Here is a 60,948-nt window from a genome sequence, read left to right as displayed (position 1 = left end):
GGGGATCTACTAGAGCGCTTTTTCCAGAAAAGCGCTCTTATAGGGGGGGTCTACCAGAGCACTTTAAAAAGCGCTTTTGTTACCTACGCCAGCGCTGGCTTTCACAGCGCTTTTAAGCGCTTTTAAAGCCCAAAATAAGCGTTTTCGTAGGCCTTCCGTGTTGTAGTGGCCTTAGTAATTGATGATGATGTACGACTTGCTAATTGTAGTGAGTAAACCTATTATGCGGTATTTTGGGTGAGAAGGTCTATGTTTATGCGTAGTTTTGAGTGTAGTATGATTTGTGCTTCTACCCTCAAAAGATAAAGTATTTATAAAGGTTCTTAAGCCTAGATATTAGAAAACACTAAGAGGCGGTAAGTGATCACTATGACTAGAGGAAACTGTTGAATGCCCATTTCATAGGGGTGTTACAAGATGCCTCAAGATTGGATAATTGTAAAAGATCGTCTATTTGATCAAATTCTGGGAGATATCAAAAGAGTTGTAAGTACTAGATCTCAGGTTAATAATTTCTATAAGTACTTTGGTTTCATTTCTCAAATTGAAATTAAATTGATATCCAATGTTTTACTTGACGAGGGATTGTTACTTTTTATGCAAAAAGAACTTTCTAATTTAAAAGTAACGATGTTTAGGACCTTGTTCTGCATGAAATTGTGAAAACCGTCATTGCCACTAATTGAGTATTTAGGAACAAGATGAATGAAGATGGTGTGATTACTTGAAATAGTACATACATAACCATGCATGAGAAGACCAACTGATAAATATATGACAGAAAAAAACTGCAACACCCAATTACCCCAGTAAGTAACTTCTCTCCCAATTACCTAGTTTTAATATGAGAATCTCTTTTTGCCTTTTTTTTTAATAAAAAAACGTGAAATTCTGTTAATATTATACAAAATATTATAACTTTAATTAAATTCATCTTTATTAAGGAAAAATAAACATTACATAGTCAACAAAAGCATCACAAAAGAAAACAAAAGCATCATAAAAAAGCTTATATCAATCAATAGTAATAGTTCTTCTACTCACAATATTTTCTTCTTTTTCAAGTGTTATCATATTCTCTATAAGGTCGCAGTGAAAGACCAAGAAAGAATGTCATGTGTTTCTGCAAGTTCACCAGTAGCTCCGGAGAAACCAACAAGGACCCAGTCTGACAGAACCTCCGCAAAATCAACCAGACATGATACAGCAACACCTACATTGACAGGACTATTAGGATAACTTACAGCTGCACTTAGTTCTTTTGAGGCAGAATTATAACTTATATGTGCCTTTCCTATCGATCCTTGCGGTTGTCTATCAATTGGCCATAGAGCGGCGAGAGAAGACTCAATTGTGTTGATGTCAATTCCAATATGAGGTGAGTTCTCAGGGAAGAGAGGATCCCATTCATTTGTAAAACTATCAAACTCGACAGCAACAATAGAGTTTTCTGAGGTATTAAAGGCGGTTTCTTTATCGAATAGTCCTAGGAATCCACCCTCTGACGATGAATTGTCTGGAAACTCATAACCAACTGATGCAATAAAGAAAGTGAAACCATCTCCATGAAGTAGTGAACCTTTTGGGTCCACAACAAAAGAAAACTCCGTGGTAAATGTTGCACCCCAATTTTTGACCTCTGAGATCCCATCATTTTCTAAGTGTTATGATCATTATTGTTATACCCCAAAATTTGCATGCGTTTTTTAAAAAAAAAAGAAAAAAGAAGTCAACAAACTTCTGTCTAAAAATTTGGAGTTTTATACAATCTCGGATTTTTATTTCATAAATATCCTGATTTTATGAATACTCAATTTTTAGAATTGTTTATACAGTATTTTGGTTCGCTGTTAAATTTATTCTTACATAAATGCCAAATACTGTTTATCACTTCATACACTGTTTATTTCAGATTTATTTTCAGATAAATAATGCTGACGCAGTTGGTACAGAATTAAAATTTGCAGGCGCGGAGTCCGGGTTTCAGATTATACTGCTAGTTACCAGTCAAACCCGCTATCAGCGCAATTCTCCGTGTTTGTACCATCAGTCAAATCAATTTTTCGCACTTCAAATTTCCAAGATTTTGTTCTAGAAGTCTTCTAATAATCACGTGATCAACAGAGACTCGACACTGCATAAAAATCAGGTACGCCAAACTGTCTCCTACACAAACAGTCCCTAACTAGGTTTTTTTTGTTTTTTTTCAGGAGAACGAGTTTTTGAGACCTCAAATGGATTTCATGGATCTCCATATGTCTCAAAGTACCACCAGACAAATTTTCAAACTTCGATTCGCTCAGACGCACAGTCAACAGCTCAAACAGTCAACAGACGACCAGTTTGACCAAAAAGTCAACAGACAGTCAAAAATGCAATTTTTTGTCAACATCCATATTTTGTCAAAAGATTCATCATGTGATCAATGGTTGATCATGATTCATCAAGAAAAGTTCAGAAATCGACAAAACTCAAAATTGCAAAATTAGAGTTTTTTACCTAAAAGTCAACTAAACTTTGACCGACCATAACTCTCTCATAATTTACCAGAAAAATTCCAACCAAAGTTCATTCTCAAGGAAATTAAATTCTCTACAACTTTGATGTTGGGACCAAGGTCAAGAAATGCGTCCGCCTAAGAGATATAAGCCAAAACATTACAGGTCATTTTCAAAGTCAACAAAAAGCAGTTTTTTGTCAAAGCCCCTATCATCAAGATAACTTCTCCAAATGCAAAAACGCTTCCAAAGTGGCTTGTAGAGGACATCTTGGGCTTTCCAAAAAGTAAAAGAACACTTTCATAGGATCAAAATTGAGGGAGATATGTCTTGATGAAGTTGACCTTTTTTGGGAAAATGCATAAAACAAGTAATGACCAAAACTTGATTCTTTTTCAAAAAGGCCAATTCTTTTGTGATTCAATCTTGATTCCCATATGTCTAAAGGGCATCCACGACCTATCCATGATTCATGACACTTTTATTTCATTTTAATTAAATTTTATTCATTTAAAGTTTAATTAAAGTGAGATAATTCGAAGATATTATCAAAGATGCTTATGGTTGCCAATCAAGACCAATTCAAGATGCTTGAAGATATTATTTCAAGATTGAAGAGAATAACACTTGAGTGTTTTAACCATGGTTAAAGAAATGCACTCATTGAAAGAATATTCCATTCTTTTTCCACAAAATTAATCATGACAATTCCAACTTGCAAGGCTTCCATATCAAATCATTTGCCTATAAATAGAACTTCATTTTCTTCATTCCAGAGGAGGAAAAAAAAGGGGGAGGAACACAAAGAACAACAACAATCACCATAAAGTCATAGCTTAAGTTTATATTTTTGCAAAAGTTTCAAGAAACTTGTAAAAATCAAGGCTCATTCAAATAGCCACTTTCAATCAATTTCAATCACTCTATTCCACTCTTGGGACATCATAGAGTAAGTACAATGTAATTTTTAATATGTAGTAGTGTTAGGAGTTCATGAATTAAAAACTCCATATTTATGCATATTTTTAATTTCTCAAAAAAAATGTTTTAATTTTAGTTTTAAGTTGATAAAATGTTTATTTAATTTTTAACATAAAAATATTTTATTTCTTTTCATAATTAATTTATTTTGCTTAATTAATTAGTAATTATGTAAATATTTATTTTTTTAATTATTTTCAACCAATCAAAAAACTCCAAAAATATTTTCCTTTTAGATTTAGGTTTATATTTTTTATAATCTAATTTTTGACATATAAAATAATATTTTTCTTGTTAAGTTTAATTATTTTGTATAATTATTTGTTTAATTAGCTTGTTAATTAACTTAAAATCAATTCCAAAAAAATCACAAAAAGAATGATTTAAGTTTAATTTGTTTTATATTTATTTTTGTATATTATTTGATATTATTTCTTATCTTTTTCCTTTGTCCCGAATCAGAATAAAAGATCAAATATGGCAGAGATTGTATGCAGTTGATTTAAGACTTTTGGAAATTTATCGTGTAGTCGTTATGATTCTATCAAGCTTCTGATAAATTTTCATTAACTTTAAATTCGAGATCATCATTCACTCACCATCGATCTTCACTAACATCGTGGATATACTTGACTAGCTTCAAGATGATTCGCGTGCTAACATACTAACAATTAACTTTAAATTCCGCATTTTATTATATTGTTCTTTATATTTCTTGCTTTATACTTTATTTTATCATTCATCATATTTATGTTTATGTTATTTTCTCTTTGTCCATTTGGACATATTATTTATGTTTCTGTCATTTTTTCTTTGTCCATTTGGACATATTATTTATGTTTCTGTCATTTTTTCTTTGTCCATTTGGACATATTATTTATGTTTCTGTCATTTTTTCTTTGTCCATTTGGACATATTATTTATATTTCTGCTATTTTTTCTTTGTCCATTTGGACATATTATTTATATTTCTGCTATTTTTTTCTTTGTCCATTTGGACATATTATTTATATTTCTGCTATTTTTTCTCTGTCCATTTGGACATATTATTTATGTTTCTGCTATTTTTTCTCTGTCCATTTGGACATATTATTTATATTTCTGCTATTTTTTCTTTGTCCATTTGGACATATTATTTATATTTCTGCTATTTTTTCTTTGTCCATTTGGACATATTATTTATATTTCTGCTATTTTTTCTTTGTCCATTTGGACATATTATTTATATTTCTGCTTTTTTTTCTTTGTCCATTTGGACATATTATTTATGTTTCCGCTATTTTCTCTTTGTCCATTTGGACATATTATTTATGCTTCCGCTATTTTTTCTTTGTCCATTTGGACGCATTGTTTATGTTTCTGTCATCTTCCTTTTGTCCACTTGGACCATATTTTTACCTTTAAGCTAAAACATTAATAATCAAGATAAAACTTAAAAAAAAAGCACTTTGCACACTTGCACCTCTATGGTTTTCCCTCTTATTACTTTTTTTTAATCATACCATCATTTAAGAAAAGTGTTAAATGCATAGGAAAGATCTTATAAATTGAGAGTAGATAACTCCTAATTGCTTGCTCAAACACTTTCATTTTTCAAACAACGTATTTTCAAAACTTCTCATCTATCTTCAAAACTTTCATCTGGTATTTGAAGGGCATTATTCCCAGTGAAACTCTTCAGAGACCTATGTGACCTATTGTCCATCTTCACTTCTTCTATTTTCAAATCAATAAAGCATTTAAACAAAAGTGAGCTAAGCAATTAAGAGCCCATGGATAACCATGGATACAAAGGGTGCTTAAAACCTTCCCTTTGTATAACCAACCCCCCGAACCCAAAATCTGTCAAAAGGTCTTTCCTGTTCTTTTATGCCTTTCCTAAATGTAGGATAAAATAAAAGTCGGTGGCGACTCTTGCAAAATATAAAAAAATCAAAAAAAAGAAAGAGCAAGGAGTCAGTTCGCCTCAAAAAACCGAGTTACAGAACTGGCGACTTTGCTGGGGATTTGAAAAATCTTTTTAAAAGAGGGGTTACCTTAGAGTTTTTGATCACTTTAATATTTGCTTATACTTGGTTATTTTGTACATACTTGTTATTTCATTCTATTCTTGATATATGTGTGGTTCCGTCACTTGAGATACATTATGGACAAATCCTTACCCGGATTAAGTACACATAAGAATTAGGTGGAGGGTATAGTCATGTACAGGCGTACGTGAGAATCCTTCCGCTCAGTGGAGGTTCCTTGTTGGTAATATATGTTTAGCATGTTTCGTAGCGAAGACATTATTGCTTTCATTGAACTGTAGAAGCTGAGTTGGCTGTAGAACCCATAACCCATCCTGGCCTTATTAGGTTGTGGCGCAGAAACTATTCAGGTGAAGACTTGGATTAGTTGTCATGCGGAGAGCCACACTCAGACGAGTTTTTCTTGAGAATATTGCTAGCTCACAAGTTCAGTTGTGCAAGCCGGTAATATCCGAAAGAAAAATGTAGACTCTGACGTATCAGTAGAACATGTTGTGCAGGTGATTAACCCCTAGTACTATCCCATGTTTGGTTCTTTGACCTCATGCTCGTGACGTTGAACTTTGGAACCTACCTTATGTGCACCATGTTTGTGTTACCATTTCTGTATATGTGGCATTCATCCATTCATACATTCATAAAAATCTTTTCCTTTGATTTCCAATGAACTCAGAGGTCTTTTTTTGTAAACATCGTAAGTTTCATCAAACTCAATGGATCTTAGGTGTTGATGGGGTGAAAAATCTAATCCACCAAAATGGATGATTGATTTTGACGATAACTTGATCAATGCTTTAATCTAATGCTTAAATGTTTGCAAATTAATATCTTAAGTTCTTTGAAACTAAAAAAAAAATATAAACAACAATTGCATCATTTGCATACATACATCTGTCATACCCCAAAATTTGCCCTCCATGTTCCATTCACAATGATTCAGAGTTCAAGATTCAATGCCAAATCTTTGCTCAAACAATCCCCAAGATACACAGTCAACTGATTCAATCCTGAAGGTCAACTGCAATCAAAGCATGATTCAAATTATGATCATTGGTCAAACATCAAGTATAGAGGAGTATAACCATCATTTGATCAAGAATGATCATGATTCCATTAAAGAAACTCAGAGATGAACAAATACAAAAAGGTTCAAATTAGGGTTTCTTAGGAGAAAGTCAACCCAACTTTGACTAGGCATAACTTTCACATGGAACATCAAAAATTCCCCACTCGAAGCCTATTTTAAAGGAAATTGGATTCTCTACAACTTTGTGTCTCACAAGCCAGGGCTAGAAATGATTCATTTGAGAGATACAATACAAAAGATTACAGGTCCTTTTCAGGCATCCTCCAAAAGCAGTTTTTTGTCAGAGAGGATATGATCAAGATAAAAGCCCCAAATGAAAAATATGTTCCAAAGTGGCTTGTAGAGGACCTCTTGAGGTTTCCAAAAAGTATTAGAACTCCCTCATAGCTCAAAAATTGAGTGAGATATGATTGATCAAAGTTGGGTGATTTTGGAGGATCAAATATAAAAAAAGAAAGTTCAAATTGAGAAAATTTGCAAATGGGCCTATGGTTTTATGATACAAACTTGATCCACAAGTCACTAGCATGCCCAAAATGAAATGCCACGAAATTAAACATATTATTTGATTTTTTTAGGATTTCTATTTCATTTTTAAATGATTAAATTAAATGGAAAATCAAATAATTTGATAAAAGATGTATTTTGTGTGATTTCAATCAACATTTATGACCAAAATATACCTAATTTTCGTGCATAAAACAAATGGAGAGGATTGATACAATATTTGCCAAATATGGTAACTTATGAATCAAGAATAAAATCATATTTCCTCAAACTTGCAAGATTTGATTCAATGATCTTTGGGCCTTTATTTCTAACCTAATTACTTCACCTATAAGTAGGCAAGAGAGGGCAACAGACTAGGGGACGCAACTCTGGCCTCAGAAGAACTAGCCAGAACTCAAAAATTCACAAAGAAAGGTGAAGTCGGATTTGGGGAATTAGAAATTGTCAAAGGTTTCTAAGGGTTGCAATACGTTCATTGACGTTCACTGAAGCTATTGGGATACTCACACATCGTCAACACCTCCAGAATAGCCTCCAATTAACCGAGGTAAGTGGTTCTAGACTTTGGATCGAATGGCATGATTTGGGCGTTCATATGTTAAATTGTTTGTATGTTAGGCTTTGTATGATTGTTATGAATGTTTCTGGGTTGATAGATTGAAGGTTGGGTGGTTAAAACTCGGTCTGCCATTAACGTCCTCATCGAGCTTTTAGGGTTTAATTTGGGGGATTTTGTTAAAAGCAAAATTGGAACGAATTAAGGGTAGGGTTAGACTCGCATGATCAAAACGAGGAGAGTGGGAAGGTCGCGCCACATTTATATTTGTCTATGAGCTGTTCGCTATTTCCCTAGTGTCGTTTAGCTACAACAAAACCATAGCAAATCCGTAGCAAAATTTCACAGGTTTTGCAGGTCTGGGGTGGACGATGATGATGTGTCATCATATCACCGGTTCTTTTGAATCTTCGCGCGCGTCTTTAAAATATTGTTCTTGTTTTTTCATATAATTTAATGAGCGCATTTTGTTAACACACGTGAAGTGTAGTTGAGTTGGCAAAGTCACGACTTGAGCCTGGGGGCGTGGGTTCAACACCCAGCTCCCTCAAATTTTTTTCTGAGTTTCCCAAACTTCTGACTCCTGTGCGCTTGCAACCAGATAGACCACCATAGACCCTTAGCATCTGAACCTTAGAAACATCAACCTCTTAGATCTAACGCCCCAGCCTGGTGCCCTATACCATAAACCCCAATTACAACTACACAGAATCCTAACCCTAATAAAACTAAATAATTTTAATTATTTATTTGTTTAAATTAAAATACTTTTAAATATATTAATTATATAATAATAATTATTTTTATAAATAAGTTATTATATGATATTTATATTAAAATGTCAATTTGTTGTTCGTGCCGATTAAATCGATTAATCGCTATGGGCAATAATAATTTTAATTAAATGTTTATTTAATTAAAATACAATTAATTTCTATTTAGTTAAATGGTTTCAACCATCTTCATTGGTTGCGATGATTAACTTTTCAATTTCCTCATTTCAAATTCCTTATTCTTTTTTAATCGAATTAATCGATTGCGAGGGGTAAGGATGCAAATTAATTATTAAATTATTAAAATACTATAATTCGTTATTAGTAATAATCAAATTAATTGATTAAAATTGGTAACGATACAACCTTCAATCTGTTAACTATGGCGATCGAATCTATTGATCGTTGCGGTTAATAGTGCCATATCAAACCAGGGTTGTACGCCCAAATCCAAAACTAAAACTTCAAAACACTTTCCAAACATCTTTCAAACCCCAATTTCAAATTACGGATTTTTATCCTCATTCAAACTACGATAGGCTATTCAAAAGCCTTTAAACCTTCAAATCAAATTTCAAACCTTAAGGGCGTACAACCCTTCCCCGAACTACGTAGACTCTGATCCTCCCTAAGGAGGTACGTAGGCACTTGGCAACAAGGCGAGTCCCCTTCCTCTAAATTCTAACCCTGTCAATATAATTAGCTTTATAATTACTCTCTGTCACCTTTCTTTATAAACCTTGCCATAAACCTTTATCTTTGAATGTTAGCCTTTAGGAAAGGGTTGAGGGTGCCTAACACCTTCCCTCGACCTGAATATAGTATCTTACCCTGATCTCTATACTGCGTAGGGTTTCCTATTCGCCCTTCAGAATAGGTGGCGACTCTCTAAGTTATAAATTTTAGGCAGGTTGCTACAGCTGGCGACTCTGCTGGGGATAACTATAATGGTGAATACTATGCTCCTATAGGTTTTGGCAGGGTTTAGGTTTGACAACTTTTTAGGGTTTGGCTAATTCGCCTTTTTTAGGGTTTGCAATTATTTTTTTTGTTTTTTGTCTAAAAATATTTAATTGTTTATAATGTGTTTATATTTAATTGTTTTTGTTAATATATTTATATTTAATTGCCTAATTGTTATATTTTTATATATACACTGCTGGCATTATGGTGTGTTAAAACCCTAAGTGTGGGGGTTAACTTTGAGATCAATAGGGGAGTATGAATCTCCTACGAGTCTCATTGATAATTCCACTCGGAGTGGGTTGAGTGTTCGGAAATGTCCAAAACGAGGCTTGACTTTGTTGAGGGCAGGACTGGATACTTGGCTGATCTCTCCGAGAACCTACCCCAAAAATTCGAACCTCATGGATAAAGTGAGTTGCTCTAAAATCCGAAGAGACAAAAAGTCTCGGAGGTTACGAACGACCCCATGAGACCTTCTAGAACACCCCCTATTAAAAGGTTGGCTCCCAAGAGCCGCTACGTCGAACCTATGAACTTATGTGATTTGTGCTATATGTATATATTGTGTGGATCATTATTTTTATTATTTTCTTTTTTTTTCTCATTCATCATACATCATGTGCATTCTTGCATCGTATTTTATTCAAAAAAAAAAGAAAAGAAAGAGGATATCATACACATCATGCATGGCATACATATCATCTTCGAGACATTAAGAGAAGATTCATCTTCTATCTCCAGAGCAAGGGACCATTGGGAAGGATAACCTAACATCCCAACCATACTATCAAACAAGATTTCAGCAGAAGAAATCAATGGATCAGTTGGAACAGAATCAAGCCGCCCTTCGTGAGGAAGTAGATCAACTGAAGGTCAGCGTGGAAGAGGTTAAAGGAGGTATGGCTCAGATGCTAGAATTCATGAAGGCCCTCCTAGACAAACAAGACAAAGCAAAAGAGGTTCAGTCTGGGGATACCCTGGTTCAGGATGAGATCCCTAATGACGAAAACCCGCTGCTAGGATTTGTTCCAGGCTTTGGCCCTGCTAAGGACAGACCTCAAGTCCGATCTGTTAGGAGAGCTATCCAATTCCAAGAGAAAGGAGAGGCCTCCCAAGAAGGATTTGTCCCCACTCCACAAACAAAAGGGACAACCCGCACAGTGCGCATTCCTGCTAGCAATGTCCCTAAGGACGAAGATTACCTGGATCTACAATACGGGGTGCAAGAGGTGGACAATACAGCCCAAGCACCTCAGACACAACAGTCTATTCCTAACTCTAAGGAAGACTCCAAGGGTAGTGAACAAATCAAGGCGCTGGAGGAGAGACTAAAAGTGATAGAAGGATACGATGTCTTCGATGTGGATGCCTTCGAAATGAGTTTGGTCTCAGACTTGACCATCCCTCGCAAATTCAAGATTCCCGATTTCGAGAAATACAAAGGACTCACATGTCCGAGGAATCACTTGCGCATGTACGTACGAAAAATGGCTGCTTACGCCCACGATCAAAAGCTGATGATACATTTCTTTCAAGAAAGTTTAAGCGGAGCGTCTATTGACTGGTACATGCAACTAGAGAAGTCTTCTGTCCGAAGCTGGAATGATCTGGCCAACACCTTCTTAAAGCATTACAAGTACAACTTGGACATGGCACCCGATCGGATGCAATTACAAAACATGTCACATAAGAAGGATGAATCATTCAAGGAGTATGCCCAAAGGTGGAGGGAAATGGCTTCTCGAGTCCAACCTCCCCTAATAGACAAAGAACTGGTGGACATATTTATGAGCACTTTGCAAGGACCATACTACGACAAGATGGTCGGATGCACATCTTCGGGGTTCTCGGACATGGTAGTCATTGGCGAAAGAATTGAAGATGGGATAAAAAATGGGAAGATACAAGGGGCACCCTCAGGTTCCTATCACACAAAAAAGTCATATGACGGAAAAAGGGAACCCAACACTGTTGGAGCGATCCTGGTTAATCAGACACCAACACTACAACAGAAGGATCAGCAAAAACAACAGGGTGGCCAACGCCCCTGGAGGTCCAAGCCAAAACGATCATTCACCCCATTGCACATGCCACTGTATCAAGCTCTGCAACGTCTGCTCAGTCAGAACTTGATAACTCTGCTGCCTCCATATTCAGCTCCGACTAACCCCGCTCCCGGGTACAAGCATCATGCTAGGTGCGCTTATCATTCAGATAGTCCTGGTCATGATACAGAGGATTGTGGTCCATTGAAGCACAAGATCCAAGATTTGATTGAAGAAGGGCTCATTGAGTTCGAAGATCCTAGCAAGTCTAACACCATAGGTGGCTAGAAGGAGGATTTCTTAGATCATTAGTTTTGTTTCCATTTGCAATTTCTTTCTGTTTGTTTAAACATTAGTCTTATGACATATGCTATGTACTTTTTCAAAAATCATTAATGCATTGCTTACGTTTGTCTTGATTCATTCCTAGTGTTCTCACTATATTCAAAACTGTGTTTTTACTTGGTTTTCTCCTTTGTGATATTCAACTCTCGATCAAAGTCGTACACCTTTTGAGGGAGAATGACGAAAACGATACCATAATTTCATACACCATGCTTTCGAACAGACCGTGTTGACGATGTACAGGCATTGTTTCGATTCCCAAACAGTGGAGATATAAGGATGTTAATCCCTCGTCAACCCCTTTGAGCCTAAAGAAGTAGGAGTTTTCCTTCATATAAAATAAAACCCTTAATACATGACCTGGGGTAGGGTAGTTGCTCAGTTAACTTAATTATTCCAAGTTGTTCCTTTGAACATAATCACCGATGGTTCCCCGTCATCATTAATTCCGGCAGTCAATATCCGCAAAGGAAAACAAAGAAAAAGAAAGCAATACAAAAGCCTGCTAAGTCAAAACCTATTAAGGAGACTTAGGCAAAACTGGGGCATCCCGCTGACTGTAGTTTTAAAACAAACAGTTCAGAAAAAGTTAGGGATAACAAATCCGAAAAAAGGTTACTATGTACCTTCGACAAAAGGAAATACTACAAAAAGGAGAATGACTGCCTCTGCAGATAAACCTTTGGTTTTTGAACCATCATAAATGTCAATGTCACAATTCCCAAATTCTTTTGGAGACTAAATGCATAGCTAACTGAGCATAGGACTGGAGAACATCGCGAAGGTTGGGATGGGTACAAATAAACTTTGAGCCTCTATCTTTTGTTTCTTTAAACCGTGAACCAGGCCACGTTACAACCCTTAAAAGTCCTAACTGAAACATGGTTAGTTCGAAAGCATACCGTTGCCAAAGGTATCCCGACTCCTTAAGGTCCACTACAATTCTTGAGTTGATGTCACTTTCTTGCAAAAAAAAAACAACTTTGTTTTACTCATAAAAATGTTTTCAAACTTTCAAGACAGACTATGCATTTGCATTTCATTATAAAGTACACTTGTCTATATAGATTTAAATGTTAACATCAGGGAGAAGTTGCCTGGGGCATGACTAATGGCTAGAAATCCTACTGACTGGTGAAGTAGCTTTTAAAAGCTCGTCAAAAAAAAGAAACATCTCTTACGCATGACTGGGATGGCTAACGTGTACACATGGCATAACTCGTCATCATCCCATTTACATGGGGCAATCAAATCAAGATCCATGGAATCTCCCAAGGACGCTGAATAGCCCATGGGGCAAGCCCATTATCTGGGGGCACGTTGCAAATGGTGTCAATACCACTCTCACATCCTTTCCAGGAACCTTTATAGGATATTTCTCATTCTATCCGTGCAGTCTTCTTTAAGACATGTTCAAACACTCCTTACCCTTTCTAGGAACTTTTTCAGATAGTCTTTTAAGACACATTTTCCTATCCCTTCTATTTTTCAAACCCTTTCAGACAGTCTTCTCTAAGACATATTCTTTTCTACGAACCTTTTCTAGGTAGTCTTCTGTAAGACATCTCTTAACTTCTTTCAATCAGTCTTTTAAGACATGTTCAAACTTTTCTTATGATTTCCAAAACCTTATCAAACTTTGTTTAAAGTATAGAGTCTTTTCTAAGACAATTCACCATCCTTTCTGGGGATGATCTTCTTCAAGATGTCTTTTCCTAAGTTTTGTTTAAAACCCCACAAACAGTCTTTATCCTCTATAGGAATCATTTTTGACCATCTGCACAAACATATCCCTTCGAGCTTTGTTTAAAGCGCAGTCTTGTTTAAGACAATTTCCCATTCTTTCCAAGGACCTCTTCAGGTAATCTTATAAAAGACATTATCTCATTCTGAGTACTCAGCAAATCACCATCCGTCAGGCGATACCGAAACGCGTGACTCACTCTGAAAAGCTTCTGCTTCACATCCAACACTTACAATCAAGAATCCTATTGACTAGGGGCATTCTTTTCCAAGAATTCAAACACTGGGGCAATGCATATCAGGCAAGACATGGTGAAATTCAAGTTCCCTCGAAAGGTCCCTCCTTCAAATCCAGGGGCACATCTCTCAAAATTTCCGATATTCGGGAAGTCATACTAGCATCATACAAAGAGCATCGTTGCATATTTGATCTTCTCACGCCTGTACTATTCACATCCCGCAGTGTGGGATAGGCGCACATGCATAATTCTCATTGAGAATCTCATTACATAGTACATGCATCATGACATTGCATAAAAACTAACGCTACCTTTTCAGGTCACTTCATAATCAAAAAGATGTTATCATCCAATTACAGTGCAAATACGATCGTATCAACGATTCAGTCTTAACAGATACAATTCTAATACCTCATTCCAAGTCTTTCTTCAAAGACAATCCAGAAGCAACCAAAGAATTTCTTACCTCTCCAGGTTGTCTTGTCCAAGACAATTATCCTAATCTTTCCAAGCAGTCTTGTTTAAGACATATCCTAACCTTTCTAGGTAATTTCATTTAAAATATTACATAGCCCTCTATAGGTAGTTTTGTTTAAAACGTTTCATATCCTTTATAGGAACCTTTCTAGGTAGTTTTGTTTAAAACATATCGTATCCTTTATAGGAACCTTTATAGGTAGTTTTGTTTAAAACATATCATTCCCTTTGTAGGAACCTTTATAGGTAGTTTTGTTTAAAACGTTTCTTGTCCTTTATAGGAATCTGTTTAGGTGAGTTTTGTTTAAAACATATCGTATCCTTTATAGGAACCTTTATAGGTAGTTTTGTTTAAAATATATCATCCCCTTTGTAGGAACCTCTATAGGTAGTTTTGTTTAAAACGTTTCATGTCCTTTATAGGAATCTGTTTAGGTGAGTTTTGTTTAAAACGTATCATATCCTGTCTAAGAGCCTCTCTAGGTCAGTCTTGTCTAAGACGTATCACACCCTTTCCAAATACTTTTATAGGTCAGTCTTGTTTAGGATGTATCGTACCTTTCTAGGCAATCTTGTTTAAGACATGTTGTAACCTGTATAGGTAATCTTGTTCGAAACGTTTTCGAATCCTCTCTAAAAAAACCCTCTTCAGGTAGTCTTCTGCAAGACATTCTTCTTCTAAGCACCTTTTCAGGTAATTTTCTTCGAGACATTCTTGTCCTAAGCACCTTTTCAGGTAGTCTCTTTCAAAAAAAACAATTTGGCATCCTTTTCAGTCTTCTTTAAGACATTCTACAAACCTTTCTGGGTGATCTTTTCTAAGACATTCATTGTCCTCTCCAAGAATCTCTTTAGGTAGTCCTTGCAAAACATTTCCAGCCTCTTCAGGTAGTCTTCTTCAAGACAAATTTCCGTATCCATTCCAGAAACCTCTTCAGGTAGTCTTATGTAAGACATTACTTTATATCTCTTCAGATACAATCAAATGGGTGGCATCTATAAGCCCATCTCCCACAGAGCTCCTTTCCTATGCAAGCAAATTTCAGGGCATTTTAGTGTCCAATCGTCTTCCACCTCTTCAGGTTCAAGAAGATTGAACAGGGGCAGCTGTCATACCCCAAAATTTGCCCTCCATGTTCCATTCACAATGATTCAGAGTTCAAGATTCAATGCCAAATCTTTGCTCAAACAATCCCCAAGATACACAGTCAACTGATTCAATCCTGAAGGTCAACTGCAATCAAAGCATGATTCAAATTATGATCATTGGTCAAACATCAAGTATAGAGGAGTATAACCATCATTTGATCAAGAATGATCATGATTCCATTAAAGAAACTCAGAGATGAACAAATACAAAAAGGTTCAAATTAGGGTTTCTTAGGAGAAAGTCAACCCAACTTTGACTAGGCATAACTTTCACATGGAACATCAAAAATTCCCCACTCGAAGCCTATTTTAAAGGAAATTGGATTCTCTACAACTTTGTGTCTCACAAGCCAGGGCTAGAAATGATTCATTTGAGAGATACAATACAAAAGATTACAGGTCCTTTTCAGGCATCCTCCAAAAGCAGTTTTTTGTCAGAGAGGATATGATCAAGATAAAAGCCCCAAATGAAAAATATGTTCCAAAGTGGCTTGTAGAGGACCTCTTGAGGTTTCCAAAAAGTATTAGAACTCCCTCATAGCTCAAAAATTGAGTGAGATATGATTGATCAAAGTTGGGTGATTTTGGAGGATCAAATATAAAAAAAGAAAGTTCAAATTGAGAAAATTTGCAAATGGGCCTATGGTTTTATGATACAAACTTGATCCACAAGTCACTAGCATGCCCAAAATGAAATGCCACGAAATTAAACATATTATTTGATTTTTTTAGGATTTCTATTTCATTTTTAAATGATTAAATTAAATGGAAAATCAAATAATTTGATAAAAGATGTATTTTGTGTGATTTCAATCAACATTTATGACCAAAATATACCTAATTTTCGTGCATAAAACAAATGGAGAGGATTGATACAATATTTGCCAAATATGGTAACTTATGAATCAAGAATAAAATCATATTTCCTCAAACTTGCAAGATTTGATTCAATGATCTTTGGGCCTTTATTTCTAACCTAATTACTTCACCTATAAGTAGGCAAGAGAGGGCAACAGACTAGGGGACGCAACTCTGGCCTCAGAAGAACTAGCCAGAACTCAAAAATTCACAAAGAAAGGTGAAGTCGGATTTGGGGAATTAGAAATTGTCAAAGGTTTCTAAGGGTTGCAATACGTTCATTGACGTTCACTGAAGCTATTGGGATACTCACGCATCGTCAACACCTCCAGAATAGCCTCCAATTAACTGAGGTAAGTGGTTCTAGACTTTGGATCGAATGGCATGATTTGGGCGTTCATATGTTAAATTGTTTGTATGTTAGGCTTTGTATGATTGTTATGAATGTTTCTGGGTTGATAGATTGAAGGTTGGGTGGTTAAAACTCGGTCTGCCATTAACGTCCTCATCGAGCTTTTAGGGTTTAATTTGGGGGATTTTGTTAAAAGCAAAATTGGAACGAATTAAGGGTAGGGTTAGACTCGCATGATCAAAACGAGGAGAGTGGGAAGGTCGCGCCACATTTATATTTGTCTATGAGCTGTTCGCTATTTCCCTAGTGTCGTTTAGCTACAACAAAACCATAGCAAATCCGTAGCAAAATTTCACAGGTTTTGCAGGTCTGGGGTGGACGATGATGATGTGTCATCATATCACCGGTTCTTTTGAATCTTCGCGCGCGTCTTTAAAATATTGTTCTTGTTTTTTCATATAATTTAATGAGCGCATTTTGTTAACACACGTGAAGTGTAGTTGAGTTGGCAAAGTCACGACTTGAGCCTGGGGGCGTGGGTTCAACACCCAGCTCCCTCAAATTTTTTTCTGAGTTTCCCAAACTTCTGACTCCTGTGCGCTTGCAACCAGATAGACCACCATAGACCCTTAGCATCTGAACCTTAGAAACATCAACCTCTTAGATCTAACGCCCCAGCCTGGTGCCCTATACCATAAACCCCAATTACAACTACACAGAATCCTAACCCTAATAAAACTAAATAATTTTAATTATTTATTTGTTTAAATTAAAATACTTTTAAATATATTAATTATATAATAATAATTATTTTTATAAATAAGTTATTATATGATATTTATATTAAAATGTCAATTTGTTGTTCGTGCCGATTAAATCGATTAATCGCTATGGGCAATAATAATTTTAATTAAATGTTTATTTAATTAAAATACAATTAATTTCTATTTAGTTAAATGGTTTCAACCATCTTCATTGGTTGCGATGATTAACTTTTCAATTTCCTCATTTCAAATTCCTTATTCTTTTTTAATCGAATTAATCGATTGCGAGGGGTAAGGATGCAAATTAATTATTAAATTATTAAAATACTATAATTCGTTATTAGTAATAATCAAATTAATTGATTAAAATTGGTAACGATACAACCTTCAATCTGTTAACTATGGCGATCGAATCTATTGATCGTTGCGGTTAATAGTGCCATATCAAACCAGGGTTGTACGCCCAAATCCAAAACTAAAACTTCAAAACACTTTCCAAACATCTTTCAAACCCCAATTTCAAATTACGGATTTTTATCCTCATTCAAACTACGATAGGCTATTCAAAAGCCTTTAAACCTTCAAATCAAATTTCAAACCTTAAGGGCGTACAACCCTTCCCCGAACTACGTAGACTCTGATCCTCCCTAAGGAGGTACGTAGGCACTTGGCAACAAGGCGAGTCCCCTTCCTCTAAATTCTAACCCTGTCAATATAATTAGCTTTATAATTACTCTCTGTCACCTTTCTTTATAAACCTTGCCATAAACCTTTATCTTTGAATGTTAGCCTTTAGGAAAGGGTTGAGGGTGCCTAACACCTTCCCTCGACCTGAATATAGTATCTTACCCTGATCTCTATACTGCGTAGGGTTTCCTATTCGCCCTTCAGAATAGGTGGCGACTCTCTAAGTTATAAATTTTAGGCAGGTTGCTACAACATCCAGGTTATCCATGAAACTTATCATTGTCTGTCTCCATCCTCAGAGTTGTTTGTCTACCATCGAGTTGATTCTTCCACCTCGGAATCCGCTTCCAGAAGGTTTTAGGTCTGATTTTCATTGTCCTTTCCATCAAGGGGCAGCGGGCCATGATTTAGAAAGATGTTTCCCTACTGTTTGCATTTCCTCAGTTGTATTTGTTTGCTTTTAAACTTTGTTCATTCCTGAATGTTAATTTTAATGAAATGAGCATCGTATGTTTGAATTCATTTTCATCTACTATGTCTATGTTTATGCTTCTTTTACAAAAAAAAAAAATTCTATTTTGCTTTCTCTATCAAACTTATGTTTTATGCAAAGATTGGAGGGAGGATGATGACAACGAAATACCCAGGTTGTTGAACTGTATGCTTTCAAATAAAACTTTGCTGACGATGTACAGGCATTGTTTCAATTCCCAAACACTGGAGAAATAAGGAAGTTAATCCCTTGTCAACCCCTTTGAGCCTAGAAGTTGGTGTCTCTTTCTGTACGAAATAACCCACATTTTAACCCGGGGCAGGGTAGTTCCTAGTTAATTTGGTTGTGCATTCTATTTTAAGAGAATCATTCAATACGCCTTTCAACAAGTGTTTCAATCACAAGCTTTCCTCTGCATACATCAAAGAAGTGCTGGAGATGCCAATCAAAAGCTGATAATGGTTCATTATAATCCTTAAGCAGGATAGTCACTATCTTTCAAAAAAAGTATCAAAAAAAGAAAATCAAAGAAAAGCCTGCTAAGTCAAAATCAAAAATGACTTAGGCAAAAATTAAGGCATCATGCTGACTGTAAGTTCAAAATAAACAGTTCAGGCAAAAGTTAGGGATATCAAAAGAAAGAAAATAGAGAGAAGTCAATAAATTCTTGAACCACAAAATGTTGTGACTATCAAAAGGAAGAAGTGACTGCCATCACTAAGTTTTCTTGGCTTGTGAACTATCATCATTACAACAGGTAAAATTCCAGAAGTCTCTTGGAACCTGAATGCATATTTTGAATTAACTGAGTTTAGGACTGAAGATCATCACGGAGATGGGGTGGGTTACAAAAAATTTGAGCCTTATACCTTTTGTTTTTTTAAACCGTGAACCTGACCACGTTGCAACCTTCAAAAGCCCTAATTGAAGCAAGGTTTATTTTGAAAGCATACTACAACAAGGTTGCATAAGCTGACTCCCAAGAGATTTGCCAATCATTTGTTTTGATATCATACTTTTACTTCGAATTTCTCAAACGATTGTGTTTTGACCAATAATTCCATTTTCTTTACATATATAACATCTTTCCAATAATGATTTTGACTTCAAAAAAATATGTTTTGAGCATTGCATTAAAATTACCATTCTTGAATGAACATTTTATTTGCAAGTAAGCACTCATCTTCTAGGAAGTTCAAACAGTCGAGAAACTTGGTCAGTGATCCTATCAGGGGCACGTTACTTCAAGATCCTGTTGTTCATATGTTTAATCAAGATTTGTTGATCAGAATATCCTCTTCAAGATGTATACTATGGCAAGTCTTCCCAACATTCATTTCAAGAGTTGAATCCATGATCAGTTCATCCCCAACATAGTTCAACTGAAGCCATGATCAGTTATCAGTGTGACAAGAAGTTTGTTCAAGCATCTTCCGAAGCAGAGTTGGTAGAATTTCCGTGTTGAGGAATCAAAGCTCCAATCTTGCCTCACAAAAGAGTCAATCTCAGTTGTCATAAATAACTACATTGCATTGAGCATTCATCATGCATAGAAAAAATTCAACATCATGCATAGAAACAAATTCATGCTCATTTATATTTTTACAAGTCTTGTTGTTTTCAACATCTTACCTTGAGATCAAAGTCCAACTTACTTGGCATTGACCTTTAATAGTATTCAATCATGCTTTACTCTTGATTGATCTTTATTTATATTCAATCATGTTTTACTCTTGATGTTGTTTGATCGTGCTTTACTCTCGGTGGGTGTCTCAATCATGTTTTACTCTTGATGACCTTTGATATTGTCCAATCATGTTTTACTCTTGATTGTCTTTGATACTATTCAATCATGTTTTAGTCTTGATTGCCTATGATGTTATCCAATCATGGTTTACTCTTGATTGCTTTTGATACTATTCAATCATGTTTTAGTCTTGATTGCCTATGATGATGTTCAATCATGTTTTACTCTTGAATGCCTCTATCAATTTATATTCCTTTCCAAATTCATTCATGTTTTACTCTTGAATTATTTCTGATGTGGGTTCCAGAGATTTTTCTTTCTGAACGTCTCTGTTGATTTCCTGTCCAGAGTTTCTTTCACGTTTTACTTTTGAAAGCTTCTGTTGACTGTTTCTTTCTTTTGTGAAGTCCGATTCTATTCCTGGATGACGCATACCTTTTCCCCAACGGAGTCTGTTTACTTCTCCCCTGTGGTGTCCTGTTTCCATCTCGTGGAAATCATATGCATTCATAATCATAAGCATTACATAGCATCTCAGGTTCAAAAATTGTGTTTTTATATATATTTAAGTCTCTTCAATCACGTCGAAATGAAGATTTCCAATCTTCACACCTCCGGAAAGAAGAAACTTAAATAGGGGCATCTGTTGCACCCCAATTTTTGACCTCTGAGATCCCATCATTTTCTAAGTGTTATGATCATTATTGTTATACCCCAAAATTTGCCTGCGTTTTTTTAAAAAAAAAAAGAGAAGTCAACAAACTTCTGTCTAAAAATTTGGAGTTTTATACAATCTTGGATTTTTATTTCATAAATATCCTGATTTTATGAATACTCAATTTTTAGAATTGTTTATACAGTATTTTGGTTCGCTGTTAAATTTATTCTTACATAAACGCCAAATACTGTTTATCACTTCATACACTATTTATTTCAGATTTATTTTCAGATAAATAATGCTGATGCAGTTGGTACAGAATTAAAATTTGCAGGCGCGGAGTCCGGGTTTCAGATTATACTGCTAGTTACCAGTCAAACCCGCTATCAGCGCAATTCTCCGTGTTTGTACCATCAGTCAAATCAATTTTTCGCACTTCAAATTTCCAAGATTTTGTTCTAGAAGTCTTCTAATAATCACGTGATCAACAGAGGCTCGACACTGCATAAAAATCAGGTACGCCTAACTGTCTCCTACACAAACAGTCCCTAACTAGGTTTTTTTTTGTTTTTTTCAGGAGAACGAGTTTTTGAGACCTCAAATGGATTTCATGGATCTCCATATGTCTCAAAGTACCACCAGACAAATTTTCAAACTTCGATTCGCTCGGACGCACAGTCAACAGCTCAAACAGTCAACAGACGACCAATTTGACCAAAAAGTCAACAGACAGTCAAAAATGCAATTTTTTGTCAACATCCATATTTTGTCAAAAGATTCATCATGTGATCAATGGTTGATCATGATTCATCAAGAAAAGTTCAGAAATCGACAAAACTCAAAATTGCAAAATTAGAGTTTTTTACCTAAAAGTCAACTGAACTTTGACCGACCATAACTCTCATAATTTATCAGAAAAATTCCAACCAAAGCTTCTTCTCAAGGAAATTCAATTCTCTACAACTTTGATGTTGGGACCAAGGTCAAGAAATGCGTCCGCCTAAGAGATATAAGCCAAAACATTACAGGTCATTTTCAAAGTCAACAAAAAGCAGTTTTTTGTCAAAGCCCCTATCATCAAGATAACTTCTCCAAATGCAAAAAAGCTTCCAAAGTGGCTTGTAGAGGACATCTTGGGCTTTCCAAAAAGTAAAAGAACACTTTCATAGGATCAAAATTGAGGGAGATATGTCTTGATGAAGTTGACCTTTTTTGGGAAAATGCATAAAACAAGTAATGACCAAAACTTGATTCTTTTTCAAAAAGGCCAATTCTTTTGTGATTCAATCTTGATTCCCATATGTCTAAAGGGCATCCACGACCTATCCATGATTCATGACACTTTTATTTCATTTTAATTAAATTTTATTCATTTAAAGTTTAATTAAAGTGAGATAATTCAAAGATATTATCAAAGATGCTTATGGTTGTCAATCAAGACCAATTCAAGATGCTTAAAGATATTATTTCAAGATTGAAGAGAATAACACTTGAGTGTTTTAACCATGGTTAAAGAAATGCACTCATTGAAAGAATATTCCATTCTTTTTCCACAAAATTAATCATGACAATTCCAACTTGCAAGGCTTCCATATCAAATCATTTGCCTATAAATAGAACTTCATTTTCTTCATTCAAGAGGAGGAAAAAAAGGGGGAGGAACACAAAGAACAACAACAATCACCATAAAGTCATAGCTTAAGTTTATATTTTTGCAAAAGTTTCAAGAAACTTGTAAAAATCAAGGCTCATTCAAATAGCCACTTTCAATCAATTTCAATCACTCTATTCCACTCTTGGGACATCATAGAGTAAGTACAATGTAATTTTTAATATGTAGTAGTGTTAGGAGTTCATGAATTAAAAACTCCATATTTATGCATATTTTTAATTTCTCAAAAAAAATGTTTTAATTTTAGTTTTAAGTTGATAAAATGTTTATTTAATTTTTAACATAAAAATATTTTATTTCTTTTCATAATTAATTTATTTTGCTTAATTAATTAGTAATTATGTAAATATTTCTTTTTTTAATTATTTTCAACCAATCAAAAAACTCCAAAAATATTTTCCTTTTAGATTTAGGTTTATATTTTTTATAATCTAATTTTTGACATATAAAATAATATTTTTCTTGTTAAGTTTAATTATTTTGTATAATTATTTGTTTAATTAGCTTGTTAATTAACTTAAAATCAATTCCAAAAAAATCACAAAAAGAATGAATTAAGTTTAATTTGTTTTATATTTATTTTTGTATATTATTTGATATTATTTCTTATCTTTTTCCTTTGTCCCGAATCAGAATAAAAGATCAAATATGACAGAGATTGTATGCAGTTGATTTAAGACTTTTGGAAATTTATCGTTTAGTCGCTATGATTCTATCAAGCTTCTGATAAATTTTCATTAACTTTAAATCCGAGATCATCATTCACTCACCATCGATCTTCACTAACATCGTGGATATACTTGACTAGCTTCAAGATGATTCGCGTGTTAACATACTAACAATTAACTTTAAATTCCGCATTTTATTATATTGTTCTTTATATTTCTTGCTTTATACTTTATTTTATCATTCATCATATTTATGTTTATGTTATTTTCTCTTTGTCCATTTGGATATATTATTTATGTTTCTGTCATTTTTTCTTTGTCCATTTGGACATATTATTTATGTTTCTGTCATTTTTTCTTTGTCCATTTGGACATATTATTTATGTTTCTGTCATTTTTTCTTTGTCCATTTGGACATATTATTTATATTTCTGCTATTTTTTCTTTGTCCATTTGGACATATTATTTATATTTCTGCTATTTTTTTCTTTGTCCATTTGGACATATTATTTATATTTCTGCTATTTTTTCTCTGTCCATTTGGACATATTATTTATATTTCTGCTATTTTTTCTCTGTCCATTTGGACATATTATTTATATTTCTGCTATTTTTTCTTTGTCCATTTGGACATATTATTTATATTTCTGCTATTTTTTCTTTGTCCATTTGGACATATTATTTATATTTCTGCTATTTTTTCTTTGTCCATTTGGACATATTATTTATGTTTCCGCTATTTTCTCTTTGTCCATTTGGACATATTATTTATGCTTCCGCTATTTTTTCTTTGTCCATTTGGACGCATTGTTTATGTTTCCGTCATCTTCCTTTTGTCCACTTGGACCATATTTTTACCTTTAAGCTAAAACATTAATAATCAAGATAAAACTTAAAAAAAAAACACTTTGCACACTTGCACCTCTATGGTTTTCCCTCTTATTACTTTTTTTTAATCATACCATCATTTAAGAAAAGTGTTAAATGCATAGGAAAGATCTTATAAATTGAGAGTAGATAACTCCTAATTGCTTGCTCAAACACTTTCATTTTTCAAACAACGTATTTTCAAAACTTCTCATCTATCTTCAAAACTTTCATCTGGTATTTGAAGGGCATTATTCCCAGTGAAACTCTTCAGAGACCTATGTGACCTATTGTCCATCTTCACTTCTTCTATTTTCAAATCAATAAAGCATTTAAACAAAAGTGAGCTAAGCAATTAAGAGCCCATGGATAACCATGGATACAAAAGGTGCTTAAAACCTTCCCTTTGTATAACCAACCCCCCGAACCCAAAATCTGTCAAAAGGTCTTTCCTGTTCTTTTATGCCTTTCCTAAATGTAGGATAAAATAAAAGTCGGTGGCGACTCTTGCAAAATATAAAAAAATCAAAAAAAAAAGAAAGAGCAAGGAGTCAGTTCGCCTCAAAAAACCGAGTTACAGTAAAGTCAGCAACTTTACCACCTATTTTGTCTGAGAGACGAATAGCTTCAGAGAATGCCGAAAGACCAAAACTATGTGGAGATGGTTTTCCAAGTTGGTCTTTTTTATTGAGTTGTAGTACTCCACCAATTATTTTGGCATCACCGCCGAGGGCTATGGTATCGGAAACATTGTCAAACTTGGGGAAGCTGAAAGAAAATGATTCTGACTTGACATTGGTGATTGACAAGAGAAAGGTTAAAAGGAAAAGAGAGAAGATGGTTTGAGTTGCAAAGAAGTTTGGTTTGGAGTTGGCCATTGTAGACATTGTTGTGAATAATGGGTGCATTGAGGAAGGGGTTTGTCCATCTATGTATAGGCTTTTGAGTTTTGATTTTTCTTGAAGGATGGTAAACACACCTACAAACAAATGTACTAGTTGAATTAGGGGTGTTCATGGTTCATGAACTGAACTGAACCAAACCATATTTATGGTTCAGTTCAGTTTGCACAAACCATTTCAATAAAAATCCAATTAATTGTTAAAATGGTTTCAATTCAATTTAAAACTGGTTTAGAACCAGTTTGTATTTATAAACTAGTTTATAATCAGTTTGCAGTTATAAACCAATTTTATATTTTGAACTTGTTTAGAACCAATTTTTTTAATTTTAAAAAAATAATAAAAATTATTTTCAAAAAAAGTAATTATTTATTTTTTTAAAAATTATATTTTTTGTTTTTCTAGAATTTTTTTATATACTATGAAAGTTTCCATATTTTTCATGTGTCATTTACTTAAACTTAAATGTGCATTTTAATTTTTATATCAATTATTTATATTATGATTGAAACTGAAAAATGATAAAAAAAAATATGTCTAAATATTAAAACGACGTTAAATTAGAGTTATACAAGCTAACTTATTTTCCCGCATAGTCCCCACTTTATTTTTCTTATGTTTTATTTTTTATGAAGGTCTAATTCAATATTTAATATGGTAAAAAAGAGAGTGTAAAACTGTAAATAGATCAAAACTACATTGCTTAACTAGGCCATACTTTTCTGAAAGTGACCAAACAAAAGCCATAATTAAAGGCAACTAAAATAAAATTAACTGCAGCATTCGTCGTATGCAATTCACGAAAGTAATTTAAAATTGGAAAACAAAACTAAGCATCATTAAAAAGAGAATGGTTAATTAAATTATTACATCAAAAAATTTGTTTTCATTTCTTACGAATAACAAAATTTTATTTCCAGAAAAATACTGTTCAGAATAAATTTTATTTTCTGAAAAAAAACTATTTATTTTTTGAAAAAAAAACAAATTTATTTTATATTGTAAAAAATGTTTCTTTTTCAAAAAAATAATTTTTTATTTTTAATAATATTTTTTCAAAACAATTATTTAAACGGTTTAAACTAGTTTTTCATTTAAGTTTGGTTAACTGAATTGGTTATAATATGTGGTTCAGTTTATTATCCATTTAAATGGTTGAAGTTTTTTATGGTTCAATGCAATTCAGTTTAAGTATATTGTCCAATTAACCATATTTTTGCACACCCCTAAGTTGAACTGGCCGGATCATTTGTCTTTAGCAAGAAAAACTGGCGGAGAAACATCAGTTGCCATCTATTTTATTGGACTGAACTAATGATTCAACTTTTCTTTTGATATTTATGAGTAATTTATTGGAGCTATTAACAGTTAGATTGATGTTGGAGGCTTTTTTTAAACATTGGCAGCAAACATTGTAAGCAGATTTAAATAGATAAAAAAGGATGACACTTACAATGAAGTAGAGCCCATTAGAGTAATAAAATTAACTATTAGATAGATTTATAGCACGAACTAGTTAATTACATATATAGGCCATACATTAACCAAAGTAAAGGAAAAATGTTTCACTACACCATTTTTAACTTTAATATAACTCTAAGAAGGCAAATATTACATATAGGATTTTATATGAAACCGAGGGGAATAGAAAGAGGTAGTTACGAGTTCATATATAAGTTTGTCTAAATGTATCACAAGAATAATCACCAAGAAGATACAAGTTAGTTAGCCACTAACTAACTTGCTTTCATCACCTTTTCTCATATAGATATAGTTAGTTACATCATTGTGAAGCATTCCAAATGTGGAAAGTTATAGTTGACGTTAGTTACAAGAGAAATAATCATCTATGATCACTTCTACGATAGTTACCATAGCATTACGTTCATGTATAAATTGTTGAGAATGTAATTTCTTACGTTAGTATGTTGCTCAACAGAAACAAAGTTGTGTTGAAATAGTCTAGTGTGTGTCAGAGTTGTGTAGATGTCTAAGTGTCGGTGGAGTTAACCTAGACATGAATTTCGACTTAGGCCTAATTTTGTAACGTTAGAAAAATTAGGTATATTGGACTTTGCTTAGGGAGTAAGGAAACCCAAAATCTATAAATAGGAAGTAACCCCTATTGTTATAAAATGAGCAGTAGCAAAGAATAAAATTCCAATTTTTAGAGCAGAGAGAAACTTTGCATAAATTCTATTCTTTCTCTTTTGTTCAAACCCTAATTCCCTCTCTTTCCCAATTCATATTTTCTTTTCTTCTTCCTTTATCGATCGTGCAGCAAGAATTATCTTGCAACCAAAGTTGGTTGATTCACTCAAGTGAAGAGTGAAGAACAAGAGGGAATTTGATTTGTTGATTGAATCTTGTTCATCAAAATTGGTTCGGAATTTTCCATAGATTTGGTGTAATTCCAACATCTGGTATCTAGAGCAAGGAATTTGTGGGAAGCAAAAAGCGATGGATGTGAATCATCGAAACAAACATTTGCTGGCGAGTCTTTCGATTTTGAAGAGTCAGAATTATGAAAATTGGTGCAAACAAATGAAAGTTGTTTTATGTTAGGCAAAATACCTTTTTGGTCCCTTAACTATACCCCAAGATACATTCCGGCCCAAGTGTCAAAGTGGTCCTTTAATTGTTCAAAAACGTCCACGTTAGTCCTTTCCGTCCAAATTTCGCAGGCATCTGACGTGTGACACATGTTTATACACGTGGAGTTTGACATCGCATATGATTATTAAGGTCATTAAAATTCTGAAAAAACATTGGCTTTAGCCAGGATTTGAACACAGACCATCTTACTTACAAGTGATAACTGTAACACCCCTTTTATACCCCAAAATAAATAAGCATATAATCAGAGAATAAGCATGCATATAATTCAAAAGGGCGTCACATCGACGTTTTCAAAAACTAAAAGCTTTTAAAAATCGACAACATTTATCTACAATATACAATACACCTGGTCATTTCAAATAACACCTAAACATTTAATTACAATTCACACAGAATATGCATTCACAGCGGAAAATACTAAAATACTCATGTATTTCATAAAATGATTCATGTCCCATACCATGATCATATCTCAATAATCATCTCAACAAAATAAACCATAATCAGAATATTTGGCTTAAAAGCCTCTCAACAACAAGTAGTCAAATAAACAGGTTCTCAAGTCATAACATAATACATAACCAAATAGAAACATGAGTTCAACACAACTAGTCTACCCAGTGTTACATGACCAGAGCATCGACTCACTACCTAATATCCAACAAACACGGAAGAATCTCCGGCTAGATCACGCACGAGCTACTAAACTCCAGAACCTGCATGTCGCCAAACGAGGGCAACATTAAAACAGAAGGGTGAGAATACAAACCATTATGAAGAAAGTATAATGAGATACAATGGTTAAATCAACAATTATAGGAATGCATTACACTTGCCTAATCATAAAATTAATGCTAATCATAATTCACATATATTAAGCATACACCAAGTATAAGAGTATAATATCTCAATACTATATTCTCAATTATACACATAGCCATAATTATCACATGTTCCCACATTTAACCAATTACGTATTCAAACATCACCCATTCTCAATTATCAACTAATACAAATATTGCTACAGCACCAAGTGTACATAATCAATTACCAAACTCATACACATAGCATTACGACATCAATGCACATAATCAATTGTTCACTCGTACACTTATTACAACAAAATAATGCACATAATCAATTATCACAATCATGCACATATCATGACAACATAATGCACATAGTCAACTATCACATAACTCTAATGTGACTCAATGAAACATGTGACACTATGCATGTGGTACCAATGTGAAATTCTAAGTTTCACCGGCCTCCGATTCATATCTCTAGAATCTAAGCCACACTTCCGATCCGAACAAGACCAAAGTCCACCAATTGTAAACATATAGTTTACGGCTTCCGATTCACTCTAGAATCCAAGCCCGCTTGTGTTTCAAAGCAAATCCACCTGTGTTTCAAGGCACACTATAATATGAATGTATGTACAATATCACAAATATATGCAATTAAGATCATCTCTACCATCTTAACTTCCGCATATCACAATAATTCAACTCTATGAATTATCCACCAATTGTACACAACATTCACAACACACACACATCATTCACATATGAGAGGCCAATTAATCAATTACGATTCACACAATCCAATTAACACTAGTAACCAAACTATCTCATGTTAATTCTCATTTTTGTCAATTATACATGAACACACACTTTCCACATCAAACAATTAATTATTAGAATTAATGCTATCCAACTACTCATAGAGAATCAATGTTAGCACAACATCATGGCATATACATATATTTATTCTCAACATAAACATATTCAAGCCAAAACACAATTACGGACAAATTCCCAAAATACCGTAATTTACCGATAACCGAATAATTTATCCAAGTCCAAGTATATTCCAAATAAATAGTCTTATTAAAACTAATTCAACTATTAATTTAATTAACCAATTAATAATCACACTATATTAATTTAATTCACTTCTATTTCTACTCCATTTCCAATTTCTAGCATTCTATTGCTCAAGACCATTTTTTTATTGAAAGGAATATCGCGCTAGCTTTCTAACGCTTCGAACGGAGACTCAAACGGAGTTACGGTTCAAAAGATATGAATTGTTAAAGTTTCAACGAAAAAAACAAACACCGACATCATACACTAACAACTCTAAACATGTCAAAATTACGCAAAACAAATAAAAATATGACTCTTAATAACTCTAAACAACTCTGACAATTTATTGTCAACTCTAACAACTCTATTGACAACTCTAACAACTCTATTGACAATTATATTAAATTGTTAAAATTTATTTATAAAGAATATTTAAATAAAACACAATTTCGGTCGATTTGTAAAATATTACAATTTCAACAAAATAACATCACCACGTTAATCTACTAATTAAACTTAGCTACCACGTAAATTTTCATTAAATTCCGGACAACTAATTACACCGTTTAATTCGACTATTCGGTCAAACGGGAATGTTTGTATTACATTTTTGTTCTATAATTGTTATTATTCCAATTTCCAGCATTCCACTGTACAGAGCATTGCAGTATATACACATTCATATGCTATGTATATTTTATATCTTTCTCTATATTAGACATTGACTCATATTGGCTTGATGACAGCTAGAAACAATGTATATATCATATATTATAACTAATTATTTTAGTCTACATATATATAATAGGCTTTAGTGCATCAAATGTTTATATCATGTATCTATGTTCCTGTTTCGGTAGAAAGATTCTAGCAATATCCCAACAACATATATATACACCATAAATTAATGGAATGGCTACTATATATATATATATATTATTGTTATCATATCCTTATATATTAGTATTTACCAATTATTCTCATAATGTGCCACTCACATTAGATTTGAAATTAACGCTACAGTAACGATGCTATCTATACATATATCAATGAACATATATCATAACTAAGTAACAGGTATAGCAATATACAGGAATATATATGTATATACATCACAGAAAAGTGACGCTACAACACTGTTCCAAGTAGCTAAACAGGTCGCTACAGTATCCACATATGCCACTTTGTGATTCTCAATCATCTCTCAATTTCACCAATGTATCAATTACTAACATCTAAACATACTTCTAATATTAATTTCATGGATTATCACAAAACCTAACATGTCAAAAACCTAAAATTGAAGAACAAAATCCCCAAATCATGTTAATCTACCCATTGACCCAATCATACTAACCCATAATGATTAAGTATTCTCCCCCTTACCTCTTCAATGTGCTTCAAACCCTAGCTTTTGCCTCCTGTTGTTCTTCCCCTTTCTTCTTCTCTTAGTCTCCTTTCTCCTCTTCTTTTGCAAATGAACAAAGTTATGATACCTCTACCCTTCCAACCCTTACTATTTATTTATATTAGGCTTAACCCATATAATTCCACTTCCTAACTAATTAGGCCCAATTGATATAATAGAGTAGTCAAATAAATAATTATGCTCCAACAAATAATATTATTACCCTTAATATTATTTTCCGATTAATCCAATTAAATCCGACTTTATCTCAAATAAATAAAATCCAATAATAATATTATTTATAATATTATTTCTCTACATATTCCACTTTATTAATTCTTCGATTAACCGAATAAATTCCAACTTCACCTAATAATCCGAACACGTTTCTCAATAACACCGACGATCCAATTAATTATCAAACTTCGTCCAAATTAAGTAAATAAATCCTTATTTAATTTAATTAGTCAAATAATAAAATTCAGGCTGTTACAACTCTCCCCTACTTAAAATATTTTCGTCCTCGAAAATTCAGTCGACACAACCATCTCAACACCAAAACCATGTCCACTGTCTCTCTCGATTCATACTGATACAAAACGTTCTACACTTACGACCACACAAAGCTTCAAAATATGTCATTCCAATAACCGAAGAAAATACCATGCAAACACAGAATCCTTTCGATGTTCAACTTAGCAAGTCTCTTCATCGAATAATCCATCTTCATCGGAATAAAATGAGCACATTTCGTCAACTATCCACACTAACCTAACTCACTTCACAATTACTCGATGCCTCGTCAATCTCGAAACAAAATCCATAGAGATACTATCTCACTTCCACTCTAAAATAGATAACTGTTGCACCAAACGAAACGGTTCCTGACAAATCCAACTCAAATACACAATTCCGGTATATTCCTCTTCATACTTTACCACTACACATTTCCTCAAATCTCGATACATCATTAACACCATGATTAATACTCAAATCATTACGATGTTCCTCACCCAAAATTCTCCTTTTCCGAATTCGAACCATCAGGAATACAAACTCGATCACAACATCTCATGACACCATTCTCGACAATCCAAAATTTACCACTTTTTCCTTGATTAATCAATATCATCTTATCAACCAATTGCCAAAATCCAATTTCTAACTTTCTCTAATCTTGTCAAAATATCACAAGTAGGCTTCAACATACCAACTTAACACACGAAGACGTCGCTTCACAACCAAACTCAACTCTCTAAATCGTTCCAACGATTTCCAATTCTTGAATTCTTAACATAACTTATAAAATTATTTCCTACTCAATGCATCGGCCACAACCTTCGCTTTTCCAGGGTGGTAATTCAAACCAAAGATTAAAATCCTTCGAAATTCTACTCGTCTTGTTTACCTCATATTCAACTCTTATGATCACTCAACACATCAAACCTTGATCAAAACAAACAATGCCTCTTACACTCCAAAACAAACACAACGACAAACAACTCCAATACATACATCGAATAATTCCTCTTATGTACTTTAAGTTACCTTGAAGCATAAGCTACCACTTATCGATATCTGCATCAACACACCTAAACTCGAAATCCCATATCCAAGAAAATTCACTTCTTCCAACCAAAACTCATATTCAGAAAGCTTTACATGACCTTCTTCTCTTTCAGCACCGATAACACAATCCTTAAATGTTCAACATGATCATCGTCGCTCTTAGAATCAAATATCTTCAAGAAAATTACCTCATAGAACCTTCTTCTCAAACAATTCCTCAAATCTACTCTCCAACTTCTCCTTAGTCGCTTTACACGCTACCAAATTAGTAAGACAAGTCTATCTCGTTCAATACGATATCGTCTCCTATCAACAATAGATTAAGGGTGATCAAGTCCTCAATTTGTCAATAGACAATCGACAATCATAATGAAACATAAACCATCGTTACTAAACCATAATAGTGTTCCTTCATAACTCGCACTCGAAATCACTTAAAACACCAATACCCAACATCTCTCTTAAAATTACAATTACTTGCTTAGACTCCAAACAGTTCATACCAAAATTCTCATCAAATTGGTCTAGCGGAAAACAAACTAAATCAATCCCAAAATCTCTACCAAGATGCTCCACGGATAATTCAGACACACAAAAGAAGTAGAAACAAAACCACAACAGTTGTATCAATAACCATACTTCTATGCATAACAGATAAAACAAGATCCAATCTCACACCACAATCCAAAGAAACGAAAGAATACGTTGCACCATCACCAATAATAAAATACGCACCTCAGATTAACCTCTCTTTAGCAGTGGTCTCAGCACCAGGCAACACAAATGCTTTTCCTTTCGCTTACTCTTTCTTTGGCTTATCACATTTGGTACTAATGTGACCTCGCTCACAACAATTGTAACAAATGACACTCAAACCAATTCTACACTTGTGTGCTTTATGACCATCACAGGAGTCCTATCACAATCAACGACACAAAGACCTTCAATACAACATCCGAAACACTTAAGTGGAGTAGAAGTTCCTCCCCCACTTAGCTTCTTGCCAAAATCAGATTGTTCTCTCTTGTCATCATATGGTTTCCCGCTGGATTGTCCTCTTCCTCGCTTCAACTTTAGAAACCTCATTTCTTTCTTTCCACGCACATCTTCTGGAAAATAGTTTTCCAAAAATGCATCACGGAAAAGAGTCCAAGTAACTTCAATACCTTCTCTTTCAAATCTCTGCACAGTATTACTCCACCAATCGTCAGCTCCTTTTGTCAGCATGTGAGTACCAAACCGTACTTTATGTACATCAGTGCAACTCACGACTTGAAGGATCTTCTCAATTTCTCTCATCCATGCTTGTGCTTTGTTCGGTCCATACTCTCCTTCAAATATCGGTGGATTGCACCTTGAGAAATCTCCAAAAGCACGAAACTCTTCCTTTCCTCCATAACCGGCACTCTCTTGTGGCGCTTGTCCAATCGCACCAGTCCACCTCATCACTGCCTCAACATTAATGTTACCATTCGTTCCTGTAGCCATTGTCCTAAGACATCCAACAACCAAACAGACAAAACAGTATCGATTGTGTCAGGTACACAAATCAAATACAACAGGATTAGACAACATTAACGACTATTGACCAACTGGTCGACCATGCTCTGATACCACTAATGTAACACCCCTTTTATACCCCAAAATAAATAAGCATATAATCAGAGAATAAGCATGCATATAATTCAAAAGGGCGTCACATCGACGTTTTCAAAAACTAAAAGCTTTTAAAAACCGACAGCATTTATCTACAATATACAATACACCTGGTCATTTCAAATAACACCTAAACATTTTGTAGCAACCTGATTTGGCACTATTAACCGCAATGATCAATAGATTTGATCACCATAGTTAGAAGATTTGGAGGTTTACATCACTACCAATTTTAATCGATTGATTCGATTATCACTAATAATGAATTAATGTATTTTATTATTTTGTGAATTTTATTTTGTATTGTTACCCCTCATAACCGATTAATACGATTACAAATAATAACAAATTAAAACGAGAGGAAAAGAAGGATTAATCATCACAATTAATAAGATAATTGCAACCGTTTAATCGAATATAAATTAATTTGTATTTTAAATTAAATAGTATTTTAATTGAAATTATTGTTGATCATAGCGATTAATTGATTTAATCGGCACGAACAACAAATTAACATTTTTTTAATATAACTATTATATATTTATTTTATTTATAAAATAATTATTATATAATTAATATATATTTAAAAATGATATTTCAATTTAAAACCAAATAAAATAATTAAAATTAATTAAGTTTTATTAAGGGTTATGATTAGATGTGGCAGCTTTGATGGCTTATAATATAGGGAACAAATTCCGGGCATTAGATCTGAATTAGTGGTGAGTTCTACGGTTTAGATTTGAGGGTGCATAGTGTTCTATAGGACTGACAGCGCATGTGATTAGGGAGGAAAAACAAAGAAAAATATTATGAAAGGGCCAGGGATCGAACCCTGGACCCTGGGGATAAACACAGCGCGCATCCACCACTTCAACTAACGTGGTTAGTTGTTCAAACAATGCAACCAATGCGTGATATCTACGCATAACGACACGCAAAGGAAAATTAGCGCGAAATTCAAACCGGCCAGTAACGTGGAGACACGTCCTCGTCTCCTTCACAAAAACCTGCAACACGCTTACATCTTAGCTACGAATCATCTACGATTCATCTCCTAGCAAACACACCTCAAAAAATAGCGAATTGCCCATATATTCACATAAATAGTGCGCACCCCCCCCAGATTTATTCTTCCTGATTATACGAACCTGACCATGCCCCCAATTTGTTCCAATTTTACCTCTAGCGCAAACCCCCAAATAAAACCCTAAAAGCTTAATTCATCCGTTAATGGCGACACACGATTAAAGCAGACAAACTCAAGATAATCAAACCAGAAACGTTCACAACATTGAAACAAACAAGAACATGCGATTAGATTTCAATGATTATGCATATATTATCCTAATCGAAGAGATTTTTCGAATGACTTACCTTGACAAATACGAGGTAATTCTGGGGTGCTGGTGTCGCGTGAGTATCCCAACAGCTTCAGAATGATCCAAGGAAGCTATAGCAATGCTTGAATCCCCTTGAAACCCGTCCAATCTTTGAAACCGAATTCCACTTTTTGAACGTTTTTTTTTTGTTCTTGCTCTTTGCCTCTGATCCGAATTTTTTCACCCCTAATCCCTTGCTCTATCTTGCCTACTTATAGAGAATCCAATTAGGTCAAGGAATGAAGCCCAAAGTCTCTTAAATCCATTCTTGCAACCTTTGGAAATTTGCTTTGATTCTTGAATCACAAGTTTCCTCTTTTGGCCAAATCTTGTACTAATCTCTTCCAATTTTATTGTGCACGAAAATTATTATATATTTGGTCATTAATATTGATTGGAAACAATCAATATATCTCCCTTATCAAAATAATTGATTTTTATCTTAATTAAATCATTAAAATAAAATAAAAAATCAAATTAAATTAAGTATAAATGCTAATTTTCGTGGCAAGTGATTTTTGGGTATGCTAATGACTTGTGGACCAAGTTTGTATCATAAAATCATAGGCCCATTTGCAAAGTTTCTCAATTTGAACCTTCTTTTTTCACATTTGGTCCTCTAAAATCGCCCAACTTTGATCAAGCATATCTCACTCAATTTTTAAGCTATGAGGGAGTTCTAATACTTTTTGGAAACCTCAAAGTGTCCTCTACAAGCCACTTTGGAACATATTTTTCATTTGGGGCTTTTATCTTGATCATATCCTCTTTGACAGAAAACTGCTTTTGAAGGATGCCTGAGAATGACCTGTAATCTTTTGCTTTGTACCTCTCAAATGAAGCATTTGTGGCCCTGGCTTGTGAGAGACAAAGTTGTAGAGAATCCAATTTCCTTCAAAATAGGATTTGAGTGGGGAATTTTTGATGCTCCATGTGAAAGTTATGATCAGTCAAAGTTGAGTTGACTTTTTACTAGAGAAACCCTAATCTGAACCTTTTTGTATTTGTTCATCTCTGAGTTTCTACTGATAAATCATGATCAAATTTTGATCAAATGATGGATATACACTTATGTACTTGATATTTGACCAATGATTAGAAGTTTGAATCATGCTTTGATGGTAGTTGATCTTTAAGTTTGGATCAGTTGACTGTGGATCTTGGGATTGCTTGAGCAGGTGATCTTTGGAGTTGAATCTTGAACCTTGTTATGAGTGAAGTATGGGAGGTAAATTTTGGGGTATGACAGCTGCCCCTATTTAATTACCTTGGATCGAATGGCGTGAGAATGCGTAGATCTCGCGTTGTTCGGATCGAAGAGTTATTAAATAATGGAAGACCCATAAATTTATCCCGAGCTTGAGTGTGAGAAAGAACCGTCCTGCTAACGCCTGAGTCTTACATAGCGAGGACTTGTAGTTAGTTGTATGATCAGCTTGCTATCATTGATAACAATCCTTAGTAGTTTGTGTACCCGATTTACTATAGCTTTAGTAAGTATACGTAGCTCATGAGCCTCAAAGGATCGCTTGCCATAGTTCTAGCAAGTTCACCTGTACCAAAATGATTACTTGTGATAGCTCTGACAAGCTTGCCTGCACCATTCGGATCATCTGCCCTGGTTTGGAAAAATTTCACCTGCACCAATAGGGTCCTTTGCGAGGGTTATCGCAAATTTACCTGCACCATTAGGGTCCTTTGTCCTTGTTCGGATAAATTCACCTGCACCATTAGGGTCCTTTGCGAGGGTTATCGCAAATTTACCTGCACCATTAGGGTCCTTTATCCTTGTTCGGATAAATTCACCTGCACCATTAGGATCTTTTATCCTTGTTCGGATAAATTCACCTGCACCCTTAGGGTCCTTTGCGAGGGTTATCACAAATTTACCTGCACCATTAGGGTCCTTTGCGAGGGTTATCGCAAATTTACCTGCACCATTAGGATCTTTTATCCTTGTTTGGATAAATTCACCTGCACCATTAGGGTCCTTTGCGAGGGTTATCGCAAATTTACCTGCACCATTAGGATCTTTTATCCTTGTTCGGATAAATTCACCTGCACCATTAGGTTGCTTCCCCTGGTTCGGGCAAGTTTACCTGTGTAGAAGTTTGTTTTGTAAATGCGTATGCATCATGCTTATGCATCGTGCGCATGCCCCTGTTGTTTGTATAATGTATATGTATGAATGTTTACACACATAAATGTTGCATGTATGCCAATGAACATGTATGATAATTCCAACGTCTTATCTCCTTATCACCCATTGTCTTTGTTTAGCCCCTTTTGAAGTGTTGGTGAATCCTAGCTTGGATTGTATTTGAATGACCTACCGACATTATCTTTTGTGAAAGGGCTACATCAAATCAGAGTAATCGCAGCGTAGGGCGTATGTAGCCTTCCGGAGATTTCGTAGTTTTATCCTATTGCTTTTGTATTGAAAGTTTGCAAGTTTCTCATATTAAATCCAAGTTAAAGCTTATGGAAATAATTTATACTTTGCAAATGGTATTGAAATAAGAAAGAAAGTGTAGTATGTAAAAAGGGAACTTTTATTGATATTGCCTTGAATTGGCGAGTGTACAGAAATGTGAGAAAAATGACAAATAGAAATGATATTAATACTGCCGTTGCTCTTTTTTGTTATCGAGGGTCCCAGTAATCCTTCGACCTTAGAAGTAGATGATTGCACGAACCCCTATCCTTCGTAGTTTGCCTTCGGCTCATGACCAGTGATCCTGTCTTTGCTAGGCATAATACTTCTTGACCGCATCAGAGTTGATTGGGTGCGGTAGCACATCCCCATCCATTGTAGTGAGAACTAATGCCCCTCCTGAGAACACTGTTTTTACAACATACGGACCTTCGTAGTTAGGTGTCCATTTTCCACGAGCGTCAAGTCGAGGTAATAGTATTTTCTTGAGGACAATATCACCTTCTTTGTAAGTTCGAGGACGGACCTTCTTATCGAACGCCTTTTTCATCCTTTTCTGATAGAGTTGTCCGTGACACAAAGCCGTCAGTCGCTTTTCTTCAACGAGATTAAGCTGATCAAAACGGGTTTTTACCCATTCCGATTCTTCTAACTTTATGTCAGCCAGGACCCTTAATGAAGGGATCTCTACTTCAATAGGGAGGACTGCTTCCATACCGTAAACCAAGGAGAATGGTGTTGCTCCTGTGGATGTACGCACCGAAGTCCTGTAACCGTGTAGGGCGAAGGGAAGCATTTCGTGCCAATCCTTGTATGTTTTCACCATCTTTTGTATTATTTTTTTGATATTTTTATTTGCAGCTTCAACAGCGCCGTTCATTTTAGGCCTGTATGGTGAAGAATTGTGGTGTTCGATCTTGAACTCCTCGCACAGCTCCCTCATCATGTTGTTGTTCAGATTCGACCCGTTGTCGGTGATAATCCTGTTTGGAACCCCATATCGACATATGATGTTATGCTTGATGAACCGAGTGACTACTTGTCTTGTCACGTTGGTGTAAGAAGCAGCTTCAACCCATTTGGTAAAATAATCTATGGCCACCAATAGGAATCGGTGTCCATTTGAAGCTTTCGGTTCGATCATCCCTATCATGTCGATTCCCCACATTGCGAACGGCCACGGTGAACTCAGAACGTTCAATGGATTTGGCGGTACATGTACTTTGTCAGCGTAAATCTGGCACTTGTGACATGTTCTTGCATATTGGAAACAGTCAGCTTCCATTGTTAACCAGTAATACCCTGCTCGTAGTATTTTTCTAGCCATTGAGTGTCCATTTGCATGAGTCCCGAAGGTTCCTTCGTGTACTTCTCTGATAATCTCCTTGGCCTCATTTTTATCCACACACCTTAGTAACACCGAGTCGTAATTTCTTTTGTATAGGACATTTCCGCTCAGGAAGAACTTAGCTGCCAACCTCCTTAGTGTCTTTTTATCAATCGTAGAGGCGTTCTCCGGGTATTCTTGTTTCTCCAAGTACCTTTTGATATCATGGTACCATGGTTTGTTGTCAGACTGCTCCTCGATTGTGAGACAGTAAGCAGGCTCATCAAAATGTCTAACCGTTATCCGTGGTTCGTGGTTTGGCCAGGTCACTTTGAACATAGAGGAAAGTGTCGCTAATGCGTCAGCCATTTGATTTTCTTCCCTTGGGATATGAGTAAAAGTGATTGTCTCAAACTCAGCCATTAACTCCAGTATAAGGTCTCAATATGGGATTAGTTTTGAATCTCGAGTATCCCATTCTTTGTTGACTTGGTGGATTACCAGTGCTGAATCCCCGTACACCTCAAGCAGTTTAATCCTTAGATCGATTGCAGCTTCTAACCCCAATATGCATGCTTCATATTCTGCAATATTGTTGGTGCAGTCAAAGCATAGTCTTGCAGTGAAGGGTATGTGTCGATTGTCAGGAGATGTCAAGACTGCACCTATACCATGTCCATATGCATTTGAAGCACCATCGAATGTAAGTGTCCATACTAAGCCCGGCTCGGGTCCTTCGTCGGGTCCTGGTATTTCGTAGTCTCTGACCAGCATAATGTCCTCGTCGGGGAAGTCGAACTTCATAGACTGATATTCTTCGATGGGTTGGTGAGCAAGATGTTCTGCCAGTACACTCCCTTTTATCGCCTTTTGGGTGACGTATTGTATGTCATATTCTGACAGCAACATCTGCCATCTTGCAATTCTACCCGTGAGAGCCTGCTTTTCGAACACGTACTTCAAAGGATCCATTCTCGATATCAGCCATGTGGAATGGTTCAGCATATATTGCCTTAGACGTTTGGAGGCCCATGCTAGGGCACAACATGTCTTTTCCAATGGTGAATATCGAGATTCGCAATCCGTGAATTTCTTGCTGAGGTAGTAGATAGCGTGTTCTTTCCTGCCTGTTTCATCCTGTTGCCCCAGTACACACCCCATAGATCTCTCGAGAACTGTGAGGTACATGATCAGTGGTCTCCCTGGTACAGGAGGTAAGATTATCGGTGGCTCTTGCAAGTAGTTCTTTATAGTTTCGAAAGCTACCTGACAATCGTCATTCCATTTGATAGGTTGATCTTTCCTGAGCAGCTTGAGTATAGGCTCACATGTAGCCGTTAGATGTGAAATAAACCTTGAGATGTAATTCAATCGACCCAAGAATCCACGAACCTCTTTTTCTGTCTTTGGAACAGGCATTGCTTGTATAGCCTTTACCTTGTCAGGATCAACCTCTATGCCTCGTTGGCTCACAATGAACCCCAATAGTTTTCCTGACCTTACGCCGAATGTACACTTGTTCGGGTTTAACCTCAGCTTGAACTTCTTTAAACGCTCGAACAACTTATGTAGGTGTGTGATATGTTCTTCTTTTGTGCAAGACTTGGCAATCATATCGTCTACATATACTTCGACCTCCTTGTGAATCATATCATGGAATAATGTGACCATGGCTCTTTGATATGTTGCCCCTGCGTTTCGCAACCCAAAAGGCATTACTTTGTAGCAGAAAGTGCCCCAGGATGTCATGAAGGTTGTCTTCTCCATATCCTCGGGAGCCATCTTGATCTGGTTATACCCTGAGAACCCATCCATAAAGGAAAACACCGAAGCTTGCGCTGTATTATCCACCAAGATATCTATGTGCGGTAGTGGGAAGTCGTCCTTTGGACTTGCTTTGTTTAGATCCCTGTAATCCACACACATGCGTACCTTCCCGTCTTTCTTAGGAACTGGCACTATGTTGGCGATCCATGGTGGGTAGTCGACCACAGCAAGAAACCCGGCGTCGAACTGTTTGAGCACTTCTTCCCTGATTTTACTATCCATATCCGGTCGAACTCTCCTGCGCTTCTGCCTGACAGGTGCACATCCTTCTTTGAGAGGTAACCTGTGTACCACGATATCCGTATCCAACCCCGGCATGTCACGGTATGACCAAGCAAATATCTCTGCATACTCGTGGAGGAGCTTGATTAGCGTTGCTTTCACGTCCTCATTCAGTGTTGCCCCAATCTTAATGTTCTTAGGTTCTTCATCTGTACCCTAATTTATGGTTTCGATGGCTTCTTGTGGAGGGAGCATACTTTTGGATTCCTTGTCCATTAACCTTGACAACTCTTCCGGGAGTTCATCGTCTTCCTCATCCTCTTCTTCGGACTGATTAGTGAGTGCCTCGAGTTTATACAGAGTTTCAGCAGTATTATTACCGGTAGTGTTAGAAGGTGATCTGCACATGTTTTATGTTTTATTTTTAGTATGCAAATATGATTGTGCTTTCGTGCGCAGAATTTATTTGTCATTTTCGCAAAGAAAGAAATAAATGCGAGAGGGAACGATATTTTCAACACCAATGCAAAAGACAAATTTTATTAAATAAGCTTTAAACTTTGAAAGTAAATGGGGCCCTTACAAACAAACTCTATGCTTCGGGCGAGGCATGAGCGTTACTGTTTTTTTTTAATACGAAGGGAAATGAAAAACAAAAGCAAATTACTTTGAAATAAAAACTATCTCCGATATCTCCAGACTTGTCCAATTCTGAAGTTGTTCTCCTGGCCTGATCTCTCGGATGAAGTTAGATGTTCCTTCCCGAGAATCTTTGTTGATAACCATAGCCACATGTTCATACCCGCTTGCCAAAAAAGTCTGCTTGATTGGGGGAAATCGTTGTCCTCCTTTCTCAGTGCTTGTGACCCTTGGTGGTAAGTACCCCAACCCTACGCGATCTTTCTTCTCCACGACTTCCGGTAGCTTGCCCCAGCCTTCCATGTCCATGTCTTGCAGATCTCTCCAAGACGTGACCGCCCTTCGTACCTTCTCCACTGGTAATGTAACAGCAGTTGCGATTTCCAGTGCCTGAAATGCAGTACCCAGCGCTCCTTCTCCCGCCTCGATATATCTGTATGAATCCAGATTGCTGACAAATATATCTTCCTCTCCACTAATAGTCACTACAGAGTTTCCATCCACGAACTTTAGTTTTTGATGGAGGGTGGAGGTGACTGCCCCAGCTGCGTGAATCCAAGGGCGTCCAAGTAAGCAGGTGTATGCTGGTTCAATCTCCATTACTTGGAAATTAATACAAAAGGTGTGAGGACCAATTATGACAGGGAGATCCACTTCTCCAAATACCGGACTCTGTGATCCGTCAAATGCTTTGACCACCAGACGACTTGGCCTAACCACAAGTCCTTCCAAAGCTATTTTGTCGAGTGTAGCTTTCGGCATCACGTTCAGTGACGAACCTGTGTCTATTAGGACTCTAGCTAGGCGAGCCTTTCCACATTGTATAGAGATATGCAAGGCTTTGTTGCGTGCCTTTCCCTGTGGTGGTAACTCATGATCAGTAAAACCCAGGCATGCCCCAGCGGTTAGGTTAGCCACCATCCCATCAAACTGGTTGACTGTTATGTCTTTAGTCACATGGGCAGCATTCAGGATCTTCATTAAGGTGTCTCGATGCTTCTCGGAGTGTATCAGTAGCGATAGAAGTGATATTTTAGATGGCGTTTGTTGTAGCTGATCCACCACCCTATAGTCACTCTTCTTGATCAAAGCCAAAAACTCCTCAACATCTTTATTGATGGCTTCCTTATTCCTGGGCTCAGTCTCGTTGTTCTGTCCCCCAGCAGCTTGATCACTAGATTGTGTCAAGTTTTCATTGGACGGAGGTTGTGCAGTTTTGAATATACGACCGCTACGAGTCATGCCCCCAGGTCCCACAATACTTGATACAACAGAGTTAGTACCAGAATCATACTCCCAAGGTACTGCTTTCATCTTGTCCGATGGGTACGGCTCTTTGACTGGGATAATTCTAGTGCGCTCTTGCGTAGGTATCATCAAGGGTTGTTTAGAACACGGAATGATTAATGGTTTCCTTGCCCCTTGGGTAGGTATCATCAATGGTTCGTTTCTGTCCACCATAGCCACATACTCTTCTTCAGAATGCTCCTCCAGCTGAATTAAACCTTGATCCAAGAGCCTCTGCAAAGTGTCTTTAAAAGCCTCGTTATGTTCTAAGATAAACCCCTTTATAAGAAGATACCTCTTAAGTGCATCTATGGGGGAGTCCCTTTGTTGAACCAACTCTTGCTCATTAACGACCTCAATTGCATTGACTGCGCCATCATGGTGTGGCATGGGATTAGTCTTCACATTGGGTTTGTCAAAAGCGATTGCCCCTGACTCTATCAGATCTTGAACTACGTGCCTGAAAGCCCAACATTTCTCCAAAGTGTGTCCGGGAGAGTTGGCATGGAATTCACACCTCTCATTAGCTTTGTAGTTGGGTGTGAGTTTTCTTGGAGGAGGAGGTGCCAATGGTTTGATCTCCACCAAAGACTCGTTTATTAGATATCTCAGTATATCCTTTTTGGAAGTAGGTAGAGGGTCAAATATCCTTTGGGGCCCCTGAAACCGATTTTGTTGCGGTGGGAATTGCATTGTAGGTCTAGCTTCCTGATGCACCACTGCATTAGTCTCTCCTTCTTTCTTCTTTGAGAAGGTGGGAGCGGGCCTCTTGGACTGATAGGATCCAGATGACGCCCCTTGTATCTTCCCATTCTTAATTCCGTTTTCGATCCTTTCACCGATAACCACCAAGTCTGAGAATCCTGAAGATACACTTCCGACCATTTTATCGTAGTATGGCCCTTGCAATGTAGCCATAAACATGTCTACAAGTTCCTTCTCCAACAGGGGAGGTTGGACTCGGGAAGCTATTTCCCTCCACCTCTGGGCATACTCCTTGAATGATTCCTCTTTCTTCTGTGACAAATTCTGCAGTTGCATCCGATTGGGTGCCATGTCCAGATTGTACTTGTATTGCTTCAGGAACGTATTAGCAAGGTCATTCCAGCTTCGGATGTAAGATTTTTCCAATTGCATATACCAGTCAACAGATGCCCCACTTAAGCTGTCTTGGAAGAAATGTATCATCAGCTTCTGATCATGAGCATAAGCAGCCATTTTCCGCACATACATGCGCAGATGATTCCTTGGACAGGTGAGCCCCTTATATTTTTCAAATTTCGGAACTTTGAACTTATGTGGAATAGTTAGATCTGGTACCAAACTCATTTCAAAAGCATCCACATCGAAGGCATCATACCCCTCCACAGCCTTTAACCTCTCCTCCAGCGCCTTGATTTGTCCGTTATCCCTAGAGTCCTCTCCAGAATTAGGGGGAGTCAACTTGGAGTGAGGGACTTGGTTTGTGTCATTGTTGTCCCCATATTGCAGATCCAAGTAGTCTTCATCCCTAAGGGGGTTGTTGACAGGGATGCGAACTGTGCGGGACGCCCCTTCCTTCTGAGCAGTAGGAATAAATCCTTCTTGGGAGGTCTCTCCCTCTTCCTGGGTGGCGATAACTTTTTTAAAGGAACGAGCATTTGTCTTATGAGGGTCGCAGCCTCGAACATATCCTAACAATGGGTTGCCATCGTCCGGTATTTCTTCATACTGATCCTGGACTTCTTTAGCCTTATCTTGCTTATCCTTGAGGTCCTTCATAAAACTCAGCATTTGTGTCATTCCTCTTTTGAGGTCCTCAACGGTGCCTTTCAGTTGGGTCATCTCCTCTCGAAGGGCGGCTTGATTCTGCTCTAGTTGTTCCATCGCTTTCTTCTTTTGAGATCTTGTCTGGATTAGCGCTTGAGTTGCAATGGTGTGACTGGAGATGAAGATAGTTTCTTTTTAATGCTTTGTAATTAAATATGACATGCATGGTATGAATGTTATGCTTATGCTATGCTCATGTCTTATCCACATTATTATAGTAAATATACCTTCTCTTTTTTATTCTTTTTCTTCTTTTTTTTCCTTCATTTTTTTTCTTTCTTTTTTTTGCATATATTTATTTGGTGAATATTATAGGAACAATAAGTAAATGCGAAAATAAACACACTTTATTAATTGAAAGAAATACCACTTTATTGTTGGTTTACAAATAAAGGAAGGGAAACTGAAATTAAAAATACCCAAAGTAATTTAAATTAAAAGTACTTGAAATAAAAGCAACAAGGAAATAACATAAAGCTAAGAACGCCTTTGGATGTCTTCTTGGAACTTGTCCACCATATCTCTACAAAGCTCCATAAACTCTTTGACCACTTCGGGAAGAATGATAGGAGATGATTCTGCTTTTGCCAAACTCTTTGGAATATCTTGAATTAAATCATTACACAAGAAGACTAGCTTATCATAGTCATCGCGACATTTCTCATAGTCTTCAAGCATCTTAGGAACCATGCTCACATGCTCACTTGCCGTAGAAACAATTGTGTAGAGTCTTTTCCAATAGTCTCTTTCGTTCAGGGCTGCCTCATGCACTTCTTTCTCTCTTGCGAACACTTCCCTAAGTGATACCATGGCTTGGTATGCTCTATTATACTCCTCGGTGCGCTGTAAAAATGCTTCTTCCATGGTTAATCTTCTTGCCCGCTCTTGTTGTCCAGCATTGCGGGCTTCTTGAAGATCATATTTGAGGTTTCTTATTTCCTCTTCTTGATCCTTAGTCCTATCAGTTAATTCAAAGACCACAACTTCTAGATTTTTCTCGGATTCTGCTTTGTCATGGGAAGCTTTCTCATAACACCTTCTCCACCTTGCAATTTCCAAATCAGCTTGCTCCAACCTCTCATCATGAGCCTCTAAATTAAAATTAGCACTTAAATACCCTTCGGTTGCACGCTTCCTTTTACTCCTTTGTCTATCATTCTCTTCCTTCATTGCTTGAAGTTCTTGGTTCTTATCCTTAAGGTCAAAGCGTAGTTGGCTCCTTTCGTTGGTAAGTTGATGCAAATCAAGTTCTAATTTCTCTTTTTCTTTTCGGGACGCCTCTAGGGCAGCCTTGATCCCTTCTATCTCTTCGATGGATAGAGGAACAAGATCAGGAGAATCAGGCTTGTATGCGGGATCCACAACAAAAGGAAGCAAAATCTTCCCAACTCTTTCTTGAACCCATGCGGTGTAAGGTGCTTTTGCAATTGCATTCTTTGGCCCAAAATATTTTCTTTGAACCTGACTCCAAGCTTGAATTACTTTTTTCAATGTTCTTGGTTCACCTTTCCCATTATCATGTAAGATCAATTCTTCTATTTGTTGTTTGGAAGGTTCACTATCCATAGAATGTCCTAATTGACGCAATGCTAAAACGGGGTTATAATTAATACAACCAAGAGTCCCTATTAATGGCACATTGTCGAAATCTCCGCATTTGTAAATGATCCTATCAGAATTTAATTTCTTTGCATACCATAGGATAGAATCCGCTTTAAGAGCCCTTAGCTTTTGAGCCCAATCATTTCTAGTCAATTCTTTGATAAGACCACTAGCTTTATAGAGATGAGAAGTCAACCAAGAATATAGCAAGTGGACACAACAAAATAGCATTCCTCTCTTCTTTTCGTACTTTGTATGGATAGCATGTTAGACGCTGGCCTATAGATCTAGAGGGGGGGGTGAATAGATCTCACTAAGTTTTTACAGATTTTTCTACAGACTCGAGCGAAAGCGGTTCTGAATCGACTTGCGTCTATTCTGGACCGCTATTGCAAAGGTCGTATGTGTTTCAAAACCAAAGAGTAAGTGGAATTGATGGTGAAGTAATATGATAGCTAACCAATACGTTTAACAACTGAAATCCAATTAACTTCTAGATTGACAACTTTGATTTGCAATGCAGTAAGATTGGATTAAGCAAAAACACAAACACTTGGTGATACGTTCAAATTGATGGTGATTCAAGTTGTGGTGAATTGTGATGTTTGTGCAGAACTTTAATTCACAATTTTAACACTCGAATCGTTGATCAATTTTGCACTTATAACCAATTATGAACAGAAAGTAAAAGAGAAAGTAAAAGCGACAAGAACACGATATTTGTTTAGGCAGTTCGTCGATCGTCCTCGCTACGACTACGTCTGCCCCCAATTCCAAATTGAAATTGGGTAATCTTTCATTAATGTTGAAAGTAGTATATACAAAGAAGATAACAAAGCGATAAACGATAAACCAATTATGTCGATCCTTTGAATCTTCTTCCCCCTTAATCTTGAGCAAGATCAAGGTTATCCAAGAGCTTCACTTTGATTCCCTTCTGCAGTGTCTTGATTCCTTGAACTCCCCGTTCCTCAATCGTTACACTCAGCCGAATCCTCAATGAACGCCTCTTGATAAAAACCCCCAAGAACCACCCGTCGTGGAGGACAAAACCCGCAGATTTTATTCACCAACAAACCCCACAAACCTTCACCCACTAGGAATCTTCAATTCCGTTCCATGGACGTTATCGAACTCATCACTAACCCGCAACGCAAGAATGATTATGTGTAATTGTGTTGGAGATGATGAAGAACGAAGATGAGAAGCGTTTGTGTATCTTTCAGTCGTTGGTGTTGCTTGAATAATTACCCTTGCACAATATATATGATTGCATAACAGTTAGAACCAAGAAAAACTGATTTTTGAACTTTCTTGATCAGTTAGGTCGACCACTTGTAGTGCTTAGGTCGACCTAACAGAGCTTGCAGAATTTTTCTCCCAGTTAGGTCGACCTGTTGAAGGAGTAGGTCGACCAGAATCCTCTTCTGATGCATTCTGGGGACATTTTCACAGATTAGGTCGACCTAGTTGCCATGTAGGTCGACCTAGCAGACTGATGTGAAGATTTCTTCATTTTGAGTCGACCTAAATGGTCTGTGAGTCGACCTAGCAGAGGTATATGGATTTTCCTTCATTTTAGGTCGACCTAGGTTGACAGTAGGTCGACCTAACTGCTGATTTTCTGCATTTTTCATGTCCAGCTTGTGTTGAGTCGACTTATATGCATAGTGGATCACCTTGTGCTTTCATGAGTGATCAAATTCCTCCTTGTTGTTTGGATGCTCATTTGAGTTTGCCATAAATCAAAAACATCTTAGAGTGTAATCTTGTATTCACATACTCCCCCTTTTTGATGATGGCAAACCAATAGTCAAAAGCTTTGGTAGTAAGTAATGAAGACTCAACAAAGCTCCCCCGTACATCCAGCATCTATTTCTCAACCAAGCAATCTCTCCACAAAGCTCCCCCGTACACTCAGCATCTATTGTATCTATCTCCCCCTTTGACAACATCAAAAAGAGAAACAAAGAAAACAGAGTAGGAGAGTAACAAGAGAAATAAAGAATGCCGGTAGTCATAGAGATAGATAACATGTAAATGGTGAAATCATAAGAACTAAACATGTTTTAAAGAAAACCAACAACATACATAGTAGTTCAAGCGATTAATAAAAGAAAACAGAGAGTACTACATCATATAATGTTTTTAACAAACAAAAAAAAACTTAATGACATGAAATGCAATGAAATGATGATGTGATAAACAATATGTCCTAACGCCTGCCCCTTCTTCCTCTTCCTCTTTGAAATGTATGAGGTCGATCTTCTTCAACCTGTTCCAACAAATCCAGCACAGACATGTTAAGAGTGTTGAAGCTTTGGCTTAGGTTAGCATGGCGATGCAATGCCGTTTCCTCAAACTGATTCTGCCTCAATACAGAGTTGGATGCAAACGTCTCAAAGTCGTTCTTTTGTTCCTGACCCAAGCCGTACAACGATTGATATTGACGTTGTTGTTCCTCATATCTATCTTGTTGAAGCTGCTGCATTGTTTGAAATTGAAGCTGTTGAGTTTCAAAGTTCTGCTGTTGTTGAAGTTGCATAGCTTCAAGCATAGATATTATGTTGGATTGATCAGGAGGAGGTGGAGCAGTGTATCCCCAAGAGATATCCTCTTGTTGTGGCGGAACATATCTCCAGTTTGCATCCGTGTCATGAGCTGCGTCTTCCATGGTATGATCCTCATCATTTGCTATTTCTTGATCATTTCCTTCTTCTTCATTTTCTGCAGTGTGACCAAATTCTGTAGGATCATCATAGTTGTAGATGATTTTTCCGGTCCCCTTTTGAATGAGATAATAGGTTCCCCTATTTGGATCCCAATGATATCCCATGAGGGTTAAGGTTGTTTGGGAAAAGTCCTGGTTCTGTTTCATGTTAATGTATGATAATCCATCGAGCTTCATGCCGAAATGGTTCACAATTGTTTGTATGATCGAGCCATAGCAAAGAGCAGTAGTCTTCTGCTTTACTTCCTCAAACTTAGCAGTTAGAAAGTGTGGCCAGTGCACACGTGTTCTGTTTTGGATCAAGTACATCAACACAATTTCATTCCTTTCAATTCTGGAAAATCCGCCTGCTCGTGGTCGAATGACTCTTGAGATAACCCAATTTAGAAGCCTAGGATCTCTCTTCAGGTGACCGGCTGTTATTGTTTCATTAGGTTTGTCAAAGACGGAAGGATCTTTGAGGATAGACTTCATGTAGGCCACATGATCATAGATTCCCGGTACGTCCCCGTCTTCTATACGTAATTCATCGCCTACAATGTTGAGACCAAAGATACTAATCCAAGCACGTTTGTCAACGATATGAGATCTTGACCCCATCTTAAACCTAAAATTACAGCCTGCCTCTCTTGTGAACCCTGCATAGAATGCCCTAACAGTGTTCTCACAGTATGGTGTGGCACATTCCAAAAGGGGATGAACATTTTGATGCTCAATAAGACTCACAACTTCAGGAATATGCATATTTTTAGCAACATGTTGATTGAAGATATACTGCTTCACTACCTTCCTTTTCATTTGCCATTTTTCAAAATTATCTCTACAATCAGGGTGAACAAGGGCTACAGCACTTACCGGTTGTGAGGATGATCCAGATGCAACTTCTTTTCCCTTTCTTGATTTTGGAGGCATAGTTGTTGCTGATTTTGTGTAAGAAGGATGATTTTGAACAGTTTTGAGTTTGAGGAGTTAGGGTTAGCCGTACCAAATGTGATGAGAATGAGAGGGGATGAAAAGATGGAATGTTTTGAATGAATGAGAGTGGGTCGGGTCGACCTAACAGACCCAAATATGGAAAAATTAACGCAGTAGGTCGACCTAAAGTGTGGCTGGGTCGACCTAACAGAAGTAACAAAACAAATGACCAAATTAGGTCGACCTAAATTGTGAGTAGGTCGACGCAACTGGATCTTTTTGATTTTTCTAAAGAAGCTTCTTGTGTAGGTCGACTCAAATACAGGGTAGGTCGACCTAAGTTTCTTTCAATGATGAAAATGCCTTAGAAATGTTTCTATATGATGTATTTTTGTTTTGTCATTTGCTTGAATGCACAACCATTGTATGTTATGAATGAAATGATGAACAAATATACATAAGTATTTGAGAAGAATAGATAAGAGCACATGATGTCACTATAAGCATGTTAATTGATAGCATATCATAGCATCAATAAAATTTTTGGAAGTGAATAATAAACATGTTACCGCTTTCTCAATATGTAGGTGTTTTGTCATCATTGTGTGGAGTCTTCTTGTCAGTGTGCCATACTCCTAGATTTGATAATGAGTTGATTTGATGGAATGTTTCACAGGTTGATTTTTGCGAAAAACTTGTCTAGTATCGATTCTTCAAACTATCTTCATAGATGACATATCAAAATTGGTATGTCTACCTATATGTGTCTTGAGCACCAGCTGTCAAGGAACTACCACCGTTCGGCGATGTCAAGACACTTTTCCTGCGAGATTAAATTAGAGTAGAAGGTCCCCAATCTTCATTGGGTCCTGGATGGTGAGTACACAATTTGTTGCACTTAGGCAACCATTGAAATACTCCTTTAGGAACTAAAATTCTCCTAAATTTGCATTTTTCAATGGTATGTCCCTTTTTGCAACAATAATGACAGGTAATATGATGAGAATATGGAGTTTTGCTAGTTGATACTTTTGGTACAAAAGTGTATTTACTATATAAAGGAGTATACGATCTTTTGAACTTGTTTGGATCAACCGCAAAAGTCACTTTTGGTTGTAGAGCCTTGTCTAACTTGGCTTTTAGATCTCTTACTTCTTTTTGCCAAATGTGACATGTCTCACAACCAAACCATGATGTAGGATCTAATTCAACTTTGTCCTTTTGAATGTCTAGCATAGATTGTTTTAAAGCTTCCATATCCCTTTCGGTTTTCTCAACTTTTGATTCAAGGTATGAAAATATTTTCTTATTTGAGGCCAAAAGTTTGAAAGCTTTAATTGCATCTCTATGTAATTCTTCAAAAGCAAGTTTTAGTTGAGAATGAGATACCTTATCTACGAGTTCAGGTTTAAGATGACTTACAGCTTTCTTTTTCTTGTTTTGATGAGCCATGAGACATAGGTTTGCTGATTCTTCTTCATCGCTTGACGAGCTTTCACTAGATGAATCACTTTCCCATGCTATGTAAGCTCTTTTAGATTTGTTATGACCTTTGCTTTGGTTCTTCTCCTTTTCTTTCTTAAGGTATGGACAATCCGGTTTGTAGTGACCGGCTTTCCCACAATTGAAGCAAAGACCTTTGATCTTTCCTTTGTTGTCGTCATCTTGTTTGAACATGTTTGATTGCTTTCTATAGTTGATCAATCCTTTGTCGGAATGTTTTGCTCCATTTTTCTTTAGATATTTGTTGTATCTTCGCACAAACAGTCCCATTTCCTCATCATCGGAGTCTTCGTCATCACTTGTGTCACTATCCTTTGGCTCTTGTTTTGAGGTCTTGGAGCTCGAAGCTTTTAGAGCTATTGACTTCTTCTCTACCTCTTTCTCCATGTTCTTTTCTTTCTTTGTCCTCTTCTCATGCATGTCAAGGCATTTAAGATGCTGTTCATGTTCCTCTAGTTTACCAAAGAGAGTGGTAATGTCTAAAGTGTTGAGATCATTTGCTTCCTTAATAGCTGTAACTTTGGGCTGCCATTCCCTGTTCAAACACCTTAAGATTTTGTTAGTAGCAACTGCATTGGAAACAGGTCTATCAAGAGAATTTAATCGATTTTTCAGGTGAACGAATCTTTTCTGCATGCTTTCGATGGTTTCACCATCTTCCATGTGGAAAAGTTCGAACTCTTGAGTTAACGTATTGATCCTAGCTAGTTTGACATCATCCGTTCCCTCGTGGGCAACTTGCAATGTGTCCCACATAGCTTTAGCTGATCTACAATGGGAAACGCGATAGTATTCATCAACTCCTAGAGCTGAGATTAGAATGTTTCTCGCTTTCCAATCGTATGCATATTTCTTTTCATCTTCAGCATTCCAAGTATCTTCTGGTTTTGGAACAACTGCACCAGCTGCATTTGTCATAGTGATCTGAAATGGACCATTGACAATAGCTGTCCAGATGTTCCTATCAATTGCATTGATATGGACACACATACAATCCTTCCAATAGCCGTAGTTTTCTCCGTTGAAAACTGGAGCTCTATTATGAGCCCCTTTAGGTCCAGAAGCCATCTTTCCAATAAGTGTTTCACGTAGCACGGAATAAACCAGAGCTCTTGATGCCACTTGTTAGACGCTGGCCTATAGATCTAGAGGGGGGGTGAATAGATCTCACTAAGTTTTTACAGATTTTTCTACAGACTCGAGCGAAAGCGGTTCTGAATCGACTTGCGTCTATTCTGGACCGCTATTGCAAAGGTCGTATGTGTTTCAAAACCAAAGAGTAAGTGGAATTGATGGTGAAGTAATATGATAGCTAACCAATACGTTTAACAACTGAAATCCAATTAACTTCTAGATTGACAACTTTGATTTGCAATGCAGTAAGATTGGATTAAGCAAAAACACAAACACTTGGTGATACGTTCAAATTGATGGTGATTCAAGTTGTGGTGAATTGTGATGTTTGTGCAGAACTTTAATTCACAATTTTAACACTCGAATCGTTGATCAATTTTGCACTTATAACCAATTATGAACAGAAAGTAAAAGAGAAAGTAAAAGCGACAAGAACACGATATTTGTTTAGGCAGTTCGTCGATCGTCCTCGCTACGACTACGTCTGCCCCCAATTCCAAATTGAAATTGGGTAATCTTTCATTAATGTTGAAAGTAGTATATACAAAGAAGATAACAAAGCGATAAACGATAAACCAATTATGTCGATCCTTTGAATCTTCTTCCCCCTTAATCTTGAGCAAGATCAAGGTTATCCAAGAGCTTCACTTTGATTCCCTTCTGCAGTGTCTTGATTCCTTGAACTCCCCGTTCCTCAATCGTTACACTCAGCCGAATCCTCAATGAACGCCTCTTGATAAAAACCCCCAAGAACCACCCGTCGTGGAGGACAAAACCCGCAGATTTTATTCACCAACAAACCCCACAAACCTTCACCCACTAGGAATCTTCAATTCCGTTCCATGGACGTTATCGAACTCATCACTAACCCGCAACGCAAGAATGATTATGTGTAATTGTGTTGGAGATGATGAAGAACGAAGATGAGAAGCGTTTGTGTATCTTTCAGTCGTTGGTGTTGCTTGAATAATTACCCTTGCACAATATATATGATTGCATAACAGTTAGAACCAAGAAAAACTGATTTTTGAACTTTCTTGATCAGTTAGGTCGACCACTTGTAGTGCTTAGGTCGACCTAACAGAGCTTGCAGAATTTTTCTCCCAGTTAGGTCGACCTGTTGAAGGAGTAGGTCGACCAGAATCCTCTTCTGATGCATTCTGGGGACATTTTCACAGATTAGGTCGACCTAGTTGCCATGTAGGTCGACCTAGCAGACTGATGTGAAGATTTCTTCATTTTGAGTCGACCTAAATGGTCTGTGAGTCGACCTAGCAGAGGTATATGGATTTTCCTTCATTTTAGGTCGACCTAGGTTGACAGTAGGTCGACCTAACTGCTGATTTTCTGCATTTTTCATGTCCAGCTTGTGTTGAGTCGACTTATATGCATAGTGGATCACCTTGTGCTTTCATGAGTGATCAAATTCCTCCTTGTTGTTTGGATGCTCATTTGAGTTTGCCATAAATCAAAAACATCTTAGAGTGTAATCTTGTATTCACATACTCCCCCTTTTTGATGATGGCAAACCAATAGTCAAAAGCTTTGGTAGTAAGTGATGAAGACTCAACAAAGCTCCCCCGTACATCCAGCATCTATTTCTCAACCAAGCAATCTCTCCACAAAGCTCCCCCGTACACTCAGCATCTATTGTATCTATCTCCCCCTTTGACAACATCAAAAAGAGAAACAAAGAAAACAGAGTAGGAGAGTAACAAGAGAAATAAAGAATGCCGGTAGTCATAGAGATAGATAACATGTAAATGGTGAAATCATAAGAACTAAACATGTTTTAAAGAAAACCAACAACATACATAGTAGTTCAAGCGATTAATAAAAGAAAACAGAGAGTACTACATCATATAATGTTTTTAACAAACAAAAAAAAACTTAATGACATGAAATGCAATGAAATGATGATGTGATAAACAATATGTCCTAACGCCTGCCCCTTCTTCCTCTTCCTCTTTGAAATGTATGAGGTCGATCTTCTTCAACCTGTTCCAACAAATCCAGCACAGACATGTTAAGAGTGTTGAAGCTTTGGCTTAGGTTAGCATGGCGATGCAATGCCGTTTCCTCAAACTGATTCTGCCTCAATACAGAGTTGGATGCAAACGTCTCAAAGTCGTTCTTTTGTTCCTGACCCAAGCCGTACAACGATTGATATTGACGTTGTTGTTCCTCATATCTATCTTGTTGAAGCTGCTGCATTGTTTGAAATTGAAGCTGTTGAGTTTCAAAGTTCTGCTGTTGTTGAAGTTGCATAGCTTCAAGCATAGATATTATGTTGGATTGATCAGGAGGAGGTGGAGCAGTGTATCCCCAAGAGATATCCTCTTGTTGTGGCGGAACATATCTCCAGTTTGCATCCGTGTCATGAGCTGCGTCTTCCATGGTATGATCCTCATCATTTGCTATTTCTTGATCATTTCCTTCTTCTTCATTTTCTGCAGTGTGACCAAATTCTGTAGGATCATCATAGTTGTAGATGATTTTTCCGGTCCCCTTTTGAATGAGATAATAGGTTCCCCTATTTGGATCCCAATGATATCCCATGAGGGTTAAGGTTGTTTGGGAAAAGTCCTGGTTCTGTTTCATGTTAATGTATGATAATCCATCGAGCTTCATGCCGAAATGGTTCACAATTGTTTGTATGATCGAGCCATAGCAAAGAGCAGTAGTCTTCTGCTTTACTTCCTCAAACTTAGCAGTTAGAAAGTGTGGCCAGTGCACACGTGTTCTGTTTTGGATCAAGTACATCAACACAATTTCATTCCTTTCAATTCTGGAAAATCCGCCTGCTCGTGGTCGAATGACTCTTGAGATAACCCAATTTAGAAGCCTAGGATCTCTCTTCAGGTGACCGGCTGTTATTGTTTCATTAGGTTTGTCAAAGACGGAAGGATCTTTGAGGATAGACTTCATGTAGGCCACATGATCATAGATTCCCGGTACGTCCCCGTCTTCTATACGTAATTCATCGCCTACAATGTTGAGACCAAAGATACTAATCCAAGCACGTTTGTCAACGATATGAGATCTTGACCCCATCTTAAACCTAAAATTACAGCCTGCCTCTCTTGTGAACCCTGCATAGAATGCCCTAACAGTGTTCTCACAGTATGGTGTGGCACATTCCAAAAGGGGATGAACATTTTGATGCTCAATAAGACTCACAACTTCAGGAATATGCATATTTTTAGCAACATGTTGATTGAAGATATACTGCTTCACTACCTTCCTTTTCATTTGCCATTTTTCAAAATTATCTCTACAATCAGGGTGAACAAGGGCTACAGCACTTACCGGTTGTGAGGATGATCCAGATGCAACTTCTTTTCCCTTTCTTGATTTTGGAGGCATAGTTGTTGCTGATTTTGTGTAAGAAGGATGATTTTGAACAGTTTTGAGTTTGAGGAGTTAGGGTTAGCCGTACCAAATGTGATGAGAATGAGAGGGGATGAAAAGATGGAATGTTTTGAATGAATGAGAGTGGGTCGGGTCGACCTAACAGACCCAAATATGGAAAAATTAACGCAGTAGGTCGACCTAAAGTGTGGCTGGGTCGACCTAACAGAAGTAACAAAACAAATGACCAAATTAGGTCGACCTAAATTGTGAGTAGGTCGACGCAACTGGATCTTTTTGATTTTTCTAAAGAAGCTTCTTGTGTAGGTCGACTCAAATACAGGGTAGGTCGACCTAAGTTTCTTTCAATGATGAAAATGCCTTAGAAATGTTTCTATATGATGTATTTTTGTTTTGTCATTTGCTTGAATGCACAACCATTGTATGTTATGAATGAAATGATGAACAAATATACATAAGTATTTGAGAAGAATAGATAAGAGCACATGATGTCACTATAAGCATGTTAATTGATAGCATATCATAGCATCAATAAAATTTTTGGAAGTGAACAATAAACATGTTACCGCTTTCTCAATATGTAGGTGTTTTGTCATCATTGTGTGGAGTCTTCTTGTCAGTGTGCCATACTCCTAGATTTGATAATGAATTGATTTGATGGAATGTTTCACAGGTTGATTTTTGCGAAAAACTTGTCTAGTATCGATTCTTCAAACTATCTTCATAGATGACATATCAAAATTGGTATGTCTACCTATATGTGTCTTGAGCACCAGCTGTCAAGGAACTACCACCGTTCGGCGATGTCAAGACACTTTTCCTGCGAGATTAAATTAGAGTAGAAGGTCCCCAATCTTCATTGGGTCCTGGATGGTGAGTACACAATTTGTTGCACTTAGGCAACCATTGAAATACTCCTTTAGGAACTAAAATTCTCCTAAATTTGCATTTTTCAATGGTATGTCCCTTTTTGCAACAATAATGACAGGTAATATGATGAGAATATGGAGTTTTGCTAGTTGATACTTTTGGTACAAAAGTGTATTTACTATATAAAGGAGTATACGATCTTTTGAACTTGTTTGGATCAACCGCAAAAGTCACTTTTGGTTGTAGAGCCTTGTCTAACTTGGCTTTTAGATCTCTTACTTCTTTTTGCCAAATGTGACATGTCTCACAACCAAACCATGATGTAGGATCTAATTCAACTTTGTCCTTTTGAATGTCTAGCATAGATTGTTTTAAAGCTTCCATATCCCTTTCGGTTTTCTCAACTTTTGATTCAAGGTATGAAAATATTTTCTTATTTGAGGCCAAAAGTTTGAAAGCTTTAATTGCATCTCTATGTAATTCTTCAAAAGCAAGTTTTAGTTGAGAATGAGATACCTTATCTACGAGTTCAGGTTTAAGATGACTTACAGCTTTCTTTTTCTTGTTTTGATGAGCCATGAGACATAGGTTTGCTGATTCTTCTTCATCGCTTGACGAGCTTTCACTAGATGAATCACTTTCCCATGCTATGTAAGCTCTTTTAGATTTGTTATGACCTTTGCTTTGGTTCTTCTCCTTTTCTTTCTTAAGGTATGGACAATCCGGTTTGTAGTGACCGGCTTTCCCACAATTGAAGCAAAGACCTTTGATCTTTCCTTTGTTGTCGTCATCTTGTTTGAACATGTTTGATTGCTTTCTATAGTTGATCAATCCTTTGTCGGAATGTTTTGCTCCATTTTTCTTTAGATATTTGTTGTATCTTCGCACAAACAGTCCCATTTCCTCATCATCGGAGTCTTCGTCATCACTTGTGTCACTATCCTTTGGCTCTCGTTTTGAGGTCTTGGAGCTCGAAGCTTTTAGAGCTATTGACTTCTTCTCTACCTCTTTCTCCATGTTCTTTTCTTTCTTTGTCCTCTTCTCATGCATGTCAAGGAATTTAAGATGCTGTTCATGTTCCTCTAGTTTACCAAAGAGAGTGGTAATGTCTAAAGTGTTGAGATCATTTGCTTCCTTAATAGCTGTAACTTTGGGCTGCCATTCCCTGTTCAAACACCTTAAGATTTTGTTAGTAGCAACTGCATTGGAAACAGGTCTATCAAGAGAATTTAATCGATTTTTCAGGTGAACGAATCTTTTCTGCATGCTTTCGATGGTTTCACCATCTTCCATGTGGAAAAGTTCGAACTCTTGAGTTAACGTATTGATCCTAGCTAGTTTGACATCATCCGTTCCCTCGTGGGCAACTTGCAATGTGTCCCACATAGCTTTAGCTGATCTACAATGGGAAACGCGATAGTATTCATCAACTCCTAGAGCTGAGATTAGAATGTTTCTCGCTTTCCAATCGTATGCATATTTCTTTTCATCTTCAGCATTCCAAGTATCTTCTGGTTTTGGAACAACTGCACCAGCTGCATTTGTCATAGTGATCTGAAATGGACCATTGACAATAGCTGTCCAGATGTTCCTATCAATTGCATTGATATGGACACACATACAATCCTTCCAATAGCCGTAGTTTTCTCCGTTGAAAACTGGAGCTCTATTATGAGCCCCTTTAGGTCCAGAAGCCATCTTTCCAATAAGTGTTTCACGTAGCACGGAATAAACCAGAGCTCTTGATGCCACTTGTTAGACGCTGGCCTATAGATCTAGAGGGGGGGTGAATAGATCTCACTAAGTTTTTACAGATTTTTCTACAGACTCGAGCGAAAGCGGTTCTGAATCGACTTGCGTCTATTCTGGACCGCTATTGCAAAGGTCGTATGTGTTTCAAAACCAAAGAGTAAGTGGAATTGATGGTGAAGTAATATGATAGCTAACCAATACGTTTAACAACTGAAATCCAATTAACTTCTAGATTGACAACTTTGATTTGCAATGCAGTAAGATTGGATTAAGCAAAAACACAAACACTTGGTGATACGTTCAAATTGATGGTGATTCAAGTTGTGGTGAATTGTGATGTTTGTGCAGAACTTTAATTCACAATTTTAACACTCGAATCGTTGATCAATTTTGCACTTATAACCAATTATGAACAGAAAGTAAAAGAGAAAGTAAAAGCGACAAGAACACGATATTTGTTTAGGCAGTTCGTCGATCGTCCTCGCTACGACTACGTCTGCCCCCAATTCCAAATTGAAATTGGGTAATCTTTCATTAATGTTGAAAGTAGTATATACAAAGAAGATAACAAAGCGATAAACGATAAACCAATTATGTCGATCCTTTGAATCTTCTTCCCCCTTAATCTTGAGCAAGATCAAGGTTATCCAAGAGCTTCACTTTGATTCCCTTCTGCAGTGTCTTGATTCCTTGAACTCCCCGTTCCTCAATCGTTACACTCAGCCGAATCCTCAATGAACGCCTCTTGATAAAAACCCCCAAGAACCACCCGTCGTGGAGGACAAAACCCGCAGATTTTATTCACCAACAAACCCCACAAACCTTCACCCACTAGGAATCTTCAATTCCGTTCCATGGACGTTATCGAACTCATCACTAACCCGCAACGCAAGAATGATTATGTGTAATTGTGTTGGAGATGATGAAGAACGAAGATGAGAAGCGTTTGTGTATCTTTCAGTCGTTGGTGTTGCTTGAATAATTACCCTTGCACAATATATATGATTGCATAACAGTTAGAACCAAGAAAAACTGATTTTTGAACTTTCTTGATCAGTTAGGTCGACCACTTGTAGTGCTTAGGTCGACCTAACAGAGCTTGCAGAATTTTTCTCCCAGTTAGGTCGACCTGTTGAAGGAGTAGGTCGACCAGAATCCTCTTCTGATGCATTCTGGGGACATTTTCACAGATTAGGTCGACCTAGTTGCCATGTAGGTCGACCTAGCAGACTGATGTGAAGATTTCTTCATTTTGAGTCGACCTAAATGGTCTGTGAGTCGACCTAGCAGAGGTATATGGATTTTCCTTCATTTTAGGTCGACCTAGGTTGACAGTAGGTCGACCTAACTGCTGATTTTCTGCATTTTTCATGTCCAGCTTGTGTTGAGTCGACTTATATGCATAGTGGATCACCTTGTGCTTTCATGAGTGATCAAATTCCTCCTTGTTGTTTGGATGCTCATTTGAGTTTGCCATAAATCAAAAACATCTTAGAGTGTAATCTTGTATTCACATACTCCCCCTTTTTGATGATGGCAAACCAATAGTCAAAAGCTTTGGTAGTAAGTGATGAAGACTCAACAAAGCTCCCCCGTACATCCAGCATCTATTTCTCAACCAAGCAATCTCTCCACAAAGCTCCCCCGTACACTCAGCATCTATTGTATCTATCTCCCCCTTTGACAACATCAAAAAGAGAAACAAAGAAAACAGAGTAGGAGAGTAACAAGAGAAATAAAGAATGCCGGTAGTCATAGAGATAGATAACATGTAAATGGTGAAATCATAAGAACTAAACATGTTTTAAAGAAAACCAACAACATACATAGTAGTTCAAGCGATTAATAAAAGAAAACAGAGAGTACTACATCATATAATGTTTTTAACAAACAAAAAAAAACTTAATGACATGAAATGCAATGAAATGATGATGTGATAAACAATATGT

The 60,948-nt window shown here is 36.6% G+C and overlaps 1 protein-coding gene across 1 annotated transcript; it reads right to left on the bottom strand.

The window, feature by feature from the left end:
• Window positions 1–1,079: 1,079 nt before the first annotated feature.
• Window positions 1,080–25,043, bottom strand: LOC131646576 (lectin 8-like). The gene is made up of 3 exons (XM_058916585.1): window positions 24,744–25,043; window positions 21,064–21,069; window positions 1,080–1,604 (listed from the first exon to the last, which is right to left on the bottom strand). The coding sequence occupies exons 1-3, from the start codon at window positions 25,041–25,043 to the stop codon at window positions 1,080–1,082; spliced, it is 831 nt and encodes a 276-aa protein (XP_058772568.1).
• Window positions 25,044–60,948: the final 35,905 nt, after the last annotated feature.

This window comes from Vicia villosa, linkage group LG2 (genome assembly GCF_029867415.1).
Source record: "Vicia villosa cultivar HV-30 ecotype Madison, WI linkage group LG2, Vvil1.0, whole genome shotgun sequence".
NCBI lineage: Eukaryota > Viridiplantae > Streptophyta > Magnoliopsida > Fabales > Fabaceae > Vicia > Vicia villosa.
Note: the sequence above shows the minus strand (reverse complement) of the source record. Positions and strands in the feature narration are given on the sequence as shown.

Coding starts and splice junctions, on each gene's coding strand:
- LOC131646576 (XM_058916585.1), bottom strand. CDS start 25,043: ATGGCCAACTCCAAACCAAACTTCTTTGCAACTCAAACCATCTTCTCT.